The sequence below is a fragment of the Anas acuta genome, chromosome 25, assembly GCF_963932015.1.
Source record: "Anas acuta chromosome 25, bAnaAcu1.1, whole genome shotgun sequence".
In the NCBI taxonomy this organism is placed as follows: Eukaryota; Metazoa; Chordata; class Aves; order Anseriformes; family Anatidae; genus Anas; species Anas acuta.
In genome coordinates this window covers 4,550,059-4,621,195 of record NC_089003.1, presented here as the reverse complement: position 1 = coordinate 4,621,195, position 71,137 = coordinate 4,550,059, and the positions used below count along the sequence as shown (strand labels likewise).

General features: G+C 44.2%; 2 protein-coding genes and 1 gene segment (V, D, J or C); 1 reads left to right on the top strand and 2 right to left on the bottom strand.

The window, feature by feature from the left end:
- The first annotated feature begins 26,928 nt into the window (after positions 1-26,928).
- On the top strand, positions 26,929-58,688 carry LOC137844688 (M1-specific T cell receptor alpha chain-like). The segment is given in 5 exon segments: positions 26,929-27,076; positions 55,626-55,895; positions 56,341-56,388; positions 57,584-57,690; positions 58,123-58,688. Coding segments are annotated over 5 exon segments (504 nt in total).
- A 4,215-nt stretch (positions 58,689-62,903) lies between these two features.
- DAD1 (defender against cell death 1) lies at positions 62,904-66,158 on the bottom strand. Its single transcript, XM_068661226.1, has 3 exons — positions 65,858-66,158; positions 63,656-63,806; positions 62,904-63,104 (listed from the first exon to the last, which is right to left on the bottom strand). Exons 1-2 carry the CDS (start codon positions 66,105-66,107, stop codon positions 63,676-63,678), a joined length of 381 nt encoding a protein of 126 aa, XP_068517327.1. The 5' UTR covers positions 66,108-66,158; the 3' UTR covers positions 62,904-63,104; positions 63,656-63,675.
- A 4,673-nt stretch (positions 66,159-70,831) lies between these two features.
- LOC137844373 (olfactory receptor 6E1-like) overlaps positions 70,832-71,137 on the bottom strand; it is a 942-nt gene continuing 636 nt past the window's right edge. Inside the window, exon 1 of the mRNA XM_068660709.1 lies at positions 70,832-71,137. This exon is cut by the window's right edge and continues 636 nt beyond it. Within this exon, the coding sequence (XP_068516810.1) occupies positions 70,832-71,137 (306 nt within the window).

The following is a 71,137-nucleotide window of genomic DNA, read 5'->3' as shown; positions in this document are numbered from 1 at the left end:
ATTATCATAAATTTTAATCATTCATTATCACATCAAAGTATTAACTGCAATGAAAACCTCTTAAATTTCAGAAGAGCATGGACATCACACTTTTGTAAAGGGATGAACTACTGTATGAAAATTGATAAGATCATATTTGTGCATGGAATATGTCTAAATATGCAAGCTCAAGAGGTAAGCTGCTCATTTTTGTCTATAGAAAAATGAGAATGTAATTTCCAAGGGCCTCACTCCCATTTAAAATTCTCAAACATGGAATAAAATGTTATGTGTCTGTGTGAGACAAAAGAATTTGGCCAACCCCTTTTCAGTGGTTTGTGGGGACAGGACAAGGGGTAATGGACACAAAATGGAGCACTGGAAGTTCTGCACCAACATGTGAAAGAACTTCTTCGAGGTGAGGGTGATGGAGCACTGGAACAGGCTGCCAGGAAGGTTGTAGAGTCTCCTTCTCTGGAGATATTCAAGGTCTGTCTGGCCGCCTACCTGGGCAGCTTGCTCTAAGGAACCTGCTTTGGCAGGGGGGTTGGACCCGATGATCTCTCGAGGTCCCTCCCAACTCCTCCAATTCTGTGATTCTGTGAAAATGCCAGGAGCACAAATCACTTTTCTGCCATATACAACAGTCAGTTTTGTGAAGTAAAATAAATCTCATGAATAAAATCCCATTCACAGTAGGTACTTTGCAAAGCTCTTGATTACTATAGTGATGAAGCATCTCCTCAGATATGATATTCAGATATTCAGAACAGGAAATACAGTCAGATAAGAAGAACTGGAGGAAAAAATCCCGCAAAAATATGGATATACTCCAAATGTATCATATTCTTATTCCATGTGCATTAAAATTAAAATAAAAATAGCCAGCTGTGGGCAATATATATGTATAAATATATATATATATATATTTTTTTTTTTTTTAAGAACTGAGATTATTGCTACAAAATCATGTGCTTTCAGTCTGATTTGATCCTGTAAATTCAGGACTCCTTTCTGACTGTGGAAGTGCTGATCATGGATGCCATTCTCTTCACACACTAGAAAGGGCTTGAAAGTTACTGCCTGTTTATAGAGAGAAGCACAGAGTAGGAAGGTTTGTTTGTGAAGAGACTATTTTTGAATTTTGTTCCTAGGATGCTTATTTTCTGTCCATCAGCAATTTGAAAAGACTAGAACTAGTGCATGAGAGTTAAAAAATAATTAGATGGAAAAAATTAGTCTGTTGTGTTGTTTGTTTTTTTGTTTGCTTGTTTGTTTAACCCAAATTACTTTTTGCAAAATTTTCTACAGGAGCAAAAATATTGCAAATACCAACTTAATTTTTGTCAAGGATCTGATCCTTCCAGGGTAACCACTGGACAGTTTGGATGGAATTGGATGACTTCCATAGTTTTTTTAACCTGAGTTTTGAGAGGCATTTTGAGGTGGTTCATTGCAGGGGGAATGCTGTAAGTGGCTATTTGCTTAGCTTTGAGACAAAATCTCTTCTAAGATTGGAAGAGGAAAAAATAAACCATGTTGGAATACAGAGTTGTCTGAAAACATTCCACTGTAGACTGTCTGTTTATAATTTCAGTTATAAAGGAAGATAATGGAAGAAATACCAGCCCCCAAACTTGGGAATGAGAGAACAAAAACAGATTCACATCTGAGAGAGTAATACATTCTTAAGTAATACATTTGGTCAGGGGAATCATGGGCATCTGAAAAAAAAAAATAAAAAAAAAAAAGAAGAAACATCATTATGTTTAGTTTGTATTAGATGAAGACATTAGATAGTTTAAATACAAGTTGTCTCAGTGTAGCAGGTTGGTGTAGGAGGGGATATTCACTAACTGAGGTGGATGGAGAAAGTGCTATAGAAAATCTTCCATTCCCGCCCTGTTTTTTTTTTTGTTTGTTTGTTTGTTTGTTTGTTTGTTTTTACCCACCTTCAAGACTACAGTTAACAGCAATTGTAGAAGTTAGAACAATTATCGTAGAAAGATGCAGCTACAGTATTTTCAATGATATATAAGAACTGGGCTGGTGAGATAGAATCCCACAGCACACCACAGAGGGGTAAAATAGCAAAGTAGTGAATTGTTATGAGGATTTTTAGGGTTTTGATCTAGAAAGCTTGAGAAGAAACCCCCAAGAGATCTGTGTATACACATCAAAGCTTTAAAAACAAACAAAAAGAACCCCTCCTCTGTGTCAACAGCTACTGCCAGAATCTTTGGTAAAGCTCTTTGTCACAGTGTAACTCCATACGTGCCTATGAAACACTCAGTTTTGGAGAGGGGACAAGGCTGACTGTTCTTCCAAGTAAGTGCCAGAAATAAAAATCTCAAAAACAGATCTTCATGATGCTGTGAGGAGCTTTGTCATTTAGTGATTTAAGAATAATTTCTTGAAGCGATTTTCTTGATGAAGAACAAGTGAATGCTCATTTTGAAATTGTCTGACATGAGAGACTAGGTTTAGTCCCTTTAGTACCAAGCATTCAAGATCAAATCTACTAACCCAAGCTGACTTTTGCTTCTATCTTTATCACTGGATTTTGAGTTTTTTGTTTCTCTGTTTATATTTTTGTTAGGTTTTAGAGAGTTATTTTTTGTTTGTTTGTTTGTTTGTTTTTTAAGACGAGAACTGTGCTTGAGAATTGCCTGTGTCTTTCCACTAATTACAGATACGCACTAGTACATCTGTACTAAATTTAGATAACTCAGATGCTTAGGATATGTTGTTGGTCTGTCTCAGGACATAAAATTTCCTTGAACATGTAGTCCAGAGTCTCAGTTTCTTTGTACTATGTGAAGGCTAGGAGGAGTGGTCAATGAGGGATTGGGGTGGAAAAGACTTTTCAAATTAAATTTTTACTAGTTTTACAGTTAGAAGTGAAAAGAGCATTGCAGAAATTCTGTCCCAGATCAAAAGCTTTCCAAGCTCTGTGGTTGTAACTTTGGATGTGGCAACCTGGAGCTTAAATTCAGAGGAGGAATGCACCTAAATTAAAGCCATGTAAGCCTAAAAGAAATGTCCAAGGCTTTAGAAAGCAAGTGTCCGTGTTTCTGAGGATTGCATGTATACAAATGTACATATATGTAGGCCAAAGAAGAAGTCCAATTCAGTACTAGTTCCCCATATAGTTTAACTAATTTTGGGGGTTATTGTTTTAATCTGAGTTTCCAGAATAGAAACAGTGAATGACATGTGAATACCTAATTAGGTATTAATTTAAAAATGATTTAAAAAACACTGAAATATCTAAGGTTATTATGAATTTATTAATTATTAGTCTTTAACAGACTGCCTGAGTGAGTCTATTCCTGTCTGTCTGATTTGATAAGGAACAATCCTTGAAGAGAAGTAGAAGCAAATTCACAGGGAGCAATTTTAAGCCAGAGTTGATCTGAGTATGCTTGACAGCAAATGAGGTACCAGTAGAAATTGAGTTTATTGAATTCATTAAAGCTTGTGTTATTGCATGTACCATGGTTCTGAGTTCTCTCTGCAACAGTTAATTCACTGCTGTGGTTTAAGCCCAGCAGGCATATGTATCACACAGCTGCTTGTTCATTCCCCGTCCATTGGATAGGGAGAGAATCAGAAAGGTAATAGTGAGAAAACTTATGGACTGAGATAAAAGACAGTTTAAGAGGTAAAGCAAAAGCTGTTCATACAAGTACAGCAAAACAAGACGTTCATTCACTACTTCTTATCAGCAGGCAGATCAGCCATTTCCAGGAAAGCAGGGCTCATCATATGGAATGGTTTCTTGGGAAGATGAATGCCATCAGTCACTCCAAATGTTGTTGCTCCCCATCTCCCAAGTATAGGCCCCCACTTTCTTTCTCCCCAGCTTTTATTGCTGAGCATGATGCTATATGGTATGGAATATCAATTTGGTCAGTTAGTGTCAGCTGAGCTGGCTGTGTCCCCTCACAGCTTCTTGTATGCTGGCAGGGCAGTATCAGAAGTAAAGTCCTTGACTAATTGGCTTGACAACGACTAAAATATGGTTTTGTTCTCAGTACTATTTTCATCACAGATCCAAAGCACAGCACTATGTAAACTATTATCAAGAAAATTAACATTACATTCACCTTCGGAATTGGAAATACAGTGATGGTAAAAACAGTTTCCTTTTCCTCGTGAAGTAATGAATTGTAGAGGTTTGAAAGTAAATGTATATATAAAACAGAGAGATTATTATTCCTTTGTGAAATAAATTAGTTTCCCATTTAGAGGGGAAAGAAAAGAAAGGAAGACATTTACAGGCACTTTAAACAAAACAAAACCAAGCAAACAAAAACAACAACACATTATTGTTATATGTAAATTCTTTAGATACAAATAGAATGAAGACTATTATTAACAACATAACTAAAGAGATGAAGGATAATGTCTTTAGTCATGAGGGTCATCTCTTCAGTCAAGCCATGAGTCACATTCAGTAATAAACTATGGATGTCATCTTTTAATACTCTCAATTGCATTTAGGTAGGAGAAGGAGAGTTAAAAGGAATATATATATATATGGATTATTTGTATAAAGCACTTGCTGTCTGTATGAATATGAAATTTGGGGGCAGTAATATTTGGCCAATGAGTAAGCATTTTTATAATACTAAGTAAACGAGAAATAAAGAATGTCATACACAAACATTAACAGGCCAGCTTCTTTTTCCATGATTCAGCTTCTTATATCAAACTAATTTTACTAATTTCACCTCCATTTTTTTTTTCCATTTAATTTGTTTGGAAATCCTGTCTTTAGGGAATCTCATGTCTATTTTGCTAAGTATCCTTAAGACTGAAAAAACCTCTCAATTTTGATTTTTCATATGGCCCCATGGTCTTCCAACATATACTGTCTTACAAGGGTGGTGGGTGTCAAACAATTAAGACAATTTTTAATTTATTTTAAAATTAATAAATTGGTAAAATAATGGTTGCATGGAAATGTTACATGCTAAATGCTGTCCTCTTTTTTATATCCATGTCTCATTTGAAATATCTCAATTGGGAGAAACACAGAAACTTAAAACTAGTTTATTTTTACAGCCCCCAAATGTGTACTAATGTGGACATCAAAGTATTATTTTCTGCTGTTTGTGATAAGATGTGGTTTAGCATATATTTAACCTGCTAGAGTAAACTTTGGAGGATACAGTCATCAGCACAGAAAGACATTTTGCTTTATATTGGCTCCTAAGGATTTTGGCATTGCAACATTTAATTCTGTCATTCAGTGGTGATTGGGAATCTGTTAAACTCTTCCAGTAACAGTTTATGTAAAGCACCTTATCACAGTGTACTTGGTACTTATGGAAAGTTCACTTTTGGCGGAGGAACTCGCATGTCTGTGCTTCCAAGTAAGTCTTCAGGTAAAAATACTGATCTTAGACTGTATGGTTTCAGCAAATCCCAGATCCACCCAGAGTCCATACGGTTCAACTCCCGTGTCTTCAGTTGAGATGAATACAAAAATGTTCTTGTGTCTTGGTCATAGATATCTTCTTACAGAGCATTGCACACTCATCTGATGAATTCAGATATATCCTGCATGTGTTCAGAAATGTAAATCATAAATGTGATCTAGTTCTGTTAGGTTTATTGACTTCATTGTCAATTGAATCACAGTGAGTATATAGAAAGTGATGGGAAGAAAAACAAGATTTTTTTAGTAAGTGGTCACCATTACAAAATGTAGGTGATTTCAGCTACAGACTTGACTTGATTCAGATCCCATTTAATATACAGTTTATATTCTGAGGTGGTGGCAAAAGGAGGAATATTCTTCAGTATTGCATCTTGCAATCATTGCAACAAAACAACAAACAAACAAACAACAACGAATATATATATGTACATTTAAAAGTGATTTGATATGCATTAATAGAGGTAGAAGAGGCTGGGGAAGTTCTGCCTCCCTAGACATTTATCCTTACTTCTCATTTACATCTTCCCCTGCAAAACCATTCAGGACAGTGGAGTTAAATGTTTCTGATAGTGTTTCTCTCTCTTTTCCAAGGCACAGTTTAGAAACCATGTAATTAAGATTTACTGTCATAAAGAGAGTGCTAGGTACATTATTTTTTTTTCCTGACTATTCCAAAGCATCCCATGTTCAGAGCACTTCATTTTTCTTGACCCATAAAAAGTATTGACATGAAACCTTGTAGGAGACAGAGATGAGTCAAAGGTATATGCTAATGGTGATACATGTTTTCCCAGTTACTGGCTTTTGCATATACTTATCTGGACTAAAAGTTGTATGACGTTTTTGTTAGTGGACGTGTCACTGTGTGACTTCAGTATCCAACTGGAAAGTCACCTTTGGAAGTGGAACACAGCTGGTGGTGAAACCTGGTAGGTAGAAACCCAACCTAAATGAGTAGGGGTAGGAAAGCTAAATTCCCATTTCTGTGATACTGATATTAAAATTCCATTGTTTTTTCCTTTTGTGCATGATTAAAAGTCAAGACTGACCTTGCATCAGGGACGAAACTCATTATGAAGCTAAATAGGTGTTTGGAAGGAATGGGGAAGTCTTACAAGAGAGTACACTTTTCACTTTTTATGTCTTACTGAGAGATAAAAACTTTATTTCATTTGCAAATACTCGAAATGAGTTTAATACAGGTTTTAGAGCAATAAATGGAATATTTTTCTGGTCAGCCTCTACAAATATCCATTGTCCTCTCTGGAGGAGAGAGAGATAATATTCATTCCAAAGGACCAAATGCTAGATATTTATTTTTATTCAAAGAGAATAAACAAATCAATCAGTTACAGCTTTATACCTAAAGAAAGGAGTCTTACGCCACATAATCATTTTCTTCAGCACTATGTTTCCAGAAATCTCCAAAAGCTGCCTTTTATTTCCATTCTTCAGAACCTTGTCTAAGTTTATTCTTGGGAACTGCAGTTTGTGTCTCTACTGAGAACACTGTCTCAAAGCAGAAAGAAATGGCTAATTAAGAAAATTGTGAAGGGAGATCTAGACTAATATTCTCATGGAATTTACATGTGAACAATGAGTTTAAAAAAAAAAGGCCAAGCCAAAAAACACAGCTTAGGAGGTAATAAGCTACTGGAGACAAGTAGCTATATGAGTATGAAAGACAAGTGCTATATGAGTATGGTTTTGTCAAAAGTTCTGCTGAGCAATACCCTCATGTTTCAAATAATATTGCTCCTTCTCCTTTATTGATTTCATATGAAAAGAAGAGCGTGCTAAATTTACATGATCAGAGAAACAGATTTTATTCCATGGACATGCCTACCTGTGAAACTTGGGGTAGGTCAGATGTCTGTCTCTAGCACAGCGCTGGGTAGCTGGACTCTGTTCTGCTGAAGAAAGAATGTCAGGCTGGCTCTGACAGCCCCTTGGGTGCTCATGGGCCTTCCTGAGCTGAGCTCAGCTGGACCCATATTCCTCAGATTTCCCTTCCTGTCCCACAAGCTGTTGACCAGCAGAAGGTTTGTCAGGACAGAGAAGCATGGAGTGGGGAGAGGTGCAGCTTCTCCAGTGAGGGCTGGCTGGGATTTTTGTAATGGGAGGAAATGCTGTGTGAATCTGGCTTCAGCGACAAGCTGACCTTTGGCTCAGGAACCAGGCTGTCCGTCCAACCAAGTGAGTGTGGAGCTTTCCATATGTGTTCCATATGGGACTCTTGCTACAGATGTTGTTCCATTCAAGTCCTTTAACTTCACCTTTGCAGAACTGAAATGCCTTCTCTCCCCTTGCAGGCTCTGAGACTGCCCTGAGTGAAGTATTTAATGAGGCTGGAGGTTAAGGGTGGTTGGAGCAAGCCTCAACTTGAGGTCTGCATGCCCTTGGGAAAGGGTGACTTGTGTGTTGCTGGGAAGGGTCTCTGCCCGCCACTCAAAGGGCATCCTCGTTATGGGGATATGACAGCATTTGTGTAATGGCGTTTGGTGCTGGGGTGAGTGGGAAGCACTGTATGAATGCTGGTGCTTAATAGCAAGGTCACTTCTGGGAGCAGGACAAGGCTTCTAGTAGTGGCCAGCAAGTGGTCTCTGATGAGGCAGGTGTGCCTGATGCTCATAAAACTCTGAAGATCCAGGGACTATGAACTGTCAGACTGGTTTTCTTGTGCCTTGGTGGGGATTTCTATTTGTGATGGCAAAGAGAGCTGGGCTTTTTGTAATGGGAGGAAATGCTGTGTGACTATGGAACCAACAAGCTGACATTTGGCTCAGGGACCAGACTGTCCGTCCAACCAAGTGAGTGTGGAGCTTTCTGTAGTTTTTACAAATGTGACTCTTGCTACAGATGTTGTTCCATTTCCATCCTTTAACTTCACCTTTGCTGAGCTGAATGCCTACTCTCCCCATGCAGGCTCTGAGACTGCCTTGAAAGCAGTATTTAATGAGGTTTTGTGTGAGTATAAACACTATGTGTACATAGCAGTAGCTAGAAAGATGAGGTTCAGTGATGGAATGTCACTGATGGTAAAACACCACGAGTACAAGCACTGAGATCACAGTAGCACTTTGTAGCAAAGGAAGCTACAAGGACCTGATTTCCCTTGGCTTTTTCTTTTTTAAAACTTGTGTAGTTGCTGACCAAATGCATTTTTTCTCAGCTCTTGCAGTGCTGGTAATGAGCTGCTATCTGAATGTGCCTCAGTATGCAGCTGTTCTCAAACCTTGTGCACCTGCAGCTGCAGAGCTACCTGTCACGGGCTTTCCCCCAGGACAGGCTTTGGTTTGGGACAGAAACAGCACTCCTGTCATCAAACAGCTGCCTCTGAAATCCATGGATTGCCCAGCATGATAGTTTTCCATATCCTGTGCTTCTGTGCACAGAAGCAGTGCCACACACGTTCCCCTTGATCCTGTGCAAGCATTACTGTAGGTGAGATTTGTTACTTGTGAGCCTTAACAATTACCGAAGGTGATAGTGAATGCTCCTCTGAAAAGTGCAAGTAAACTAGGGAATGGATTTTCCTTTATTGCAGGTAGTGGCTCTACACTTGAGTCTGTTGAGTCAGGGTTTTCTTCTGTGGACTGAGTCCAGGTGCTTTGTGCTTGAGATCATATGCTGGGCTGGCAGAGACATTTTTGTAATGAGATGTGCCACAGTGCGTACACTGAGGGCAAAGTCACTTTTGGAAAAGGAACTGTGCTTTCTGTAGTTCCAGGTAAGCAGCAAATTACATTGAAAAATAGAGCGGCTTCCCTTTTGCCATGTTCTTCGTTGATTACTGGGGGGAAGAACTTTGGAAATGCAACTGGGCTATTCTCCAGGCATAGTAAGGGCTTGTCCCAATGCCCTGGCCTCCCTGCAGTTTGCTATGGCACCTAATCTCCCTTACATGCCTGATTCTTTCCTTCCCTTGGCACCGTCAAACTGGCATCCTTGCGCCTTGGTGGGTATTTGCCTTTGTGATGGCAAAGCAAGCTGGGCTTTTTGTAGGGGGAGGAAATGCTGTGTGACTACAGCGGCGACAAGCTGACCTTTGGCTCAGGGACCAGGCTGTCTGTCCTACCAAGTGAGTGTGGAGCTTGCCATATGTGTCCCGTATGTGACTCTTGCTACAGATGTTGTTCCGTTTCCATGTTTTCACTTCACCTTTGCCGAGATGAAATGCCTTCTCTCCCTATGCAGGCTCTGAGACTTCCCTGGGTGCAGTATTTAATGAGGGCTTAGTTGGTTGGAGCAAATCTCAACTTGAGGTCTGCATGTCCTTGGGAAAGTGTGACCTGTGTGTTGCTGGCAAGGGCCTTGGCCAGCCACATGAACGGCTTGCTTGTTATGGGGAGATGAGACCATTTGTGTAATGGCCTTTGGTGCTGTGGGTGCTGACTGGAACAGGCTCACCTTTGGAGCTGGAACAAAGCTTTGTGTAAAGCCTCGTGAGTACAGTTACAGGTATTACTTATGCTTTTTGGATGAGGCTGAAATAGCCCAGACAGTAATGTTGGAGTTTAAGTTTGGTCATGATTTTGTCAAGCACAAGCCTGCGCCTTCTCTCTGGGTGTGGTAGAGCTGTGAGGTACTGCAAGAAGAAAAGGCAGCAGAGCGTAAATCTGTCCCTGGAACAGTGGGAAGGCTACTTACAAAGGCATGCTGGGGCGGTTGCTTTGTGGCCATGGACAGTCCATGCTCGGCTGGGCAGGGTCCCAAGGCAAGTCCTGGGGTTCTGAGGCAAGAGAAAACCCCGTGTGTACATGTATAATGCAGGAGCTGGAAAGATGAGATTCAGTGATGGAATGTCACTGACTGTAAAACATCACGAGTACAAGCATTTAGCTCGCAGTAACACTTTCTAGAAAAAAAGGGTACCAGGCTACCTTTTAGTAGTGGCCAGCAAGTGGTCTCTGATGGGTAAGGTGTGCCTAAAGCTTGTAAAGTCCTTGTAAAGTTCCAGGGACTATGCATTGTCAGACTGATTTCCCTGCCTCTTGGTGAGCATTTGCCTTTGTGATGGCAAAGATTACTGGGCTTTTTGTACTGGGAGGAAATGCTGTGTGAATGACTTAAACAAGCTGACTTTTGGCTCAGGGACCAGGCTGTCCATCCAACCAAGTGAGTGTGGAGCTTTCCATAGTTTTTCCAAATGTGACTCTTGCTACAGATGTTCCATTTCCATCCTTTAACTTCACCTTTGCCAAGCTGAAATGCCTTCTCTCCCTGTGCAAGCTCTGAGAGTGTCCTGAGTGTAGTATTTAATGAGGTTTTTGGTGGTTGGAGCAAATTTCATCTTGAGGTCTGCATGTCCTTGGGAAAGGGTGACCTGTGTGTTGCTAGGAAGGGTCTCTGCCAGCCACAGAAAGACCTTTCTTGTTATGGGTAGGTGAGACCATTTATTTAATGGACATTGTTGCTGTGAGTGCTGTCTTGAACAGGCTGAACTTTGGAGCAGGAACAAAGCTTTGTGTAATACCAGGTGAGTATTGCTACAGTTCTTACTTAGCCTTGTGGGACAAGGCAGAAGTAGCCCAGACGGTAATGTTGGAGTGTAAGTTTTGATCTGGTTTCCTGTGACTGTGCATAAGCCTGTGCCTTCTCTCTGGATATGGCAGAGCTGCAAGGTGCTGTGGGAAGAATTGATGGAAGAGCAGAAGTTTGTTCCCTGAATGGTGGGAAAGCTATTTACAAAGGCATGTCATGGGAGGTTGCTTTGTGGGTATGGACAGCCCATACTCCAGCAGGCAGGGGCCTGAGCCAAGTCCTGGAGTTCTGAGGCAGGAGAAAACCCAAAGTGAGTGTATAATGCAGGAGCTGGACAGGTGAGGTTCCGTGATGGATTGTCACTAACTGTAAAACACCATGAGTACAAACACTGAGCTCGCAGTAGCACTTTGTAGCAAAGGAAGGTACTAGGACCAGCTTTCCCTTGGTTTTTCTTTTTTTGTAAGCTTCGGTATTTTCTGACCAGATGCATTTTTTCATGGCTCTTGCAGAGCCGTTCCTGAGCTGCTATCTGAATGTGCCTCAGTCTGGTGCAGTTCTCAAACCTTGTGCTTCTGCAGCTGTGGGGCTACCCGTGATGTGCTTTCTCTCAGGAAAGGCTTTGGCTTGGACAGAAACAGCAGTACTGTCATCTCACAGCTGCCTCTGAAATGCACGGATTGCCCGGCATGATGGTTTTCTCCATGCTTTGTGCACAGAAGAAGTGTCACACACACGTTCCCCCTTTTTCTGGTCAAGCATTACTGTAGGTGAGAGTTGTCATTCGTAAGGCTTAACAATTACCAAAGGTGACAGGCAATGCTCCTCTGAAAAGTACAGTTGAGCTAGGGTACGCTTTGTTTCCTGTGAATCACACAGTGCGGACTTTGTTGCAGGTAGTGTCCCTGCACTTGAGACTGTTGTGTCAGGGATCTCCCCTGTGGTCTAATTCTAGGTGCTTTGTGTTTGAGATCACATGCAGGGCTTGCAGAGACATTTTTGTGATGAGATGTGCCATAGTTTCTATGATGTCTGCACAGATCTTTTGGAAAAGATCTGTATTTTCAGTTCTTCCAGATAAGCAGCAAATAGCACAGAAAATCAAAGTGTCTTTTTCTTTGTGTTGGCAAGCGAGTGGACAGCCCAGTAGTCCTGTGTAGTTAGGTGGAATGGGGATTCTGGAGAGTTGCTTTTCTGTTTTGGGCTCTGTTACATTCCACAAAGCCAGACTCTTAACCTCCACTTGTGACCTAGGATCCTTCAACCCAATCCCATCCTTTTGCTGCCCCTCCTAGCCTTGGCACAGTTTGCTTCAGTCTGGAACACAAGTGCTGCTTCTCTAGGAGCTGCCGGGGTTTTTGTAATGGGAGGAAATGCTGTGTGGCTCTAGCTCTTCATTCGGCAAATTGACCTTTGGCTCGGGGACCAGGCTGTCTGTCCAACCAAGTGAGTGCTCATCTTTCCTGTTTCTCCTTTGTCAAATGTTCTTTTGTATACTGTGTTTAACCCCATAGACATCCATATGGTTTCCACATTTCCTTACAGAGGGGAAGGAGAGTGTAGGCCCTATTTCATTTGTTGTTGCCAATGTTAGCCATCAGAGATGTTTCTGAGATAATGGTCTTTGATGAAATCCCCATACAAGTGAGCAATCACCATTGAAACATGCTTTTGTGAGTGAAAATGTGAGTGACTTCATTTTTGCCCTGTTCTTTGTTGTTTTGTGGGGATGAACTTTGGGAACGCATCTGGGCTATTCTCCAGACAAACCTAGGAATTGGTTTTCCCACATGTCCCAGTGCCTTGGGCTCCTTGCAGTTCTTTATGGCACCTCATCTCCCTTACTTGCCTGGTTCTTTCCCTCCGATGACTCTGAGCATTGTTGTCTCTGTGTGTCTTGGATAACTGATGCTTCAGGCAACTTTGGAGTCATGCTTCCCTTGTCCCTTAAGCTCTCCAGGAGGCTGCAGTGATGCTGTGCAATAACACTGCAGAAAAAGGTGCATGCAAGTGGTGGGTTCTGGTCTTTGTAACATCTTAAAGTTGCCTCAACTGCTTTTAAAAGTAATGTGACAGAAAGTTAGGGCTTGGGAGGAAGACAGCCCCTATTTCCAGTGTCCTTTCCTGAGCTCGGCTCTTCTGGTCCCGTCTTTGCCATCTTCTCCTCCTCTCCCCCAACAAGTGGAGTGGTGCACGGTTTGGCAGGAGTGTGCACCACTGAATGGTGGACAGAGAACACTCCAGTGGACAGAGGATCTGGATGTTTCCTGAAATATTTCTGCTTTTTCCACCAGACAATGCTAGGAGCTCAGCTCCCTAGAAGCAGAGGTTTCCTCTCTCATAAGGGATGTGGAAGGGCTTATGGTTCTTGTTGTGGCAAAAAGCACTGTGTGAACTACGGCAAGATCACCCTTGGGAGCGGAACACGACTTCAGGTTTTGCCTAGTAAGGGTCACCACTACTTTGTCGTTTCCTTCCATGTGGGGCAAACATACCCATTTTACAGCAGTCCTCAAAAAAGGTGCTTGTCCTATAGCATTTGCCCTGTTTTGCTCTTGGTCCCACAAAGAGCGCGGGGGGTCCTGACTTCAGGACATAGCTGGCTCTGAGTTACCTTTAGCACTATGCTGCTGGACTGAAGATGCCAAGCACTGTCAAGAGGTTGGCAAGGTTTTTGTGGATTGAGGGGTTGCGGTGTGAGCAAGGAGGCGCTGGCTCTAAGCCGCCTTTGTCTGTGCAACGAGACTCACTCTTGGGTCATGTAAGTGCTACATGAGGCCGCACTTCGTTTTTGGTGCCAGGGCTTTCCTTGGGAGGTTGAGAGCAGCAGTGTGCCTGTGTGTTTGATTGCTGATGGTGAAAAACTCAAGCAATCGGCTTTGCTTGACGGGAATGTGCCAGGTTGGTCCAACATGACCCTGACTGCTGTCCCTTTGGCTGGGTTGGAACATGTTGCTCCACGCCAGCTCCCAGATGTTGCAGCGACCCCGCGGGGATTTGCCTATATGATGGGAAAGCTCACGGGGCTTTTTGTAATGGGAGGAAATGCTGTGTGACTATGACTACACCAACAAACTGACCTTTGGCTCAGGGACCAGGCTGTCCGTCCTACCAAGTGAGTGTGGAGCTTTCCTTTGGTGTTCCATATGGGACTCTTGCTACAGATGTTGCTCCATTTCCACCCTTTACCTTCACCTTTGTCAAGCTGAAATGCCTTCTCTCCCTTTGCAGGCTCTGAGAGTGCTCTGGGTGCAGTATTTAATGAGGTTTTGGGTGGTTGGAAGAAAGCTCATTTTGAGGTCTGTATGTCCTTGGGAAAGGGTGACCTGTGTGTTGCTGGGAAGGATCTTTGCGAGCCACGTGAAGGGCTGTCTGGTTTTGGGGAGATGAGAGCATCTGCGTAATGGCCTTTGGTACTGTGAGCGCTGTCTTGAACAGGCTGAACTTTGGAGCTGGAACAAAACTTTGTGTAAAGCCTTGTGAGTGTTGATACACTTAATTCTTAGCCTTGCAGGACGAGGCTTAAACAGCCCAGACAGTAATTTTGGAGTGTAAGTTTTGGTCAGGCTTCCTATGAATGTGCACAAGCCTGTGCGTTCTCTCTGGGTATGGCAGTGCTGAGAGGTGCTGCTGGAAGAAAAGTTGGCAGAGCAGAATTTTTTCCTTAGAACAGAGGGAATCTGTTTACAAAGTCAAGTGAGGGGCAGTTGCTTTGTGGTTGTATATAGCCTTAGATGAGCTGGGGTCTGAGCCGAGTCCTGGGATTTTGGAGAATGAGAAAATCTTGTGTGTATGATGCAGCAGCTGGAACGATTAAATTCAGTGATGGAATGTCACTGACTGTAAAACACCGTGAGTACAAGCACTGAGCTCACAGTAGCACTTTGTAGCAAAGGAGGATACCAGGAACATGCTACCCTTGTCTTTTTCTTTATTTAAGGTTGTGTAGTTGCTGACTAAATGCATTTTTCACAGCTCTTGCAGAGCTGTTGATGAGCTGCAATCTGAACTTGCCTCAGTCTCCTGCGGTTCTCAAAGCTACAGCTTCTGAATTTACGGGGCTACCTGTCATGTGCTTTCCCCCAGGACAGGCTTTGGTTTGGGACAGAAACAGCAATCCTGTCATCTCACAGCTGCCTCTGAAAAGCATGGATTGACCAGCATGATGATTTTCCACCTGCTTTGTGCACAAAAGCAGTGCCACACACACGGTCCCTCTGATTTTGGGCAAGCATTACTATAGGTGATAGTTGTTGCTTGTGGGGCTTAATGATTACCAAAGGTGACAGTGAACGCTGCTCTAAAAAGTACAAGTGAGCTAGGGAATGGATTTGACTTTGTTGCAGGTAGTGTCCCTGTGCTTGAGCCTGTTGTGTCAGGGAGCTCTGCCATGGCATCAGTCTAGGTGCTTTTTGCTTGAGATCGCATGCAGGGCTGGCAGAGACATTTTTGTAATGAGACGTGCCACAGTGAGTTAAATGCGCGCACAGTCACTTTTGGGAAAGGAACTGTGCTTTCAGTTGTTCCAGGTAAGCAGAAAATTATGCTGAAAAAACAAGTTGTCTCCCTTTTGTCATGTTCTTCATTGATTTGTGTGTGGGGGGAAGAACATTGGAAATACAACTGGGCTGTTATCCAAGCATTCCTAGTACTTTGTTTTCCCACATGTCCCAGTTCCTTGGGCACCTTGCAGTTTGCTATGGCACCAAATCTCCCTTACATGCCTTGTTCTTTCCTTCCCTTACCACTGTCAGTCTGGCTTCCTTAGTCCTTGGTGTGTATTTGTGTTCGTGATGAGAATGAGAGCTGGGATTTTTGTACAGTCTGGGAGAACTGTGGGGACAGTGGGAGGGGGAGTTTTGGGTTTGTCTCTCAGTTTTGGGACCTTTTTCATCCCACAAAACCAGACCCTTAAGCTCCATTTGTGGCCTAGAATCCTTCAGCACCATCTTACCCTTTTTCTACACATTCTAGCTTTGGCACAGTTCAGCTCAGCCTTGAGGACAAGTGCTTCTTCTCTAGGAGCTGCCTGGGCTTTTTGTAATAGGAGGAAATGCTGTGTGGCACTGGCTCTACATTCGGCAAATTGACCTTTGGCTCAGGGACCAGGCTGTCTGTCCAACCAAGTGAGTGCTTAGCTTTCCTGTTTATCCTTTGTCAGATGTCCTTATATATCCTGGGTTTCATCCTGTAGACATCCATGTGTTATCCACACCTCCTTGCAGAGGGGAATGAGAGTGTAGGCACTATTTCATTTGTTGTTAACAATGTAAGCTATCAAAGGTGTCTCTGAGATAATGATCTTTGATGAAATCACACAAGTGAGCAATCACCATTGAAACATGCTCTTGTGCCTCAAAATGTGAGTGGCTTCATTTTTGCCTTGTTCTTTGTTGTTTTGTGGGGACGAATTTTGGGAATGCAACTGGGCTATTCTTCAGGCATTGTGAGGACTTGGTTTCCCCACATGTCCCAATGCCTTGGGCTCCTTGCAGTTCTTTATGGCACCTCATCTCCCTTACTTGCCTGGTTCTTTCCCTCCCATGGCTCTGAACATTGTTGTCTCTGTGTGTCTTGGATAACTGATTCTTTGGAGTCATGCTTCCCTTGTCCCTCAAGCTCTCCAGGAGGCTGTAGTGAAGCTGTACAATAGCACTGCAAAAAAAGTGCATGGAAGTGTTGGGTGCTGGTTTCTGTAACATCTCGAAGCTGCTTCAACACCTTTTAACTGTAATGTGACAGAAAGGTAGGCTTTTGGAGGGAGACAGCCCCTATTGCCAGTGTCCTTTCCTGAGCTAAGCCATTCTTTGCTACTTCTCCTCCTTGCCCCCAACAAGTGGAGTGGTGCATGGTTTCGTAGGAGTGTTCACCACTGAATGGTGGACAGAGAACACTCCAGTGGACAGAGAATCTTGTCTGCTGAAATGTTTCTGTTGTGTCCACCAGACAAAGATGGGAGCTCAGCTACCTAGGAACACAGGTGGCCTGTCTAACAGAGGATGTTGGAAGGGCTTATAGTTCTTGTTGAGGCAAAAAGCACTGTGTGAACTACGACAAGTTCACATTTGGGAAGGGAACACGACTTCAGGTTTTGCCTAGTAAGTGCCACCACCACCTTGTATTCTCCTTCCATGTGGGGCAAACCCACCCATTCTGCAGTTGTAAGTGGCTACCTGGCACTTCTCCTCTCAGGCATGTAATGCTGTAGCTGTGTAGCTGCATGCAATCAGCTTGCCTTTAGGTCAGGCTTTGAGTCAGGACAAAAGCAGCAGTCCTCTCAAAAAGGATTTTCCTATCCCATGAGCCCTGTGGTGCTCTAGGTCCCACAGAGAGCCTGGGGGGTCCTGACTTCAGGACGCAGCTGGCTCTGAGTTACCTTCAGCATTGTGCAGCTGGTCTGTGGACAGCAAGCACTGCAAAGAGGTTGTCATAATTTTGGTGGATTGAGGGGTTGCTGGGTGTGTGCAGGAGATGCTGGCTACAAGCCTGCCTTTGGCCATGCAATGGGACTTTCTGTTGGGTCACATAAGTGCTGCATGTGGCTGAGCTTTGTGCTTTATGCCAGGCCTTTCCGTGGGTGCCTGAGAGCAGCAGCATGACTGGGTTTTTGATCGCTGGCGGCGACAAACTCAAGCAATCAGCTTTGTTTGATGGGAATGTGCCAGGTTGGTCCAACATGACCCTGACTGCTGTCCTTTTGGCTGGGTTGGAACATGTTGCACCACACCAGCTCCCAGATTTTGCTGTGACCTTGTGGCAAAGCTCACTGGGTATTTTGTAATGGGAGTGGGACAAGACTCCTTGAAGTGTCTGGCAAGTGGTCTCTGATGGGGCAGGTATGCCTGATGCTCTTAAAGCTCTCAGAGCTCTAGGAACTATGCATTGTCAGACTAGTTTCCTTGCCTCTTGGTGAGGATTTGCTTTTGTGATGGCAAAGCGAGCTGTGCTTTTTGTAATGGGAGTAAATGCTGTGTGACTGACAACTACAAACTGACCTTTGGCTCAGGAACCAGGCTGTCTGTCCTACCAAGTGAGTGTGGAGCTTTCCCTAGGTGTTCCATATGTGAATCTTGCTACAAATGCCTTCTCTCCCTTTGTAGGCTCTGAGAGCACCCTGGGTGCAGTATTTAATGAGGTTTTGGGCAGTTGGAGCAAAGCTCAACTTGAAGTCTGCATGCTTTGGTCCTTGAGAATCCTCAAGTACTGACCTTTCTGATGTCACACTGTCTGTTCAGAGGTTTCCTCTGCTGTATGTAGTTACTGTATAGTCATAAAACCTTTAGCGTGCTGTCTGAACTATGAATAGTGGAACAAAAATGTTCACATTTGGGCAAGGTACGGAGCTATCTGTGAAACCCCACAGAGGGTGGTGGATGTTATCTTACCTGTCCACCTGGGCCCAAGGTCAGATTTCCCACTTCATGTATTTCATGACAGTGTCTGCGTGGAGAGGTCAGAAGAACACGGCCAAAATAATAATGTTCGTGTTTGCACCCAATCCTCTTCCCCTTGTGAATGAGATTCCTGGGGAGATCGGTCTTGGTAGCAGTGAAACTCATGTTTGGTTCCTGTACTAGCTGTAGCTGCCAGTGTTAAAACTGCACGAGTGACAACTGTTACAGATAGCTGGGATGTGTGATTGCTTTTGTGCTGTTTCTAAAGCCTATCCAGACTCTCTGCCCCTGTACATTTAAGCAGCATCATTGGTTTCAGCTGCAAGAACATGTATGCCTATCTCAAAGGAAACAGCAGGAATGCCGTGATACTGGAACAGCTCACGTTGTTTGAATGACCAGTGAGGAGGTGTCCAGAAGGGATCCCCTTATCCATAAGGTGCTGGTCAGACTCTGTCATGGCACAGATGCAGGCGTTCCTTGTCTTCTTCCAGGTCCTGGCTTGTCAAGGCGGGAGATAGTCCTGGCTTCAGTTCAAAGGTTTTGATGGGAAGAATCTGCTCTCCTCAAGTTTCTTTGGAGAGTTATTGGCAAGAGAGCTGATGTTTTTTGCTGTGGTGTGAAGGACTCTGTTAACATGCAGAACTACAAAGTGATTCAAGGGATACGGAAAAATCCTAGTTTTGCAGACCAGTGAGTACAAGGAGTCCCCAGCATGGGATATTTCCCTTGCTCCGCTGTCCTAATCAGCCCTTTCATAGTTCCCCAGGAGTTATCTTCAGCTGAGCAGAGCTTGTTCCTGGCTCTGACAGCTACTTTGGTGCTCATGGCCTTTCTTGAACTGAGCTGAGCTGGTCTCTTACTCCCCAGATTTCCCTTCCTCTTCCTCAAGCTGTTGATCAGCACAAGGTTTTTCATGTCTATGAGAACTATGAACTGGAGAGAGGTGCAGGTTCTCCAGTGGTAGCTGGCAGGGCTTTTTGTAATGGGAGGAAATGCTGTGTGACACTGGCTACAACAAGCCTACATTTGGCTCAGGGACTAGGCTGTCTGTCCTACCAAGTGAGTGTGGAATTTTCCATAGTTGTTCCATATGGGACTTTTTGTGTAGATGTTGTTCCATCTCTGTCCTTTAACTTCAGCTTTGCTATGCTGAAATGACTTCTCTCCCTTTGTGACTTCATGATTGCAAAGCGAGCTGGGCTTTTTGTAGTGGGAGGAAATGCTGTGTGATTCTGGATCCTTAAACAAGCTGACCTTTGGCTCAGGAACCAGGCTGTCCGTCCTACCCAGTGAGTGTGGAGCTTTCCTTTGGTGTTCCATATGGGACTCTTTCTACAGATATTCTATTCCTATCCTTTAACTTCACCTTTGTCAAGCTGAAATGCCTTCTCTCCCTGTGCAAGCTCTGAGACTATCCTGGGTGTAGTATTTAATGAGGTTTTGTGTGGTTGGAGCAAATTTCATCTTGAGGTCTGCATGTCCTTGGGAAAGGGTGACCTGTGTGTTGCTGGGCAGGGTCTCTGCCAGCCACAGAAAGACCTTTCTTGTTATGGGTAGATGAGAGCGTTTATTTAATGGACATTGTTGCTGTGAGTGCTGTCTTGAACAGGCTGAACTTTGGAGCAGGAACAAAGCTTTGTGTAATACCAGGTGAGTATTGCTACAGTTCTTACTTAGCCTTGTGGGACAAGGCAGAAGTAGCCCAGACGGTAATGTTGGAGTGTAAGTTTTGTTCTGGTTTCCTGTGACTGTGCATAAGTCTGTGCCTTCTCTCTGGATATGGCAGAGCTGCAAGGTGCTATGGGAAGAATTGATGGGAAAACAGGAGTTTGTTCCCTGAATGGTGGGAAAGCTATTTACAAAGGCATGTCATGGGAGGTTGCTTTGTGGGCATGGACAGCCCATACTCCAGCAGGCAGGGGCCTGAGCCAAGTCCTGGAGTTCTGAGGCAGGAGAAAACCCAAAGTGAGTGTATAATGCAGGAGCTGGACAGGTGAGGTTCCGTGATGGATCGTCACTAACTGTAAAACACCATGAGTACAAGCACTGAGCTCTCAGTAGCACTTTGTAGCAAAGGAATGTACCAGGACCAGTTTTTCCTTGTTTTTTCTTTTTTGTAAGCTTGTGTAGTTTCTGACTAAATGCATTTTTCATGGCTCTTGCAGAGCCGTTCCAGAGCTGCTATCTGAATGTGCCTCAGTCTGGTGCAGTTCTCAAACCTTGTGCTTCTGCAGCTGTGGGGCTACCTGTGATGTGCTTTCCCTCGGGAAAGGCTTTGGCTTGGACAGAAACAGCAGTTCTGCAATCTCACATCTGCCAGTGAAATGCATGGATTGCCTGGCATGATGGTTTTCTCCATGCTTTGTGCACAGAAGCTGTGCCATACTCATGGTCCCCCTGATTCTGGGCAAGCATTAATGTAGGTGAGAGTTGTCACTTCTGGGGTTTAATTATTACAAAATGTGGCATGGAATGTTCCTCTGAAAAGTGTAAGTGAGCTAGGGTATGGATTATCCTTTCTTGCAGGTAGTGTCCCTGCACTTGAGCCTGTTGTGTCAGGAATATCCCCTGTGGTCTGATTCCAGGTGCTTTGTGCTTGAGATCACATGTAGGGCTGACAGAAACATTTTTGGAATGAGATGTTCCACAGTTTCTACAATGCAGGAAGAGGAATTTTTGGAAAGGAACTGTGCTTTCAGTTGTTCCAGGTAAGCAGCAAATTGCACTGAAAACCGAAGTGTCTTTTCCTTTCTCAAGTTAACCCAGAACACAGCCCGGCAGTACTGTGGGGACATGGGTAGGGATAGTTTTGGTGTTGCCTATTAGTTATGGGCTCTATTACATCCCACAAATCTAGACTCTTAACCTCCACTTCTGGCCTAGGATCCTTCAGCCTCTTCCCACCCTTCTGGTGACCCAGCTAGCCTTTGCTACGCTCAAAGTTGGGACAAAGTGCCATTTATCCAGGAGCTGCCTGGGCTTTTTGTAATGGGAGGAAATACTGTGTGGCTATGGCTCTGCATACGGCAGACCAACCTTTGGCACAGGGACCAGGCTGTCTGTCCAACCAAGTGAGTGCTCTTCTCCAAGAGGTTGGCAATATTTTGGTGGATTGAGGGGTTGCTGTGTGAGCACAGGAGATGCTAGCTACAAGCTTGAATTTGGCTGTGTAACAAGAATTACTGTTAGGTCACGTAAGTGCTGCATGTGGCCGCGCTTTGTGCTTTGTGCCAGGACTTTCCATGGGTGGTTGAGAGCTGCAGGGTGCCTGTGTGTTTGATCGCAGTAGGTGACTATCTCCAGCGATCGGCTTTGCTTGATGGGAGTGTGCCAGGATGGTCCAACATGACCCTGACTGCTGTCCCTTTGTCTGTGTTGGAACACGTAGCTCCACACCAGCTCCCAGATTCTGCTGTGACCTTCTGGCAAAGCTCACTGGGCTTTTTGTAATGGGAGGAAATGCTGTGTGACTCTGGCTATGGCAACAAGCTGACCTTTGGCTCAGGAACCAGGCTGTCCGTCCTACCAAGTGAGTGTTGAGCTTTCCATTGGTGTTCCATATGAGCATCTTGCTGCACATGTTGTTCCATTTACAACCTTTCACTCCACCTTTGCTGAGCTGTAATGCCTTCTCTCCCTGTGCAGGCTCTGAGACTTCCCTGTGTGTAGTATTTAATGAGGGCTTGGTTGTTAGGAGCACAGCTCAATTTGAGGCGTGCGTGCTTTGTTCCCTGTAAATCGCCCAGTGCGGACTTTCCTGAGGTCATACCATCTGTTCAGAGGTTCCTTCTGCTGTATGTGGTTGCTGTATAGCCTTAAAGCCTTTAGTGTGCTGGCTGAACTACGGACAGAGGAACACAAGGCTCGCCTTTGGCAAGGTTCAGAGCTCTCTGTGGGGACAGCGGGTGGTGGCTGTTTCCTTACCTGCCCACCTGGGCCCAAGGTCAGATTTTCCACTTCATGTGTTTCATGATAGTTTCTGCCTGGAGAGGTCAGGAGAAGGTGTCTAGATAAAGACCAAATAGTTTAAAGGGGGGTGGGTGGCAAGGGTAACATCGGTTGTCCCTCTGTGGATCTATGTGGGAAAGCTGTTTTCTGGAGTAAGGCTTGCACAGGTTTTTGCTAGTGGATGTGTCACTGTGTGACTTCAACCTTCACCTGGAAAGCCACCTTTGGAAGTGGGACACAGCTGGTCGTGAAACCTGGTAGGTGGAAACCAGCCTGAACGAGTAAGGAAAGGAAAGTTGCCTTCCCTACTTCGACAAAAGAAACATTTTGAAGACATCCCTGGAGTGCAGGAGCAATGAGGGGATGATGCCTGTTTTTATTGCTTTTTAATGCAGGTCAGAAAGTGGAATTGTGCTCACAATTCCTGCATCTTTTCTCTACGTGGCACAAGGATGCACTCAGGAGTCATCTCAGCCAGAGCTGCAAGGGGTGACCACCAGAGACGCTTTAGAAAGAAATGGGAAGCCAGCAAGCAATGCCTTTTATAAGAATAAAGTAGCACAGGGGAGAGATGGCTTACAGGGTTTTTGTTGAGAAGGCCAATAGGGTATAGCCAGTTCTGACAACCGAGTCAACACTGGTGGTGGGATTCAGCTAAGGATAAATGCAAGGAAATTTGAAAGTCATTTGCTGCTCCACCTTGTGGAACAAGTTGTGGCTTTGAGCTAGCATCAGGAAAGCAGAGGTAGACTGGTGAAATCAGTCGGCTTTTCATGGAGAGTGCTCAGGTAGCCACAGGGGCCTTGAGTCAATAAGCCTGTGAGTATCCTCATTCTGCTTCCCGCTGACAGTTCTTGTTCTCTTTCAGTCATGTAGGAACACATGAGTACAACTAGTGTCCAGCTCAGGGTATTTCTTTTGTTCCGCTATCCTAATCAACCCTTTCCAAGTCCCCCAGGAGCTACAGTAGCTGAGCAGAGAAGGCTTGTTCCTGGCTCTGACAGCCCCTTCGGTGTCCATATGCTTTCCTGAGCTGAGCTCAGCTGGACACATATTCCTCCGATTTTTCCTTCCTGTTCTACAAGCTGTTGACCAGCAGAAGGTTTGTCAGGACAGAGTAACAGGGACTGAGGAGAGGTGCAACTTCTCCAGTGGGAGATGGCTGGGCTTTTTGTAATGGGAGGAAATGCTGTGTGACTCTGCCTTCACCAAACTGACCTTTGGCTCAGGAACCAGGCTGTCCGTCCTACCAAGTGAGTGTGGAGCTTTCCATAGGTGTTCCATATGGGACTCTTGTTACAGATATTGTTCCATTTCCATCCTTTCACTTCACTTTTGCAGAGCTGAAATTCCTTCTCTCCCCTTGTAGGCTCTGAGACTGCTCTGGGTGCAATATTTAATAAAATTCTGGGTGGTTGGATTCAAGCTCAACTTGAGGTCTGCATGTCCTTGGGAAAGGGTGACCTGGGAAGGGTCTATGCCAGCCACAAAGTGCTTCATTGTTACAGGTAGATGAGAGCGTTTGGGTAGACCTTCTGTTGCGGTGAGTGCTGACTGCAACAGAATCACCTTTGGAGCTGGAACAAAGCTTTGTGTAAAGCCTCACAAGTACCATTACTCTTACACAGCTTTGGAGGGCAAGGCAGATGTAGCCCAGACAGTAATGTTGGAGTGTAACTTTTATTCAGGCTCCCTATTAGTGTGCACAAACCTGTGCATTCTGGCTGGGTATGGCAGAGCTGAAAGGTGCTGTGGGAAGTAGATGCAGCAGAGCAGCAGTTTGTCCCAGGAATGCAGGGGAAAGCTACTTACAAAGGCATGGCAGGGGTGGTTGCTTTGTGGCCATGGACAGCCCATGCTCAGCCAAGCAGAGTCCCAAGCCAAGTCTTGGTGTTTTGAGGCAGTAGAAAACCCGATGATTATAAGGCAGGAACTGGGCTTTTTGTTGTGGGAAGAAATGCTGTGTCACTACAGCAGTGACAAGCTGACCTTTGGCTCAGGGACCAGGCTGTCCGTCCTACCAAGTGAGTGTGGAGCTTGCCATAGGTGTCCCGTATGTGGTCTACCAAGACCAGCTTTCCCTTGGCTTTTTATTTTTTTTAAGCTTGTGTAGTTGCTGACCAAATGCATTTTTCATAACTCTTGTAGAGCTGGTAATGAGCTGCTATCTGAATGTCCTTCAGTCTGCTGCAGTTCTCAAACCCTGTGCTTCTGCAGCTGTGGGGCCACCTGTGATGTGGTTTCCCTCAGGACAGCCATGGCTCAGGATAGAAGCAACAGTCCTGTCATCTCACAGCTGCCTCTGAAATGCATGGATTGCCTGGCATGATGGTTTTCCACATGCTTTGTGCACAGAAGCAGTGCCACACACACGGTCCCCCTGATTCTGGGCAAACGTTACTGTAGCTGAGATTTGTTACTCGTGAGACTTAATAATTACCAAAGGTGACAGGGAATGCTCCTCTGAAAAGTGCAAGTGAGCTAGGGAATGGATTTTACTTTGTTGCAAGTAGTGGTCCTGCGCTTGAGCCTGTTGTGTCAGGGATTTCTTCTTGTGGACTGAGGCCAGGCGCTTTGTGCTTGAGATCATATGCTGGGCTGGCAGAGACATTTTTGTAATGAGACATGCCAAAGTGTGTATAATGAGGACAAAGTCACATTTGGAAGAGGAACTGTGTTTTCAGTTGTTCCAGGTAAGCAGCAAATTACATTGAAAAATAGAGCGGCTTCCCTTTTGCCATGTTCTTCGTTGATTACTGGGGGGAAGAACTTTGGAAATGCAACTGGGCTATTCTCCAGGCATAGTAAGGACTTGGTTTTCCCATGTCCCAATGCCCTGGCCTCCCTGCAGTTTGCTATGGCACCTAATATCCCTTACATGCCTGATTCTTTCCTTCCCTTGGCACCGTCAAACTGGCGTCCTTGCGCCTTGGTGGGTATTTGCCTTTGTGATGGCAAAGCAAGCTGGGCTTTTTGTAGGGGGAGGAAATGCTGTGTGACTACAGCAGTGACAAGGTGACCTTTGGCTCAGGGACCAGGCTGTCTGTCCTACCAAGTGAGTGTGGAGCTTTCCCTAGGTGTTCCATATGGGACTCTTGCTACAGATGTTGTTCCATTTCCATCCTTTAACTTCACCTTTGCTGAGCTGAAATGCCTTCTCTCCCTGTTCAAGCTCTGAGAGTGTCCTGGGTGTAGTATTTAATGAGGTTTTGGGTGGTTGGAGCAAATTTCATCTTGAGGTCTGCATGTCCTTGGGAAAGGGTGGCCTGTGTGTTGCTGGCAAAGGCCTTGGCCAGCCACATGAATGGCTTGCTTGTTATGGGGAGATGAGACCATTTGTGTAATGGCCTTTGGTGCTGTGGGTGCTGACTGGAACAGGCTCACCTTTGGAGCTGGAACAAAGCTTTGTGTAAAGCCTCGTGAGTACAGTTACAGGTATTACTTATCCTTTTTGGATGAGGCTGAAATAGCCCAGACAGTAATGTTGGAGTTTAAGTTTGGTCTTGATTTTGTCAAGCACAAGCCTGTGCCTTCTCTCTGGGTGTGGTAGAGCTGTGAGGTACTGCAAGAAGAAAAGGCAGCAGAGCGGAGATCTGTCCCTGGAACAGAGGGAAGGCTACTTACAAAGGGATGCTGGGGTGGTTGCTTTGTGGCCATGGACAGTCCATGCTCAGCTGGGCAGGGTCCCAAGGCAAGTCCTGGGATTCTGAGGCAAGAGAAAACCCCGTGTGTACATGTATAATGCAGGAGCTGGAAAGATGAGATTCAGTGATGGAATGTCACTGACTGTAAAACATCACGAGTACAAGCATTGAGCTCACAGTAGCACTTTGTAGCAAAGGAGAGTACCAGGAACCTGCATTCTGCTGGATTTTTCTTCTTTTTTAGCTTGTGTAGCTGCTGACTAAATGTATTTTTCACCAGTCTTGCAGAGCCGGTCATGAAGTACTATCTGAACATGTCTCAGTCTGCTGCGTTTCTCTAACCTTGTGCTTCTCCAGCTACGGGGCTATCCTGGTTGTTAGTTCCCTTATGACAGGCTTTCTGTTGGGACAGAAGCAGCAGTCCTGTTATCTCACTTCTGCGTCTGAAACTCCTGGATTGCCTGACATGATGTTTTTCTACACGTTTTTTGCACAGAAGCAGTGCCACACATATTGTCCTCCTGATTCTGGGCAAGAGTTACTGTAGGTGAAAGTTGCTGCTCATGGGTTTTAATGAGTACCAAAGGCAACAGGGACTGCTAGGGAACTGATTTTCCTTTGTTGCAGGTAGTGTCCCTGCATTTGAGCCTGTTGTGACAGGGAGCTCCGCTGTGGCCCTAGTCTAGGTGCTTTGTGCTTGAGGTCACGTGCAGGGCTGGCAGAGACATTTTTGTAATGAGACGTGCCATTGTGTGTCCAATGCGTATGCAGTCACTTTTGGAAAAGGAACTGTGCTTTCAGTTGTACCAGGTAAGAAGCAATTTATGCTGAAAAGCAGTGTCTTTTTCTTCTTGATGGCAACCCAGTGGACTCCCCAGCAGTACTGTGGGGCGATGGGGAGGGGGAGTTTTGTGTTTTCCTCTCAGTTTTGGGACCTTTTTCATCCCAAGAAGCAAGACTTTCAAACTCTACTTGTGGCCTAGATTACTTGAGAACCATCTTACCATTTTGCTGGCCCTTCTTGCCTTGTCATGGTTCACCTCAGCCTTGGGGACAAGTGCATATTCTCCAGGAGCTGCTGGGGTTTTTGTAATGGGAGGAAATGGTGTGTGGCTCTGGCTCTTCATATGGCAAATTGACCTTTGGCTCAGGGACCAGGCTGTCTGTCCATCCAAGTGAGTGCTCAGCTTTCCTGTTTCTCCTTTGTCAAATGTTCTTACGTATCCTGGGTTTAACCCCATAGACATCTATGTGGTATCCACACCTCCTTGCAGAGGGGAATGAGAGTGTAGGCACTATTTCATTTGTTGTGCACAACGTAAGCCATCAAAGGTGTCTCTGAGGTAATGATCTTTGATGAAATCCCCATACAAGTGAGCAATCACCAATGAAACATGCTCTTGTGTCTCAAAATGCGAGTGGCTTCATTTTTGCCTTGTTCTTTGTTGTTTTGTGGGGATGAACTTTGGGAATGCATCTGGGCTATTCTCCAGACATACCTAGGACTTGGTTGCCCCACATGTCTCAATGCCTTGGGCTCCTTGCAGTTCTTTATGGCACCTCATCTCCCTTACTTGCCTGTTTCTTTCCCTCCCATGGCTCTGAGCATTGTTGTCTCTGTGTGTCTTGGATAACTGATGTTTCAGGCAACTTTGGAGTCATGCTTCCCTTGTCCCTCAAGCTCTTCCGGAGCCTGCAGTGAAGCTGTGCAATAGCACTGCAAAAAAAGTCCATGCAAATGCTGGGTGCTGGTCTTTGTAACATCTCAAAGCTGTCTCAACACCTTTTAACTGTAATGTGACAGAAAGGTAGGGTTTGGGAGGAAGACAGCCCCTATTGACAGTGTTCTTTCCTGATTTGGGCTCTTCTGGTCCTGTCTTTGCCATCTTCTCCTCCTCTCCCCCAACAAGTGGAGTGGTGCATGGTTTTGCAGTAGTGTGCACCACTGAATGATGTAGAAAGGGCAATCTGGGGGACAGTAGATCTTGACGTCTGCTGACAGGTTCCTGCTTTGTCCAAGGGAAAAATATCAGTGCTCAGGCTCCCAGGAACAGCGGTCTCCTGCCTCTTAAGGGATGTAGAATGGTGTATAGTACTAGTTGAGATGCAAAGCACTGTGTGAACTAAGGCAAGATCAACTTTGGGAGGGGATTCTTCACGTTTTGCCTAGAAAGTGCCACTACCACTTTGTAGTCTCCTTCCATGTGGGGCAAACCTACCCATTTTACAGCAGTCTTCTAAAAAGGGGTTTGTCCCATTCCATTGGCCCTGTGGTGCTCTAGGTCTCACAGAGAGCCTGGGGAGTCCTGACTTCAGGACGCAGCTGGCTCTGAGTTACCTGCATCACTATGCAGCTGGTCTGTGGACAGCAAGCACTGCAAAGATGTTGTCACGGTTTTTATGGATTGAAGGGTTGCTGTGTGAGTGCATCCTTTGATGGGAATGTGCCAGGATGGTCCAACATGACCCTGACTACTGTCCCTTTAGCTGGGTTGGAACATGTTGCTCCATACCAGCTCCCAACTGCCGCGACCCCGTGGGGAGTCTCTTATATGTCCTAGGGTCCTAGCAGGGTTTGTGCGTGTGGAAGTGGGTGGGAAGCACTGTGTGAATGCTAGTGTTTATAGCAAAGTCTCTTCTGGGAGCAGGACAAAACTTCTAGTAGTGGTCAACAAGCGGTCACTGATGGGGAAGGTGTGCCTAAAGCTTGTAAAGTCCTTGTAAAGTTCCAGGGACTATGCATTGTCAGACTGATTTCCCAGCCCCTCGGTGGGGATTAGCCTTTATGATGGCAAAGCTCACTGAGCTTTTTGTAATGGGAGGAAATGCTGTGTGAATAACTTAAACAAGCTGACTTTTGGCTCAGGGACCAGGCTGTCCGTCCTACCAAGTGAGTGTGAAGCTTTCAATAGTTTTTTCAAATGTGACTCTTACTATTGGTGTTGTTCCATTTCCATCCTTTAACTTCACCTTTGCTGTGCTGAAATGCCTTCTCTCCCTTTGTGCCTTTGTGATGGCAAAGACAGATGGACTTTTTGTAGGGGGAGGAAATGCTGTGTGATTCTGGATCCTTCAACAAGCTGACCTTTGGCTCAGGAACTAGGCTGTCTGTCAAACCAAGTGAGTTTGGAGCTTTCCTTAGGTGTTCCATATGGGACTCTTTCTACAGATGTTGTTCCATTTCCATCCTTTAACTTCAACTTTGCTGAGCTGAAATGCCTTCTCTCCTCTTGCCTGCTTTGAGAGTGTCCTGGGTGCAGTATTTAATGAGGTTTTGGGTGGTTGGAGCAGATTTCATCTTGAGGTCTGCATGTCCTTGGGAAAGGGTGACCTGTGTGTAGCTGGGCAGGGTCTCTGCCAGCCACAGAAAGACCTTTCTTGTTATGGGTAGATGAGACCGTTTGCGTAATGAATGGCCTTTGTTGCTGTGAGTGCTGTCTTGAACAGGCTGAACTTTGGAGCTGAAACAAAGCTTTGTGTAATACCAGGTGAGTATTGCTACAGTTCTTAGTCAGCCTTGTAGGATGAGGCAGAAATAGCCCAGATGGTAATGTTGGAGTGTAAGTTTTGGTCTGGTTTCCTGTGAGTGTGCACAAGCCTGTGCCTTCTCTCTGGATATGGCAGAGCTGCAAGGTGCTGCAGGAAGAATTGATGGAAGAGCAGGTTTGTTCCCTGAATGGTGGGAAAGCTTTACAAAGGCATGTCATGGGAGGTTGCTTTGTGGGCATGGACAGCCCATACTCCAGCAGGCAGGGGCCTGAGCCAAGTCCTGGAGTTCTGAGGCAGGAGAAAACCCAAAGTGAGTGTATAATGCAGGAGCTGGACAGGTGAGGTTCTGTGATGGATCGTCACTAACTGTAAAACACCATGAGTACAAGCACTGAGCTCGCAGTAGCACTTTGTAGCAAAGGAAGGTACTAGGACCAGCTTTCCCTTGGTTTTTCTTTTTTTGTAAGCTTGTGTAGTTTCTGACTAAATGCATTTTTCATAACTCTTGCAGAGCTGGTAATGAGCTGCTATCTGAATGTGCCTCAGTCTGCTGCAGTTCTCAAAGCTACTGCTTCTGCAGCTGTGGTGCTACCCGTGATGCACTTTCCCTCAGGACAGCCTTTGTCTCAGGACACAAGCAGCAGTCCTGCAATCTCACATCTGCCTGTGAAATGCATGGATTGCCCGGCATGATGGTTTTCTCCATGCTTTGTGCACAGAAGCAGTGTCACACACATGGTCCCCCTGTTTCTGGTCAAGAATTATTTTAGGTGATAGTTGTCACTCGTAGGGCTTAACAATTACCAAAGGTGACAGTGAATGCTCCTCTGAAAAGTTCAAGTGAGCTAGGGAATGGATTTGACTTTGTTGCAGGTAGTGTCCCTGTGCTTGAGCCTGTTGTGTCAGGGAGCTCTGCCATGGCATCAGTCTAGGTGCTTTGTGCTTGAGATCACATGCAGGGCTTGCAGAGACATTTTTGTAATGAGACATGCTACAGTGAGTTAAATGCGCACAGTCACTTTTGGGAAAGGAACTGTGCTTTCAGTTGTTCCAGGTAAGTAGTAAATTCTGCTGAAAAAATGAGTGGTCTCCCTTTTGCCATGTTCTTCATTGATCTGTGTGTGTGGGGAAGAACTTTGGAAATACAACTGGGCTATTATCCAAGCATTCCTAGTACTTTGTTTTCCCACATGTCCCAGTTCCTTGGGCACCTTGCAGTTTGCTATGGCACCAAATCTCCCTTACATGCCTTGTTCTTTCCTTCTCTTGCCACTGTCAGTCTGGCTTCCTTAGACCCTGGTGGGTATTTGTGTTTGTGATTGGAATGAGAGCTGGGATTTTTGTACAGTCTGGGAGAACTGTGGGGACAGTGGGAGGGGGAGTTTTGGGTTTGTCTCTCAGTTTTGGGACCTTTTTCATCCCATGAAGCCAGACCCTTAAGCTCCACTTGTGGCCTAGAATCCTTTACCCCATCTTGCACTTCTGCCTACCTTCCTAGCCTTGGCACGGTTCAGCTCAGCCTTGAGGACAAGTGCTGCTTCTGTAGGAGCTGCCTGGGCTTTTTGTAATGGGAGGAAATGCTGTGTGGCTATGGCTCTGGATATGACAGACTGACTTTTGGCTCAGGAACCAGGCTGTCTGTCCAACCAAGTGAGTGCTCAACTTTCCTGTTTATCCTTTGTCAGATGTCCTTATGTATCTTGGGTTTCCTCCCATATACATTCTTGTGGTATTTCCATCTCTTTATAGAGAGAAGGAGTGTTTAGGCACTATTTCATTTGTTGTGAACAACGTAAGCTATCCGAGATGTCTCTCAGATAATGATCTTTGATGAAATCCCCATACAAGTGAGCAATCACCATTGAAACATGCTCTTGTGCCTCAAAATATGAGTGGCTACAATTTTGCCCTGTTCTTTGCTGTTTTGTGGGGATGAACTTTGGGAACGCAACTGGGCTATTCTTCAGGCATCGTGAGGACTTGGTTTCCCCACATGTCCCAATGCCTTGGGCTCCCTGCGGTTTGTTATGGCAGCTAATCTCCCTTACATGTATGATTCTTTCCCTCCGATGACTCTGAGCATTCTTGGCTATGTGTGTCTTGGATAATTGATTCTTTGGAGTCATGCTTCCATTGTCCCTCAAGTTCTCCAGGAGGCTGCAGTGAAGCTATGCAATAGCACTGCAGAAAAAGTGCAAGCAAGCGGTAGGTGCCTATCTCTGTAATATCTTATAATTGCCTCAACTGCTTTTAACTGTAATGTAACAGAAAGGTAGGCTTTTGGAGGGAGACAGCCCCTATTGACAGTGTCCTTTCCTGAGCTAAGACATTCTTTGCTACTTCTCCTCCTTGCCCCCAACAAGTGGAGTGGTGCATGGTTTCGTAGGAGTGTTCACCACTGAATGGTGGACAGAGGACAATCCAGTGGACAGAGAATCTTGTCTGCTGAAATGTTTCTGTTGTGTCCACCAGACAAAGATGGGAGCTCAGCTACCTAGGAACACAGGTGGCCTGTCTAACAGAGGATGTTGGAAGGGCTTATAGTTCTTGTTGAGGCAAAAAGCACTGTGTGAACTACGACAAGTTCACATTTGGGAAGGGAATACGACTTCAGGTTTTGCCTAGTAAGTGCCACCACCACCTTGTATTCTCCTTCCATGTGGGGCAAACCCACCCATTCTGCAGCTGTTAGCGGCTACCTGGCACTTCTCCTCTCAGGCATGTAATGCTGCAGCTGTGCAGCTGCATGCAATCAGCTTGCATTTAGGTTAGGCTTTGAGTCAGGACAAAAGCAGCAGTCCTCTCAAAAAGGATTTTCCTATCCCATGAGCCCTGTGGTGCTCTAGGTCCCACAGAGAGCCTGGGGGGTCCTTACTTCAGGACGCAGCCTGCTCTGAGTTACCTGCATCACTGTGCAGCTGGTCTGTGGACAGCAAGCACTGCAAAGAGGTTGTCATAGTTTTGGTGGATTGAGGGGTTGCTGTTTGAACGCAGGAGGTGCTGGATACAAGCGTGCCTTTGGACGCGCAACGGGAGTTTCTGTTGGGTCATGTAAGTGCTGTGCTGTGGCAGCGCTTTGTGTTTTGTGCCAGGCCTTTCCTTGGGAGGTTGAGAGCAGCAGCATGACTGGGTTTTTGATCGCTGGTGGCGACAAACTCAAGCAATCAGCTTTGTTTGATAGGAATGTGCCAGGTTGGTCCAACATGACCCTGACTGCTGTCCTTTTGGCTGGGTTGGAACATGTTGCACCACACCAGCTCCCAGATGTTGCCGCAACCCTGTGGGGAGGCTCTCGTATGCCCCTGTGTCCTAGCAGGGTTTGTGCGTGTGGGGGCAGGTGGGAAGGAGAATGAACGCTGGTGCTTATAGCAAGGTCTCTTCTGGGAGCAGGACATGGTTACTAGCAGTGGCTGGCAAGTGGTCTCTGATGGGGTAGTTGTCCCTGATACTCTTAAATATCTCAGAGGCCCAGGGACTATGCATTGTCAGACTGGTTTCCTTGCCTCTTGGTGAGGATTTGCTTTTGTGATGGCAAAGCGAGCTGGGCTTTTTGTAATGGGAGTACATGCTGTGTGAGTGGCAACTACAAGCTGACCTTTGGCTCAGGAACCAGGCTGTCTGTCCTACCAAGTGAGTGTGGAGCTTTCCATAGGTGTTCCATATGGGACTCTTGCTACAGATGTTGTGAAGGATTCTGTTAACATGAGGAACTACAAAGGGATTCAAGGAAAAATCCTAGTTTTGCAGACCAGTGAGTACAAGGAGTCCCCAGCATGGGATATTTCCCTTGCTCCACTATCCTAATCAGCCCTTTCATAATTCCCCACGAGTTATCTGCAGCTGAGCAGAGCTTGTTCCTGGCTCTGAGAACCCCTTAGGTGCTCATGACTTTTCCTGAGCAGAGCTGAGCTGAGCTAGTCTTTTACTCCCCAGATTTCCCTTCCTCCTCCTCAAGCTGTTGGTTTGTCAGCACAAAGTTTGTCAGGTCAGAGAACCATGAACTGGAGAGAGGTGCAGGTTCTCCAGTGGGGGCTGGCAGGGCTTTTTGTAATGGGAAGAAATGCTGTGTGACACTGGCTACAACAAGCTGACCTTTGGCTCAGGGACTAGGCTGTCTGTCCTACCAAGTGAGTGTGGAGCTTTCCATAGTTGTTCCATATGGGAATCTTGCTACAGATGTTGTTCCGTTTCCATCCTTTATCTTCACCTTTGCTGTGCTGAAATGCCTTCTCTGCCTTTTTGAATTTGTGATGGAAAAGCAAGCTGGGCTTTTTGTAGGGGGAGGAAATGTTGTGTGACTGGCAACAACAACAAGCTGACCTTTGGCTCAGGAACCAGGCTGTCCGTCCTACCCAGTGAGTGTGGAGCTTGCCATAGGTGTTCCATATGGGACTCTTTCTACAGATGTTGTTCCATTTCCATCCTTTAACTTCACCTTGGCTGAGCTGAAATGCCTTCTCTCCACTTGCCTGCTTTGAGAGCGTCCTGGGTGTAGTATTTAATGAGGTTTTGGGTGGTTGGAGCAAATTTCATCTTGAGGTCTGCATGTCCTTGGGAAAGGGTGACCTGTGTGTTGCTGGGAAGGGTCTCTGCCAGCCACTGGAAGGGCTTTCTTGTTATGGGTAGATGAGAGCGTTTATTTAATGGACATTGTTGCTGTGAGTGCTGTCTTGAACAGGCTGAACTTTGGAGCTGGAACAAAGCTTTGTGTAAAGCCTGGTGAGTACTGTTACAGTTCTTAGTTAGCCTTGTAGGATGAGGCAGAAATAGCCCAGACGGTAATGTTGGAGTGTAAGTTTTGGTCTGGTTTCCTGTGAGTGTGCACAAGCCTGTGCCTTCTCTCTGGATATGGCAGAGCTGCAAGGTGCTGTGGGAAGAATTGATGGAAGAGCAGAAGTTTGTTCCCTGAATGGTGGGAAAGCTATTTACAAAGGCATGTCATGGGAGGTTGCTTTGTGGGCATGGACAGTCCATACTCCTGCAGGCAGGGGCCTGAGCCAAGTCCTGGGGTTCTGAGGCAGGAAAAAACCCAAAGTGAGTGTATAATGCAGGAGCTGGACAGGTGAGGTTCTGTGATGGATCGTCACTAAATGTAAAATACGATGAGTACAAGCACTGAGCTCACAGTAGCACTTTGTAGCAAAGGAAGGTACCAGGACCAGCTTTCCCTTATTTTTTTTTTAAGCGTGTGCAATTGTTTCCTAAATGCAGTTTTTTCATGGCTCTTGCAGAGCCATTCCTGAGCTGCTATCTGAATGTGCCTCAGTCTGCTGCGGTTCTCAAACCTTGCACTTCTGCAACTGTGGGGCTACCCATGATGTGCTTTCCCTCAGGACAGGCTATGGCTTGGGACAGAAACAGCAGTACTGTCATCTCACATCTGCCAGTGAAATGCATGGATTGCCTGGCATGATGCTTTATGCACAGAAGCAGTGCCATAGTCATCGTCCCCCTGATTCTGGGCAAGCATTATTGTAAGCGATAGTTGTCACTCATAGGGCTTAACAATTACCAAAGGTCACAGGGAATGCTCCTCTCTCTGAAAAGTGTAAGTGAGCTAGGCTACGGATTTTCCTTTGTTGCAAGTATTGCCCCTGCACTTGAGCCTGTTGTGTCAGGGATTTCTTCTGTGGACTGAGTCCAGGTGCTTTGTGCTTGAGATCACATGCAGGGCTGGCAGAAATATTTCTGGAATGAGACGTTCCAAAGTTTCTACAATACGGGAAAAGGAAGTTTTGGGAAAGTAGCTGTGCTTTCAGTTGTTCTGGGTAAGCAGGAAATCATGCTGAAAATCATAGTGTATTTTCTTTTGCCATGGCAACCTGGGATACTGCCCGGCATTACAGTGGAGACAGGGGTAGGGATAGTTTTGGGGTTGCCTCTTAGTTTTGGGCTCTATTACATTCCACGAAGCTAGACTTTTAACCTCCACTTCTGGCCTAGGATCTTTCAGCCTCTTCCCACCCTTCTGTTGACCTAGCTAGCCTTTGCACAGCTACGCCTCACCCTGAGGCAAAGTGCCACTTCTTCAGGAGCTTCCTGGGCTTTTTGTAATGGGAGGAAATACTGTGTGGCTATGGCTCTGCATACAACAAACCAACTTTTGGGTCAGGGACCAGGCTTTCTGTCCAACCAAGTGAGTGCTCTTCTCCAATGTGTTGGCAATGTTTTGGTGGATTGAGGGGTTGCTGTGTGAGTGCAGGAGGTGCTGGCTATAAGCCTGCCTTTGTCTGTGCAACACAAATTACTGTTAGGTCACGTAAGTGCTGCATATGGCCGCACTTTGTGCTTTGTGCCAGGACTTTCCATGGGTGGTTGAGAGCTGTAGGGTGCCTGGGTGTTTGATCACAGTTGGTGACCACCTCCAGCGATCGGCTTTGCTTGACGGGAATGTGTCAGGTTGGTCCAACATGACCCCGACTGCTGTCCCTTTGTCTGTGTTGGAACATGTGGCTCCACACCAGCTCCCAGATTTTGCTGTGACCTTGTGGCAAAGCTCACTGGGCTTTTTGTAATGGGAGGAAATGCTGTGTGACTTTGGCTCTGGCAACAAGCTGACCTTTGGCTCAGGAACCAGGCTGTCCGTCCTACCAAGTGAGTGTTGAGCTTTCCTTAGGCGTTCCATATTAGCATCTTGCTGCACATGTTGTTCTGTTTACAACCTTTCACTCCACCTTTGCCAAGCTGAAATGCTTTCTCTCCCTGTGCAGGCTCTGAGACTTCCCTGTGTGTAGTATTTAATGAGGGCTTGGTTGTTAGGAGCACAGCTCAGTTTGAGGCGTGCATGCTTTGTTCCCTGTGAATCGCCCAGTGCGGACTTTCCTGAGGTCATACCATCTGTTCAGAGGTTCAAGCTGACCTTTGGCTCAGGGACTAGGCTGTCCGTCCTACCAAGTGAGTGTGGAGCTTTCCATAGGTGTTCCATATGGGACTCTTTCTACAGATGTTGTTCCGTTTTCATCCTTCACCTTCACCTTGGTCAAGCTGAAATGCCTTCTCTCCCCATGCAGGCTCTGAGAGCTCCCTGGGTGCAGTATTTAATGACATTTTGGTTGGTTGGTGCAAAGCTCAACTTGAGGTCTGCATGCCCTTGGGAAGAGAAATCTGTGTGTTGCTGGGAAGGGTCTCTGCCCGCCACACAAAGGGTTTCCTCATTATGGGGGTATGAGAGCATTTGTGTAGTGGTCTTTGGTGCTGTGAGTAATATTTTGAACAGGCTCATCTTTGGAGCTGGAACAAAACTTTGTGTAAACCATGGTGAGTACAGTTACAGGGCACTTAGCCCTGTAATGGGAGGAAATGCTGTGTGACTAGCTTCACCAAGCTAGTTATTACTTAGCCTTGCAGGGCAAGGCAGAAATAGCCCAGACAGTAATGTTGGAGTGTAAGTTTTGGTCTGGTTTCCTATGAGTGCGCACAAGCCTGTGCCTTTTCTCTGGGTATGGCAGTGCTGCAAGATGCTGTGGGAAGAAGATGCATCAGAGCAGAAATTTGTCCCTGAACAGAGGGGAAACCTATTTACAAACGCATGTCAGGGACAGTTAGTTGCTTTGTGGCATGGACAGCGCTTGCTCAGTGGAGCAGGGGCCTGAGCCAAGTCCTGGTGTTTCTGAGGTAGCAGAAAACCCTGTTTATATAATGCAGTAACTAGAAAGATGAGATTCAGTGGTGGAATGTCACTGATTGTAAAACACCGTGAGTACAAGCACCGAGCGCACAGTAGCACGTTGTAGCAAAGGAGGCTACCAGGAGCATGCTTTCACTTGACTTCTTTTAATCAAACTTGTGTAGATGCTGACCAAATGCATTGTTCACAGCTCTGCAGAGCTGTTCATGAGATGCTATCTGAACATGCCTCAGTCTGCAGTGGTTCTCAAACCTTGTGCTTCTGCAGTTGCAGGGCCACCCGTGGTGTGCTTTCCATCAGGAAAGGCTTTGGCTCTTGACAGAAGCAGCACATCTCACAGCTGCCTCTGAAATGCATGGATTGCCCGGCATGATGGTTTTCCACATGCTTTGTGCACAGAAGAGGTGCCACACACATGGTCCCCCTGATTCTGGGCAAGAGTTACTGTAGGTGAGAGTTGTTGCTTGTGGGACTTAATAATTACAAAATGAGGCATGGAACGCTCCTCTGAAAAGTGCAATTGAGCTAGGGAACAGATTTTCCTTTATTGCAGGTAGTGGCCCTGCACTTGAGCCTGTTGTGTCAAGGAGCTCTGCTGTGGACTGGTTCCAGGTGCTTTGTGCTTGAGATCACATGCAGGGCTTGCAGAAACATTTTTCGTAATGAGACGTTCCACAGTGTATACGATGCGGGCAAAGTCACTTTTGGAAAAGGAACTGTGCTTTCAGTTGTGCCAGGTATGCAGAAAATTGTTCTGAAAAACAGAGCTGCTTTAGTTTTGCCTTGTTCTTCATTTTTTGGGGGGGGGGAGTTTGGAAACGCAACTGGGCTATTCTCCAGGAATCCTTAGGACTTGGTTCCCCACATATCCCAATGCCTTGGGCTCCCTGCAGATCTTTATGGCACCTAATCTCCCTTACATGCCTGTTTCTTTCTTTCCATTTGCACTGTCAGACGGGTTTCCATGCACCTTGTTGTGGATTTGCCTTTGTGATGACAAAGCGAGCTGGGCTTTTTGTAATGGGTGGAAATGCTGTGCGACTATGGGAACAACAAACTGACCTTTGGCTCAGGGACCAGGCTGTCTGTCCTACCGAGTGTGGAGCTTCCCAAAGGTGTTCCAAATGGGACTCATGCTGCAGATTTTGTTCGATTTTCATCCTTTACCCTTAGCTTTGCCAAGCTGAAATGCCTTCTCTCTCTGTGCAGGCTCTGAGAGTGCCCTTGGTGCATTATTTAATGAAGTTTTTGGGTGGTTGGAGCAAGCCTCAACTTGAGGTCTGCATGCCCTTGGGAATGGGTGACCTATGTATTGCTGGAAAAGGTCTTTGCCAGCCATACGAAGGGCTTCCTTGTTATGGGGAAATGAGAACATTTGCATAATGGTCTTTGTTGTTGTGATTGCTGACTGGGGGAGGCTCACATCTGGAGCTGGAACAAAGCGTTGTGTAAAGTATGGTGAGTACAGTTACTTGCAAGGCAAGGCAGATGTAGCCCAGACTGTAATGTTGGAGTGTAAGTTTTGGTCAAGCTCACTTTGAGAGTGCACAAGCCTGTGCCTTCTCTCTGATTATAGCAGAGTGGTGGGGTGTTTCGTGAAGAAAAGATGTCAGAGCAGAAGTTTGTCCTTGAAACAGAGGGAAAGCTATTTATAAGGGCATGTCAGGGGTGATTGCTTTTTGGCCATGGCAGTGCAAGCTCGGCCGGGCCGGGTCCCAAGGAAATTCCTGGTGTTTTGAGGCATGAGAAAACACTGTGTGTATAATGCAGGAGTTGGAAAGATGAGATTCTGTAATGGAATGTCACTGACGGTAAAACACCGTGAGTACAAGCACCGAGCGCACAGTAGTACTTTGTAGCAAAGGAGGCTACCAGGAGCATTCTTTTGCTTAACATCTTCGCTTAATCAAGCTTGTGTAGTTGCTGACCAAATGCTTTTTTCATGGCTCTTGCAGGGCTGTTCATGAGATGCTATCTGAATGTGCCTCAGTCTGCTGCGGTTCTCAGACCTTGTGCTTCTGCAGTTGCAGGGCCACCCGTGATGTGCTTTACATCAGGAAAGGCTTTGGCTCTTGACAGAAGCAGCAGTCCTGACATCTCACAGCTGTCTCTGAAATGCATGGATTGCCTGACTTGATGGTTTTCCACATGCTTTGTGCACAGAAGAGGTGCCACACACATGGTCCCCCTGATTCTGGGCAAGAGTTACTGTAGGTGAGAGTTGTCACTTGTGAGGCATAAAAATTACCAAAGGTGACAGGGAATGCTCCCCTGCAAAGTGCAATTGACCTAGGGTACGGATTTTCCTTTGTTGCAGGTAGTGACCCTGCGCTTGAGCCTGTTGTGTCAGGGAGCTCTGCCATGGCCTGATTCCAGGTGCTTTGTGCTTGAGATCACATGCAGGGCTGGCAGAGACATTTTTGTAATGAGATATGCCACAGTGTGTATGATGCCCGCACAGTCACTTTTGGAAAAGGAACTGTGCTTTCAGTTGTACCAGGTAAGCAGCAAAACATACTAAAAATGAAATTGTCGTTTCCTTTTTGATGGCAAGCCAGTGGACTGCGCAGCAGTACTGTAGGGTCAGGTGGAGTGGGGGTACTGGGGAGATGCTTCTCAGTTTTAGGCCCTGTTACATTCCGTGAAGCCAGACTCTTAACCTCCACTTGTGGCCTAGGATCCTTCAGACCCATCTTACCCTCTGCTGCCCCTCCTAGCCTTGACACTGTTTGGCTCAGCTTTGAGGACAAGTGCCACTTCTGCAGGAGCTGCCTGGGCTTTTTGTTATGGGAGGAAATGCTGTGTGGCTCTAGCTCTGGATATGGCAAACTAAACTTTGGCTCTGGAACCAGGCTGTCTGTCCATCCAAGTGAGTGTTCAGCTTTCCTGTTTATCCTTTGTCAGATGTCCATACATATCCTGTGTTTCATCTCATAGACATCCCTGTGGTATCCACACCTCTTTACAGAGGGGAGGGGGTGTGTAGACACTATTTCATTTGTTTTTCCATTGCAAGCCACCAAAGTGTCCCTGAGATAATGATCTTTGATGAAATCCCCACACAAGTGAGCAATCACCATTGAAACACGCTTTTTTGTCTCAAAATCTAATTATCAATTTTTTGTCTTGTTTTTCATTGTTTTGTGGGGAAGAACATTGGAAACGCAACTGGGCTATTCTTCAGACAAACCTAGGAATTGGTTTCCCCACATGTCCCAGTGCCTTGGGCTCTCTGCAGTTTGTTATGGCACCTCATCTCCCTTACTTGCCTGGTTCTTTCCTTCCCTTTTCTCTGAGCATTGATTGCTATGTATGTCTTGGATAACTGATGCTTCAGACAACTTTGGTGTTGTACTTACATTGTTCCTCAAGCTCTCCAGGAGACTGCAAAAATAAAAAAAAAAAAAAAGTGCATGCAAGTGGTGGGTGTCTATCTCTGTAACATCTTAGAGGTGCTTCAACACCTTTTAACTGTAATGTAACAGAAAGGTAGGGTTTGGGAGGAAGACAGCCCCTATTTCCAGTGTTCTTTCCTGAGCTGGGCTCTTCTGGTCCCGTCTTTTCCATCTTCTCCTCCTCGCTCCCAACAAGTGGAGTGGTGCATGGTTTATCAGGAGTGTGCAGCACTGAATGGTAGACAGAGGATCTTGACATCTGCTGAGACAGTTTGTCAGGACAGGGAAGCAGGGACTGAGGAGAGGTGGTGTTTCTCAAGTGGGGTAGGCTGGGATTTTTGTAATGGGAAGAAATGCTGTGTGACTATGGGAACTACAAACTGACCTTTGGCTCAGGGACCAGGCTGTCCGTCCAACCAAGTGAGTGTGGAGCTTTCCATAGATGTTCCATATGGGACTCTTGCTACAGGTGTTCTTCCATTTCCATCCTTTAACTTCACCTTTGTCGAGCTGAAATGCCTTCTCTCCCCTTGTAGGCTCTGAGAGTGTTCTGGGTGCAGTATTTAATGTTTTTTTTTGGGTGGTTGGAGCAAAGGTCAACTTGAAGTCTGCATGCTTTGTTCCCTGACAATCCCCCAGTACTGGCTTTCCTGAGGTCATATCATCTGTTCAGAGCTTCCCTCTGTTGTGTGTGGTTCCTTGTCAGTTGTGGGGCTTAACAATTATCTAAGGCAACAGGGAACACTCCTCTGAAAAGAGCAAGTTGGCTAGGGAATGGATTTTCCTTTTTTGCAGGTAGTGGCCCTGTCCTTAAGCTTGTTGTGTCAGGGACTTCTGCCATGACCTGACTCCAGGTGCTTTGTGCTTGAGATCATGTACAGGGCTGGCAGAGATATTTTTGTAATAGGATGTGCGACATTGTGTATGATGCGGGCAAAGTCAGTTTTGGAAAAGGAATTGTGCTTTCAGTTGTACCAGATACTCAGAAAATCGTGCTGTAAAACGGAGTGGCTTCCCTTTTACCTTATTCTCCATTTTTTTTTTCTTTTTTTTTTTTTTTTTTCAGGGGAAGAACTTCCGAAAAGCAACTGGGCTATTCTTTGAGCATCCCTAGGACTTGGGTTCCCCACATGTCCCAATGACTTGGGCTTCTTGCAGTTTTTTATGCTACTTTGTCTCCCTTACATGTCTCGTTCTTTCCTTCCTTTTGCACTGTCAGACTGGTTTCCTTGCCTCTTGGTAGGGATTTGCCTTTGTGATGACAAAGCGAGCTGGGCTTTTTGTAATGGGTGGAAATGCTGTGTGTTTGGCTACAGCCAGCTGACTTTTGGCTCAGGGACCAGGCTGTCCATCCAACCAAGTGAGTGTGGAGCTTTCCATAGGTGTTCCATATGGGACTCTCGCTACAGATGTTGTTCCATTTTCATCCTTTACACTCAGCTTTGCCAAGCTGAAATGCCTTCTCTCCCTGTGCAGGCTCTGAGAGCTCCCTGGATGCAGTATTTAATGAGGTTTTGGGTAGTTGGGGCCAAGGTTATCTCGAGGTCTTCATGTCCTTGGGAAAGGGTGACCTGTGTGTTTTTGGGAAGGGTCTCTGCCAGCCATACGAAGGGCTTCCTTATTATGGGGAGATGAGAGCTTTTGCATAATGGTATTTGTTACTGTGAGTGCTGACAGTAAGACGCTCACCTTTGGAGCTGGAACAAAGGTTTGTGTAAAGCCTCGTGAGTACAGTTACAGGTATTACTTGTCCTTGCTGGGCGAGGCAGAAATAGCTCGGACAGTAATGCTGGAATGTAAGTTTTGGTCAGGCTTTTTATGAGTGTGCACAAGCCTGTGTGTTCTCTCTGGGTATGGCAGAGCTGTGAGGTGTTTTGGGAAGAAGAGATGTTAGGGCAGAAGTTTGTCCCTGGAATGGTGGGAAAGCTATTTACAAAGGCATGTCAGGGGTGATTACTTTGTGACTGTGAACAGCCCTAGATGAACAGGGGCCTGAGATGAGTTCTGGCATTTTGAGGCACAAGAAAGCCATATGAACTGCTTGGGTTTTTTGTTATGGGAGGAAATGCTGTGTGGCTATGGCTCTGGATATGGCAAACTGACCTTTGGCTCAGGGACCAGGCTGTCTGTCCAACCAAGTGAGTGCTCAGCTTTCCTGTTTATCCTTTGTCAGATATCCTTACGTATCCAGTGTTTCATTCTGTAGACATCCTTGTGGTATTTATGTCTCCTTACAGAGGGGAAGGAGTGTTTATGCGCTATTTCATTTGTTGCTGCCAAAGTATGCCATCAGAGGTGTCTCTGAGATAATGATCTTTGATGAAATCCCCACACAAGTTAGCAATCACCATTGAAAGATGCTCTTGTGCCTACTAATTTTCTTCTATGTGGAGAACTTCTTCTATTGAGCTTCTATTGATGCTGTGAACATGGTGCTCTAGGCTGCTGATAGTCTGGGAGGGTGCAGAAAGTGTGGTGTTGTTTAGGGAGATGGGTAGGTTGACTGTCTTGTTCATTGTGCCTGTGTATGGCTCATGGGGAATGCGTAATGGAATTCAGTTCTATTCCTTACTTGGGTCTTTTAGCTATTTCAGGGTAGGTCCAGGCTGTGCATGATCCAGCTGTTTCCTGCTAGTCATGCTACCTAGCTCTGATAGGTAGACTGTTGTTCTGAGTGTAACCAGAGAAAGAAAAGCTGTGGATTAATATGATAGTAGTTTTCAGCCTGGACATCTTGTGGGCAGTGAAAGTAGGAACCTTATGTTTGTGAGCAGATAGCTTGCAGTGAGAGGACTCCTGAAAAAGCCAAGCAAGTGAAACTGCACACCATAAATCCACACTGCAGAAACCAGCTGGTTTCCAGCTGAATCTCAGCATCCCACTTGCCCGGAATGTAAGTAAAGAGTCTACGATACAGCCTGAGTGGTGGCAGTGTCATCTGCTGGAATCTGAACCCTCTGGGTTTCTGTCAAGTGCTGTGCTATTGTGACAACACCCTCAAATTCACTTTTGGCTCAGGGGTTAAGGTTACCCTCTTGCCAAGTAGGTGGGTTAATCCCTGTGCGTTGCAATTTCACTCCACAGTCATGTCCTGGGGGCTGTGTTCCAGGAGAGAAAAAGTAACTTCAGCCCTCAGGAAATGCTGATTTTGTTGCTAGGTGGATGTTAAAATGCTTTTTTTTTTTTTTTTTTTTTTTAATGTGTGTGTGTGTGTGTTTGTGTCCACACTGCTATGTAACTCTTTACATTGAGAAAAATCAAGAAGTCTCCTTAAAGATAAGTCCAAATGTAGTTGACAAATTCCTGCCAAATTTTGTGCATGCTCATTGTAAATTTACAGATGCATAACTCCTAAAATACTTAAACATGGGGAGGGGAAGGATAAAAGGGAGTAATAAGGAGATGTCTCCATATATCAACCTTCATGAAACCAAGAGCTGATTTGCTAAAATGTTTTAACTGTCTTGAAAACATGGGCCAAAAAAAAATAATAAAAAAAATTACATGATACGCAGTAGCAAAGTGGAAATCAGTGTTTATTTATTCTATTATGTTAGGTCATTACCAGAGCACTGCTCTCACCTAATATAATGGATTCTAGATGTGTTTGAAGCACTGTCTTACTTCTCTTACCTTCATTTGAAAATCCCCAGATGCAGAGTATCCAAGAGAGGAATAGCAGTTTGATTAGGCATTTAAATTCGCATAATCCCATCTTTCCATGAAGGAAGTGCTGTATTTTGTTTTAAATTTCCTGTGATTAGATCACATAACCTATATTTGTAGCCATGGATGTGACGGCTGCAGGGATGGTTTTTGTTGTCTTGTTTTTCATTGTGTGAATGTTGGCTATACCATCATCTTTGGAAAAGGGACAAAGCTTCTTGTGAAACCAAGTAAGAAACATGGTTATATGTATTTGCAGTTTTTATTGTAGATTTAGATTTGAATAGCAGAGTGGCTTTTAGCACCATGACTTGGCAATTAAAGGAATTCGTTAGTTGATGATAGAACTGATTTAAATTACTGTAGTCATTCTTGCATTATCTGCCCATTTGATATATCATAGAAAGATACAAACAAACAAACAAACCATAGATGGACTGATAAGAAGATGGTTTTCATCAGTTACTCTGACCCTAGACCATGGTCATGTTGTTCATATCCCTTTTTGCCATTCCAGCAAATAAGGCTTTGTGGTGCAGCTATTGAACCACATCTAACAGTGAAGTCACCAGGCCTTTTTTCATCAGTAGGGATCTTAAACAGCTTCATTACTAATGGTCTATTAGCATGGCTCAACAAATTACCATACCTTAGTGAATCTCTGTAACTATACCTGTACATGCTCTTAGCAAGCAACATGTGAGGTTTTTTTGAAGTTTAGTGTTCATAGGATCATAAAATCACAAAATTTGGGAGGGACTTCTGGAGATCATCTAGTCCAAGCCCTTTGTCCAAAGCAGGGTCAACAAAAAGAAGTTTCTGTCGATATGGACATCTCTGGAGATTCTGTAACCTCTCTGTGAAATCTGCTCCAGGGTTTAAGTGGAATTTCCCATTTTTCAGTCTGTGCCAATTGCCTGTTGTCCTGTTACTAGGCACCCCTGAGGAGAGTCTAGTTCTGTTTTCTTTACTTCTTCCTATTTGGCATTTATACCCACGTAACACCTCCCCCTCCAAGCTCTGTCTTTTCCAGGCTAAAAAATCCCAGCTCTCTCTCTGTCTCTTTGTATGTCAGATGTTTCATTCCCTTAATCATCTTTGTGGCCCTTCACTGGACTTGCTCTAAAAAATCTGCATCTTTCTTGTACTGGGGATCCCTGTCAATCACATTAGTGTTGTATTAGATAACCTCAAGAGGTCAAGAGGTCCCTTCTAATCTAAGTGATTCTGTGACTCTTTGGGCTGCGGCAAATTCTCATAGTTTTCCTGAAAAAAAAAAAAAAAAAAAAAAAAAAAAAAAGCCTTATCAAAATGCCCACAGTATTAATCATATCAAAGGGGGAGGAGAAAGAAAGAAAATTCTGTGCAGTGTTTTTTTCTGATCTTCATTATGCGTATCTGAAACCTTAGATGGGAATATAACAAGACTGGAATTTGTGAAAAATAATGTCTATGAATGCATTTTTTTCTAGGCAGAGAAACAGTGAACATTGGCTCCAAATTCCAAATTCACAACTGCAAGTAGACAAGACTGTTTTTTTCAAAGTTTTTTTTTTTTTTTTTTTTAATGAAATGTGATGCTAAAGTAAGGGCATTTTTTTCCTTCTGAATTTAGAATAATCTGTAGGAGAAGATGAAAATATGGAATATCTGCTGTTGTGCTAGTCAATGTGTCATTGAGGGCAAACAGATATGCAGTTGTCTTCTCCACTTCTCTTGATAGTTGGACTGTTACCTTCATACACTAAGTCAGTGCTCACAGATCTTGCTGTTTGTGCTAGAACTGGATAAGTACTACGTGACCTCTTGATCTGGTGGTCAATGCTGCATTATTCCATTGCATCCAAAATGTGAGGATTTTGTGTCATGCAGGTATTACCTCTATTAAGTCTCAGCAAGAATGGCCTGAAAAAGACATAATGCTCTCTATTATCTTGTCTGTCTACTGGTTGTATAGTTGAAATGCCTGGATGGCAGGTATATCCTGCCAGGCTCTCTCATTCTTTCCTTTTCACTGTTGGATACCCTGAGCTCTTGATAAAGACATATTGATGTTGGAAGGTCCTGTCCTACAATTAATATGATTCAATTATTATTATGTAGGATAAATATTCAGATAATCCAAAGTAAGCTGACTTTTATTTTTCATTTTATAATCTCACTAACAGATTTATTTATTTATTTATTTATTTATTTATTTATTTATTTATTTATTTATTTATTGTATTCTTCACCTTAGATTTTGGTTGTATCTCTGTAGGCTGGAAAAGAACAACAAAACTCCACTGCCTCTATCCTCATGCAAAGACTAGCAATGTTGTCTCACCTTGATGGTCAACTGTTGAGAATCTGTTATTAATTTGCTTAGTGCCACTGTAACATCAAAGCTCAAATTTCTCTCTCCAAAAAGTGGAATTTAGAAACATGCAAACATGCATGCAGGGATGTTTCGAACCTCTTTCTTTGTCCCTTCCCCCCCCCAAAAAAAAAAAAAAAAAAAAAAGAAAGCAAGCATGCGTATGTTGAACTACAGTTCTCAATCTGTTGAAAGGTGATAATGGTGTTATTTAAAAACTTCAGTATATTCTTTCCAGCATCAGTAGAAGTGTGACACTGTATCCCAGCCAACATTTAGCAGGAAACTAAATTCTTTATGATTTTCTGTAAATGACAACCAAACAATGAAACATAATAGGTTACATATTCATTGAAATTTTGTTTTTCCTCAAAATATTGGTGTTAGTAACTATTCATATTTACTTAAGAAAGTAAGAGACAAAATGATCTCTGACTTGTAGATTGAGAAGGAAACAAAGAATTTGGCTTGGAAAGTATGTTTTTTTTTGTTGTTTTCTTTCCATGTATGCTTGTGTGGAAAGCTTCATATCACTATATGAATACTGGGTCAGGAAATAACTTCATTTTTGGTAAAGGTATACAACTGTCATCAAAGCAATAAGTATTTGGACCATTGCATGGAAAAATGATGACAATGGGAGTCAGTTGTCTCAGCGCTTGTTAATAGCTAGATAATCATCATGCTGTAATGAACACACACAGTGTTCTTCAGCAATAAAAGATGATGAGGAAGTAAAGAAGGATGGATGGGAAGACCCAGATACTGAGAAACCATATGCAATGACTAATAGCAGGCATTATATTTCGGATATAACAAAGGAATCTACATACAGTGTTCGTTGCTAACTAAGGAGTAGATACTCCAGTCTCTGACACCTGAGGTGACTGTATTCATAGCCAATTATTCCCATGCATGTGAACATAGGGAAATGTATTTGGCAAAAAGAGGCTGGAGAAGATCCGTGGAAATGTGTCTAGGTGTCGATAGCTTTTCTCAGAGGTAGAGACATGGCTGAAAAGATTATCCCATGACTTCTCCATGTTGCTTGCCCTTCAACACCCACCTAGCTGAATGAAGAGAGCCATTTTGTAAGGACCTGTCACACAGTGCTGATTCTGGAGGATGGGGAAAATATACATGGGGGAGTGTAACAAAACTTCTCGTTGCACCAGGTGAGCTGTCTGATCACTGTTTCAAGAGGGACTCATAACAGAGGATACTATAATATAACTTCAAAAATAATGGTACAGTGGCTCTGTAGAGAAATTTGGGATATTATAGTATTCACTGGAAAGAAGTTGGAGACTTTCTATTTAATCACTGTGCACTAGAAATGCATCTATTCTAGGGAAAGAAAGCAAGATGAAAATGAAAAAACAAACAAACATACAAGTGAAATACAAGAACAGAGATGTGAAAAAATATAATGGCCTTTGCTGAGTGGTGCAGGTTTGGGTTTGTCAAGGATGGAGGTGTCAGGGCAATTGCCTTGTGGCTCTTCCTTTAGGTGTTAATGAGACTACAGTGTGAGGAGGACGAAGAATTAGTAAAGGGCACAGAAGTAAGAAAGAATGCATGCCAAGTGTGTGGGGTGAGAAATTAAAGGAATATAAGGATAAGTGCTCATAATCTGTGTTCCATTCCTGTTTCTTGAGAAACTAGGACAGGGATGGATACAAAACTGCAAATGGTCAGAGTTATTATTCATTGTGTAGGAATATATCTTTCTTGGAGTTAGCAGTAGATACGACATGTGAAGCAAACATGATAGTCTGTGACATATAGGAGAAGAATCTGGTCCAAGATACTGATACTGTTTTCATGGCACTTCCTTACAATATATGAACCTGGAAGAAAAACTGAGTCTCATGGTCTATTGAAGCAATCAGGGCAGAGAAAAACTATTTACATGGACTGGGGTTGATAGGAGTGTACAAAGATTTTTGCTATGGCAAACAACACAGTGTGTCTTTGGATACCTACAAGCTAACCTTTGGAGATGGAACAAGGCTCATGGTAAAACCAAGTAAGATCTCGGAGTTGTTTAGCGGTCCACCTGAAAAAAATTAAATGTTCACTAAAAGAGTAATGAAATGCGGTTCAGATGCATGTTGTTGCCCAAAAGTAATGATAATGAACTCACAGTTACTATAGTACCTACTGGATAATGTAGGAAGATAGAGATGGTCCTCAGTGCAATTATTAATTATTATGATAGTTGCTTGAATTTGGAGACATACTACACAATATTAAGGAATGAAATTTTAATAAATAAATCTTTCCTCCTTTGAATATTGTGTATGCGTATACTCATAACTGACAAACTTGTCTGAGCATTTTAATCAGAAAACTCAAGGTTTTTTTGTTTGTTTGTTTTTGTTTGTTTGTTTGTTTTCATTAGTAATTAAATCTCAAGCAAATTTTCATGTACTGTAGATTTTTCAGGAACTTTTTACTTAAAAAAAAAAAAAGCTATTTAAGAAAAAAAAATACTTCTGGAGAGAGACTGTCAAGACTTTTTTTCCTCCTTCTCCATAGGAAGAGAGTGAAAAGAATTAAAAATAGTTCACCTGTGTCTCAGATATTATCTCTGCTTTCTCAGAAGTTAAATCTCATTTTCTACTTGGGATGGAGAGCAAACTTAATTATGGTCTAGGTTTTGCAGGAAGAATGAGAGTGTGGTGTCACTAATTATTGGATTTTGTTCAGATATTAAGTAATGAATTAATTATGATCTCATTCTCAATTTAATTTGCAAGCTCCTTAGCAACAGGAATCTCCTATGGACTGTGTTCTTCTGACTGTGGAGGGATTCTGGGCTTGACATTAACCAGTGAGTGAGGTTAGAATGCATTTTGATCCAATATCCATTTTGATATGAATTGAGGTTAGAATGCATTTTGATCCAATATCCATTTTTATATGAATGCATTTTTCTAGTTATATAGAACCTGGTATACAGAGCTTTCACCATGCTTAGCCAGTTTTTGTCAGGTAAAACTAGCTAATCCTACAAACCGGGAGCATACATTTGGACACTGACAGTTAAATTACCCAAGTTTGTCTCCAACTGCTCAACTGCTTTCTTGTTGTGATATTCCCTTCCCCACTTCCTACTCCCCCCCCCCCTTTTTTTTTTTTAGCTCAGATGCAAACATCCATGAATTCAAGTTCTGATATTTCCTGTTTCTGCATTTTTTTCAACTCTTCTCACAATAGTCATATTATCCAGGTTCTTCTGATATCAAGGGCAATTTGGGTTGTCTCTGGTTCTTAGCCGTGTTCACAATGTAAAACCTAAGAATTTCCTGAATACATACTGAAAGCTCAGTGATCGATGGTAGAACAATTTCCCTTCCACAAAGAAATTACATATTAAAAAGCATAATTTCTGCTTAAAATCTAAATGGCAAATTTGCTCTGACATCAATCTTGATTAATCTAGATGGCAAATCCAAGAGAATGTGATGATGAATTTTATACTACACCATCAGTCACTAGGTGAGCTGTGAAGTAAAAGTATTTACTTTTGAGAGATGAATCTGGTGACAGTGAGACAAAGTAATTGAGGAATGAGGTGAAGAACAGATTTGTGATGCATGTGGTTTTCCGGAAGCAACTGGATAAATATGATATAGGGGAATATTAAAGAAGAGGAGTTTGAGAGTTTGAAAGGTGCACTACATGATAATAGTGCTTCATAAAGGGAATGTGAAAAGAAGGTCAAAGGGAAGTAAAGTCCTAGATAGGTGGTTCTGTCTAACTATACCAATAAATGGGATTTCCTTTGGTGGAATATTTCATAGATGAAGGTTCTATTCAATGCCACTCTGGATATTGTAGAGGTCTGTGCCGTTGTGTAACTACGGAGGTGGTTACAAATTTACATTCGGCTCTGGGACAAGACTTCTGGTTCTGCCAGGTACATTCATCCTGATTTTTTGCCTAATTTGCAAACTAGTTGTTGTTACACATTAAAATCTGGGAAATGGCAGCTCTCAAATTTATGGTAGCCAGAGGTTTCACCCTAACTGGCTGAAGTTATTCCAAGGCGGCTGTCCAAGAATTATTCTTTGTGCTTACAATGATCTTCATTCAATTGCATTCCTATAATAAGCTAAGACAAAGACCAGTTTTGGTGTTCTGTCAAGTCACATGCATTTCTTCTGTTCTAAGGGTAAATCCATTTAACTTCCATTGGCTTCAAGCAAAGCCATGGATTATGTGTCTGGTGTACAAGTGTTGAAATAGAATGGCTATAATACTTAGAAAATACCTACTTATTGTGACTATCACCATTTTATCTGGTCTTTACTTGTAGCAGAATCCTATCAAGGAACAACATACTCATAACATTTTTAAATATTAGTGTTGGAATGGGAACTGAGCTGTCTTTTAGCTGGTTACTGTGATGTAAAGATATGGTGTTATCCACACATTCTGCAAGTGTACATGACTGGGACTTGAATCCAGATTTATCAAGTTGTAACAGCTACAAGTCCATACTTAATCCTAACTTCTGCTATTACTTATCTTACTAAGTGAGGGTGTATGAATCCTGATCTGGTAAGATTTAGAAGGCCCAGATACTTTTGCAACTCGCTGTGAGGTTCTAAGATCTGGATAGGATCTCAGTGTGCTGTTAATTCCAGGGAGAAGATAACTATAAGTACAGTCAAAGGATTTCTTGTAAAGTTTTCCTGGATAAATAAAAGATAATTCCTGTGAATTATGGGGGTGAAGAAGGATACAAGCTGACATTAGGAAAGGAACCTTGCTGATGATCAAACCAAGTGGGTAACAAACAGTGAAATGTTAAGCAGAAACGTTGGACTGACAGGAGATGGTCCTAATTACATGGCACACTGAACAGGGATTTTAGATGATATTACTGATGGAAAAAAAGCATATTATTCTACTATTGTCCCACACAGTGCAATAAACAATTCTAACCAACGAATGAGTGATTTTTCACTTTATCCCTCTGTTCCTGATTATTTTGTTTTAGATTTCTGTGGTACTTTTAGAGTGACTTAAATCAATGTGCTTAGCTACTGCTCCCTCAAGTTATTCTCTGCTCTAGAATGGCTGTATGATCTGATTGGCAGTATGAGTTGGGAAAATCTGTCTACATTTTTGTAGTGATTGGCATCAGTGTGCCAATCAGGGATATGTGAAACTGGCATTTGGAGCTGGCACCCAACTTCTTGTTATCCCAAGTAAGTTTCAGCTTTCTGTATCATATTAACACTGGGATTGGTAATTACTTTTAGGGTAGGTGGACTAGGGATTACATGGAAGCACGTTCCCAAATTATTTTAGACTTCCCCTCATGAAAATCAGTTGGAATAGAGGTGCTGCCTTGGAATCCAAGGATTGCTTGAGTATGGTGTGGCTGTGAACTGCTGCAGAAAAGACCAGCTAGAGAAGACTGTCATATTTTCTATGGTTTTCTGTTGCTAAAGATTTTACACAGGCTTAGTAGTCACAGCATAGTGCAGTCATGCATAGAGAGCTGCAACACATTTTACATGCTGCCAAATGCTGCACAAGAAGTTTAACACATTTACAGACTTTCTGGCTACTAATTTCAGACTTGATTTGTGCATCTTTAAAATAATAATTATATGGTGTCTGGGGGTTATTCTGATTAGTGGCCTAAAAATTGGATTTTCTAACTCAGCCTATGTCAATATTTGTTAGTTTTAAAATGCAAAAGTGAAGTCCGTTCCATATTAATATAAACTGATACTGCAGTGTGAAGTCAGTTATGAGAACAGGGACTGAACTTCTTGTGATGCTTTGTAAGTCTTCGTCCTTTTCTCAGTAACATTTCAAAATGCTTTAGAAACCTGAGAATACATAATGAAGTTTCATCTAACTTTGTGCGTCATCTTCTAGTAGAAAGTTTTCTCACATATTTTGGATGAGGAGCCATTGAAATATGCACCTGGTAGGCAAGAATTTATTGCAAAGGGTTAATATTGAGTGGAAAACTGAAAGATACAGTATGTTTGTCTTTAGAAGAGGGACTAGATTACAAATCAGCTCAGGTGAGTAACATCTGGAGGACAGGGTATGAAGATGGAAGCAGTGACTACCAGTTTGTGTTTCTAAATAGATCTATTATGGAAAGATATTAGGGAGTTGTTTTGGAGGATGAACATAGCCTCTAGATGAAGAGGAAAGGGACTAGAGAAGGCTGAAAGAAAATGAAACTAGGATTATTTCTCAGCATGCTAGGCAAGACAGAGTAGGAGCCTGGGTATACTGCAGATGAGAGCATCATCAATTTCTTAGGCTAGTGTCATCAGCATATCATTGACCTTAACTTTGGAGTCTTGTAAGACAGTTTGAAGATTTATGCAGTAAATATGAAAAGGAAAATATTAGCCTGACAGGGCTAACATTGTTACACAGAAACCGGTCTACATTTTTTCCTTAGATTGAAGGGAAAAATTCAGACACCTCTGGTTTCATGTTGAAATCATAGTTTCACATTGCATCAGGAGTAAATTTCCCAGGTGACTTAGACTATGTTATTTTAATGATTTGAACTCAGTGTCTGGGATATCAGAGCTAGGAGAGTAATTTTTGGAAATGGTACAAAGCTATCTATCTGTGATCCCAAATAAGTTATCTGATTAAAAGTGAATTAAATAGAGTGATTAGGGACAGTTATTATTTAGGTGTGAAATACACATCTGTATATGAGGCATCCACAAATATAAGATTGAAAATTCTTCTGACTCTCTGGTAACAACATAAAAAATGATCTTCTACCTGTGTTTAGGCAGGGATTTTTGGCTGATTTTCTTACTTACTAAACAAATCTTTTTTTTTTTTTTCCTGATACTACATGTATAGTTATTCTCTAATTCAATAATGTACTTGTTTGGACTTGACATTTTATTTTTCTTCCAGAAACTACTCTAGAATATAAAATTGAAAACAGTTTCCAACAGTTAAAATTCATGCTGGCTTTGAAAGAAAAGGCCTGAAAAGTATATGGTGAAAATGACAGAGGCTCTCAGGAAGTTAATGAGCAGCCTCTTCAAGTCTTCATGTTTTCAAAGACAATTATTACACAGATGGGATAAGCCATTGCATTCACTTGTGAGCTTTAAATGATCAAAGACTCTCTGTCAAATTAATTCCAGTCTGATCAGCAATTGAGAGAGTCTGCAAGGGAATGGGTAATTAGATAATTCTCTATACACAATAGTGTGTTAAACCAGTTCAGGATTTCTAATGCATCCTGTTTGGAAAAAGAGGCATAGGTCTTCGTCTGAAGACCTATGCTGGAACAGTCTTCTACTGCTCTCTCCCTGAAATCTCCTGATTTCTGGAGTTGACTATCTGAGTAGACTGGGCGGGAATAGTACTCAGATAGCTCCTGTTCTTCCACACAGAAGATATCGTTCAGTAAGGATGAAATTAGGCAGGGTGGACAGCTCAGAATATCATTATTCTCAATATTTTCTGCAAATAAAGGTAATAGACATCAATACAACGTTTCCAACATATCCACCAACACATTAAGACAATGACATGAAACATATCACAGTGCTGCGGTTATAATAGCTTATATTTACCAAGACTGCTATCTGCAGACTTTCATAATGGTGAGCAAATATGCAAAGGAATGTATTGGGAAAAAGCCTCCAGTTACGGAACAAAGTGAGCAACCTCTCTGAGCAAGAATGAGAAATGAGCATTTTGCAAAGTTGGTGCTGAAGCTACCAGCAGAAACAGATGTGCTTTTCATAATCTGCTCAAGATAAAAGCATAACAGAGATAGTGAGAAAAAACAAACAAACAAAAAAACAACAACACTAATTTGGAGAGTGGTGCATAAGTAGCTCTTCAGAAAGCAGAGCACTCAATATGAGAGAGAAGAACATCTATCAGTTCCTCTTTTCTTTTGTATCCCTGTACTCCATGGTAATGATATATCCTGGTTCATCTGTATTATTATTATTATTATTTTAAACAGGAGTCTCCCATACAGCTTTTTATCTGACTCTGTCACTGAAATTTATTTTCAAAAGAATAACTGTATTGCATGGGGATTATTGGGGCAGGTGAGTTGAGCTGGGGAAGTCAGAGTATACACTAGACAATATTCTGCACTGCTGGGAAAGAGACAGTCTCATTGGGTTTTTCAAAGCCTGGACAAAGCCCGTACAGATGAACTGCAATTCAGGAGAAGACTCGGAGAAAAATACCACTGGGCTTTGTGGATAAGGTTTTTCTGAGGTGGTATTAATAAAGTACAGACATTTCTTTAAGATGCTGCCAGCTGGCAGTTGAACAGATCAGAACAGTTTCTCTCGGTGGAACAAGAGCCTGTGCTTGGATAAGATTTTGAGGTGGTTTCTAAAAGCCAAGATTTTAGTCTACATTTCCCCAGAGGGAAGAAATTAAAACTTCTTCATGTGAGACTAATCTATCTTTGCTATTTCTACAATACTTAACAGTGTGGTGTGAGAGCAGGGACTAAGCAAATGTTAATCTAAACTCTGAACCTTACCCAGTAACCCTTTCTCAGTTACAGATGTGGTATGAAGCTCAGGTTCAAACTTGTGGTCATAGAGTCCAACAGAAAATGCATTCAGAGGGCTACTGAGAGACCCATATTTACATGTTGGCTACAGTATCTCTTTAATGATGTTTTACTTGTTCATCACTAGAGTACTGCAATACTATTAACATTTTATTATTATGATTACTCCTCCCCAGACACATAACTTCTCATAGCAGTGAAGCAATAAGAGAGAGAGTGCTCTCTGCCCGTTCCCAGAACACATCCCCCAGTGCATTCAGGCCAAGACCCTAAAGGAATCCCAGGCTGCAGAGTAGAGTTGAACAAGCTGTTACAGAGAGGAATGCCTAGGTTAGATATCAACATCTAGGCTGTGGGTGGCCACATGAGTATCATTTGAGATGCTCTAAAGATCCTGTCTGACTCCCTATCCGTGGCTCTCAGACAGCATAAGTCTCATGTAGCTCCTGCATTACCTACTACGGATGCCTTCATTTTCTAAAGATGTCCTAGCGCAAGGTCCTTATGATCAATCTCCCAATGGAACCATGTAGTGACCTCCATACTTATGTCTGTACATCAAGATTCAAGGAACTAAGACTGTGTAATCTCACCTAATGTCTCTTCTATTCTCCACTTTCAGAGGTTGTTCCATCTCCTTCGGTCTACAGGCTGACCACTAAAGATAATGAGAATTTGGAAATGTGCCTTATCACAGATTATGTCCCTAAAATCCTTAAGGTTACCTCAAACTCAGCTGATAGAAAGACTGAAGCTGTTGTGGAGGTGGCAACATCCGAGAATAAACAGGAAGCAAGCTACCTGACAACCTACTGGGCCAAGAAAAATGAAATGGCGTGTGGTGCAGAGGATGAGAACGCTGGAAAATTAGAAGGAAAGGATCCTGAAAGCGGTAATGTCACTGTTGGATGTGCATTCAGGGTTAGAGGCAATCTGGTCTCTGTCTCTCCAGTATGAACAGGGCTTGTTCACATCTCCCAACCCTGCAAGCAGTACTGAACTATGCTCCCATGCTCTAGAGGAATCTTGTCTTGTTGCATCTCTTTTCTTTTGCCTTCTTGGTAGAAACAAGATTAAAGCTCAGTAGGCTGGTACAGTCACAACAGAGAGATTTCAAAATCATGCCATGGGGGATATAAAGCTTGAAATTCTTTTGTCTGGTGGGACACTAAACTTTAGATCATATTAAATGCTAACCCTGAAAATAGCAGACATTAATATTTATTGGATGGTTTTAAGGCTAGAAACTATAATTCAGTTCTTCTAAGTAGAGACATCTTTATGAACTTCTGAAGTCAATTCCTGTTATTAATTAAATATATTGTTACTATTTGCAGGTGCCAGCACTGTCTGTGTAACAGGGATGTCACCACACTTCAAGACAGGTATGAACACAATATTTTAGGAGTAAAATTTAATTAAAGGAACTGTCTTCCTCCTTCCCCCCCCCCTCTTTTTTTTTTTTTTGAATGTTCCCTGTTTTCAGAATTCCTGTTGGATCAAAAATCAAACACTGGGAATTTTCTAAAGGGCTACACAGGATTTAAATACAAAGGCTGGAAGTCGTTGGGTTGATGTAGACCTCCAGATCTGAATTGGTAATTTAAAGTGACCTCTGTAGCTGGCACCTACATGGTCTAGCAAGGTATTGCCAAACAGACACTGCTCACCCTATAATGGTTTAAGGCACAGATACATCAGCTTCACTGAAAGTCTGCTGCATTTCAGATTTCAAAAGAGCTGTTTGTATTTTTGTGTGTGCAAACGCCTAATGAGCCAAAAGATAAGCAAGTGGTTTCTGCAGTATGCGTGCACTGAGCAGGCTCTGCTTCAGCTTGTGGCTATGGGAATATGCTACGCTGCACTGGAGCCCAAGCAATTGCTGTTTGTGCTAGTTCAAAGGACCTGAGCCTGCCTCTGCTCTGCTCTAGCCTTGTTTGCAGAATAGCTGTACTTTTGCAAATATGCAGCCTTGCTGAAAGAGAGGGAGAGGAAAAACAAAACGAGAGGAAAAAAAAAAATAAAAAACCACCAAAAAACAGTTAGCCAAATGTTTCCAAAACACTACTTCAGAAAAATACTCATCAGTAAACTTGGCTGATTTGACAAGTTTTTCAGAGAGGTTTTCAAATGACTTTTTGATAATAACTCCTTGCTTTTCCAATATAGAACAATATTTTTTTTTTCTGATGAAAATGACTTTGTAACTATGAATAACAGAACATTCAGATAGACTCTTTTTTCTATGGATAAAATTTAACTTGTTTTCCTACTGCCCTCTTAGAAAATTGGGAGAGGAAGGAGGAACTCTTCCTGCATCTGTGGTTCATAATACGCTGTTATTTAAAAACAACTAGATGGCTAGCAGTCTTCCTTACTGGAGAATTAATGTTTGCTGAATGAAAGCCTGGCCCTTGAAACAGTCTGTCAGTGAGGTAGTCCTGCTCACTGTCTCATTAGGTGTCCTATAAGCTAACTCAACCATGCAAAGTAGAACAGCTTCATTAAGAAGTATTTTCATGTCTGTCTGGAAGTCAGGATGTCCCAGTGCTCTTGTGACTCTCATTCCTGGTTTTACAGATGAAAACCTGAACATGCTGTCTTTCACACAGCTGGGCCTGAAAATAATTTTAATGAAAGCAGTAATTTTTAATGTGGTGATGACAATCCTTATGTGGAAGAAAAAAGTGAGTATGCAAGGGAGGTGGTAAGACCTCTGACAGAAAATACCTGTATCAGTTCATTAGCTATGAATGTTCCCTCTGTATTTTACATATTCTGTTCATACACCTTTTATCTATCACCAGTAAAATCCCTCCAATTCTTTACAAGTCATTACTTGGACCTATCATTGTTTTCTCCACTACATGAGTCTATTTACCCTTCCTTATCCACACACAAATTTAACTTTTGTCTTCTTTCTAGACATCTCTCTCTCCTGTTCCTACAACCTTTTCTTCCCTTGTCTGCACTCATCCATCAGATTCATCACCTGACCATTCTCCAGCAGTGAAAGTTTGATGGTCATTGACTTTAAGACCTAATATGTTGCTTCAGATCTACAATTATGTAGTTGTGACTGTACCCCAAATTTAATATACCTTTATTTTTTGTTACAGGAATGAATGTAACCAGTGAAGACATAAGTACCAAAAAAATCTGCTGAGAATCTTTACAGAAGCATCGGGTGCAAGAGGGAACACAGACCAGCGTTCCTGTTGCAACAGATATCACATTGTGTTTTCTGTACATCAAAAAAGTCATTATAGTCTAAATTGCTTTATTTGCATTTTTAAAAGCTACGCAGAGATATGCTTACAATTCTCAGCATTGTGCTCTCCCACAGATCTGATTCATTTAGCATGATGATGACTTTTTTTTTTTTTTTGGCTGAAGAGCAGATTGCTTCTCAGAGTATTCATTTGCAACTGAAATGGCAAAGGGAGTCTTAGTCAGGGTGCTATGCACCATTTCTTTTCTGACTTTTGCTGTCCGAGCAAGGTGTTCCTCCCTCTAACCCCACCCCATCCCCCCCAAAAGAAAAAAAAATGCTGCTAGGTCTCCCAGAAGTCCTTAAATTAGTAAAATTCTTGCTTCTCTATCACAGAAGAATGCTTTTTGCCATTTTTTTAAAGTCCACATGGCCTTTGGATGCTATTAAATAATCATTACCAATAATAAGAAACTTGTTTGTCTTTTGTATCTCTTGTTGGAGGAATTTGTTTTGCCCTTCAGATGAGTTTTAGGATCAGAGATGGCCTTTGGGGTGAAGGAGGGAAGGGGTGCCAGGAAGAGCAGAACACAGCTTAGCCCCCAGGGACTGCTTGCAATAATGGGCTTGATCCACACCTGAGGAGCATCTACAACCTCCCTTTTCAGGACATCCACTTCCCTGCTGTGTTGGAGGAGAATATCATGGCTGGCTTAGAGGTGTGTGTGAGGGAACAGAAGCGTGCACATCCCCTCCAAACCTAGGCACTGTGCTATGTGAAGACAATGGTGAAATACAGCTTTCCAACAGTGAGAGGACTAGGAAGTGGACCAGGTTCCTGAAGGCAGTTGTCTACTCCTACGGGAAGCACAGCAGTCTGTAATATCCTGCCCCTAAATGTCCTCTGTTCTCAAGTTTCATGGTAGAACAAGGTATCTGCTTTGCATTAATGACATTACTGACATTGGTCTGAGTCTCCAAATTCGGGCTCTCAAAGTCAAGACTGGAAAGACTGTTCTCCTGTGACAACGGTCTCTCCATATTCTAAAGCAGCAAAGATTCCTCTGGAGAAAGAGACAAGAAAGGTGCTTGGAAGGAAACATAACCTCCCTGCAAATCTTGAGCTTTGCTTGTACCTCACACTAAGCCCAAACTAAGTGGTAGGGAAAAGCCTTGCTATGCTGGGTGGCATGATTCGCTCTTAGAATATTTCTCACCTCAGTGGATTCACAGCCATTACAAGGACCTCTGATTTTGGGAAGGTTCATACTTAAATGCATTTAGTCAAAAGTCCTGGTGCTTCGTATGTTAAGGGCCTCTCTGTGCAGATGGTGTTAGCACTCCTGCCATGGTATCTGAATCCACAGTTCCGAGCAGCGGCAAAACAAAGTCTCCCTGAGCTCCTGCTGTGGTGCTGCCACCTGACCACTTTGCAGACGGCCTGTTGCTGGGTGACCATTACTGACCTCTCCTGTCCAGGAACAACTTCCAATATTGCAGGTCTAAAACTCTGATTATCTTATAGAAGAGATGTTCAGGGACTCATTTGTTTGACTCCTTGACAGAGCAGTCATTCTCATTTTTAACCAGCTGTAAAAAGCCTACAGCTATTTAAATCCCAGCCATGCCTTGAACATTGCATTTTGCATATGATGAAAGCTGCTGCATCACAGAGGAACAGCACTCAATGAAGCTGCCTAAACCATTTTTGAATTACAAAGCAAGACCAGTACCATGTTCACACATTTCCAATTGACTAACCTCATTCTGAAAACCTTTAGGGATGTGGAAAATAAATTCTCCACACTCCTTTACCTTTAACATCACTTTTAAAAATATTAATATCTGTCTCAAATCTTTTGTATTGCATTTCAAACCCTTTCCTAGCTGTAAGGTGAGGGGATGAGCATATAGCTAAAGCCGTGTTTTGACTGAAGTGACCCTTAACATGTGATCTCCAAAGCACTGAATTTGTAGGTCTCGTTCAAAGATGCTCTCTGAGATTAGGGTTTTGATCCTCTCCCACCACTGATGCTTACACCCTTTCCCCCGTGTGGTTTCTTGTTTATTTCAAGAAAGAAAAACCACAGTGCAAAGCAAAAGCAGGAAATAACATGGTAAGTAACAGGATGTGGAAGAGGGGGTCTCATGGCCCATTTGGGGCAGGAAAGGACAAACCACTAGTTCCATGACGCCAGTGCTGAGATCTGGGTCACCTTTTGATACTCCCCTACACCTTACCACAGAAACCTCTTCCTCTGTAAAGTAGAGTGCAAAACAGGGGTTGGGTGCGGGGGGGGCAATGCTAGTGTGGCACGTGGCAGGGAGGAGAAGCATGTGAAATAGGACAGCAGACGTTAGACCACAAACCAAAGTAGAATGAGGTTAAGACACCCTCCCTTCCTGCCCCCTCACTGTAACCTTATCTTGGGTGTGTGGAGGGAGTTCTGGGTACAACAGGAAAGACTGAGCTATGCAGAGCACAGGAAGGGGAGAAAATAAATAACTGGGGGGGGGGGGGGAGGGGAGAGGGGAGGAGGGAAGGCAGCAGCAGGGAAAGATCTTACAAGCATATAAGATTTCAGAATGTGCTGATATGATACATCTCTGCACCCTCTTATACAGGCAGTGACTCAATGCACGAAAATCCTTCCACTTCTGACCCAAAAGACAAAGGCGGAACATGGCAGAGGCCAGAATCTTCTCATATTGTCAGAGAAGATGGTGCCATGGTCCACCTACGCCCTCCTCTGTGCCAACTGCTGCCCCCTACTATCTACTGATGGGTAGGACATGAATTTGTATCTTTTCTTGGGATCTTGTTGGAGAAAACACCCTGCCCTGTGCTTCTCATCCCTCACTAAACATAGCCCTATATAAGAAGCAACTTTCTTTCTTGCCCTTTTCTACATAGTCCACAAGGACCTCTGGTATCATCTTTCTAAGGAGCAGAGTTTGAAGACACATACAGATTTGTTGAAGCTCATTCAGGCATGGAAGTACCTCTAATAGAACTTGAAATCTTGGGCTAGTTTATGGTAACTAGAGGCACTGAAAACCACTAAAACTCAGAGAAAAAAAAAAGAAAGAAACCCCACAGAAGGTTTCTCTCTTTACACCACCATGTACTGGCCACAGGAGGGCCCCAGCCTCAAGCTCTCCCTGAAGCCAAAGCATGGGTAGACCACTGCAGAGACCCCACAGGGAGGCACTCGTGCCTTGCGAACAGCAGCAGCTGCTCCAGTACGTTCCCTGCGCGCATTCCTCCTGTGAACTCGTTGGCTCTGTCTGCCACGAGCCTGTTTCAGAGAGGGCTCTTACAGGAAAAAGAGCCCAGTAGCTCATTTACAATTCCCACATGCTTTCGAGTATTCTGTGATCCCCATCACCCTAACATCAGAATATAGTTGGTATCATCACCATAAATAAGCCCAGCCTAATGCCTGGGGGGCTGTGGGTCAGAGCTGGCATGAATTGTTCCCACCACAGACCCAGACAACACCCTTCAAGACCCTGCTTCCTCATACCTGACTACTCAGGACTGTTTGGAGGCCTGTACATCACACTTCTACTGTTTTAATGGCTGCAGCACAGCTGGAAATACTAGATGGAAAAAAGGTGGTAAACAGGTGCCATAATCCAGTGCTGAGATGTTGAAGCTATTGAACCCCATGTTTTTAACTCCTGGATGCCAGCAGTCAAGCATTCCTTTGTAACATCATCTTGTATGTGTTTTTGCTACTGTTTCAGCTGCTGACCAGACAAGACAAGCATGAGGCAGGATCAGTAAAATGACAGAGCCTCAAGCTTGAAGGTAACCTGGGTTAATTCTTCATCCAACGATCAGGAAGGAATAGCTAGAGCTAACATCCTACCCTGTGCCTATAACTTGATCATCACAGGGATCTAATTTCCATCACAACTAAAAAGCAATCGGCTTCAACCAGATGCTAGCTGAGGCTTGAGAAGGCAATGCTCGAGGGCTGGGGTCATTGAGATTAAACATTTCACAATACCTCAAAAGAGAAAAGAATTTCAAGATTCAATCTGAGGAAAACCTTCTCCATTGAGCTAGGACAGCTCAAGTGCAGCTCTGTCCCAGACACTGACACAGCCTAGCAGCCCCTTCCAGCATCCTTGGGTTTATCAGCAATTCAGGTTGCAGAAAAACTAACTTTGTCTTAGGGTGGTTGTATTACTACCAAGCCACAGTGAGCCTGTAAGCCCAGTTGGTGCATCAAGCTGTGCCCCATGTGATGCCGAGGGATATGGGAGGGCCCATGGGAATCACAGAATGGCCTGGGTTGAAAAGGACCTTAAAGATCATCTAGTTTAAACCCCCATGCACTGGGCAGGGTTGCCAAAATGGATACAGGTGGGGATGGCTGAATGACACCCCCAGCTTCCTTCCGTTCATCTCTAACCACAGTCTAAACAAAGTTTTCTGCAGCTTTGAAGCCTGGGGTTGTGTTGGCAACATACTTTCCATAAGATAAAGGCCAGATGACATCTGTGTTTCCATGACAACTTGCTTCCAGTTTCCCCCAGAAACTGGGGCACAAAATAAAAGCCTAGGGGGTAGAGAGGGAGAAATGGAGAGAGAGAGAAGGAGGGAAAAACAGGAAGCCATGACTGAAGGAACTTGGGCATAGGAAGAAACTCTGTATTTGTCTTCATCAAGGAAAAGTGTGCAGTACTATGAAGGGCTTTATTGAAATAAACGATTACAGCAACTGAAATGAGGCAGTAGACCCTTCCATAGGACAGTCTGTAGCAAAAACTTTACTCCCTGCTTCCCCTTCCTCACCATGGAAGCAGTTACAAGTCTGATGGGGAACAACACTTCCCCATGACAGGTTTTAACATCAGAACCCCAGAGGAATTCGAGACCTGTAAAGAGAGAAAGACAACATGAAGAATGCATCTGCAAAGGGACAGAAAATGCACCACAAGCTCCAAACAGCTTGTGGCCTCTTTGCAACTATAATAGAACATGCTGTGCACTTTCTAGCATCAAACTCTCCCTATTCTGAACATTTTTCTCTGATCTGCTGAGAAATTTCAGACTTGCACACCAGCCATACTATGGCCTCCAAACAGACAACCATCAGGGACAGATACCAGAAGTCCCAGCCCGTAGAGACCCTCCTTCAAGAAATAAAGGCGTATTTCTCATATAAAAGAGAAATATGGGTAGATTTCTGTGGCACACCTAGCTAAGCTGCCTTTTAAATGTGGAAAGACAAAAAATAAATTCACAAAATCAAAAGGCACTAAATTCTTGCTCTATAGCACTGTAGAGAAAAATGGCTTAAATGTTCCTGTCCTGGAAAAAGCCAGGAGGTAGACTTCTGGTTTCACTATCTATTTTTTCCCTACTCTACAAAAATAGAGAAATCATGTGCTGGTGTTTCCCCTTCTGCGGCCCCACGGATCAGTACCTTACAGTCTCTTCAAGAGTTCAGCCAACAAAATTAATAACGACAAGATGCAGGATAGTGTTGGCAAAGAGGAAGTCGGCGAATGCCCTCTCTGGAGAAATGCCTTGGAACTCGCCTTTGTTCTGCGGGTTTATCTGGATCCGGAGGCAAACTGCATAGTAGAGAGAAAATGAGAGATCAGAGATCACAAAGAGAAGCCATGGTGGGAAGCATAGCCTTGTTGGGGCAGTCCACAGGTCACTGTTCCACCAGCGTACAAGAAAAGTCGACTCTATCTTTCTTATAAGACAAGATCACTGCCAGGGGATTTGCATAGGGCTGATATGCAGTCAGCTCTCACACAGCACTACAGGGGATATCCAAATGAGACCTGAGTGGAACAGGCTTATAACAGGATGGGACAGGCACAAAAATGGGGAAAGCAACACTCTACTGGGTACACTGGGCAGGGCTGCAGGGAAGAAATGTGCTTTTTAGGGTGCATTATCAGAGAGCAACATTTTTAAGCAGTCATTGCTAGGTTTTGGTTCACCATAGGATGGTTGCTACAGAAAAATATCAGTACAAGAAAGCAACCCTGCAGAAAGGGACTTGGGGATTCTGGTGGACAAAAACCTCACCATGAGCCAGCAGTGCTGCAGCCCAAGAGGCCAACTGCATCTTGGGCTGCATCAGAGGAGTAGCCAACAGGTCGAAGGAGGTTACCGTCCCCTTCTACTCTGCTCTCACGAGGCCCAACTTAGAATCCTGAATTTAGGTTTGGGGCCCCGAAAATGAGAAGGATGTGGATCTGTTAGAGCAGGTCCAGAGGAGGGCCATAAGGATGATCAGAGGATTGGAGCATCTCTCCTATGATTAAAGGCTGAGAGAGTTGGAGATGTTCAGCTTGCAGAAGAGAAGGCTCTGGGAAAATCTCACTGTAGCTTTTCAGTACTTAAAAGAGGCTTATATAAAAATTATGAACAACTTTTTGCTTATATGGATAGGACAAGGAAGGAATGGTTTTAAACAAAAAGAGGAGAAATTTAGATAAGTATGAAATTCTGCACTCAGAATTCACTCAGGGTGGTGAGGCACTGGAACAGGTTACCCAGAGATGTTGCAGATGCCCCATCCCTGGAGGTGTTCAAGGTCAGACTGGAAGAGGCCCTGGACAACTTCATCCAGTGGGTGACATCCCTGTCCATGGCAGGGGGGAGTGAAACTAGATGATTATAAAGGTCCCTTCCAACCCACTCCATCCTATGATTCTGTGATACAAGATGGTAAAAGGGATGCTTCCCTGATCAACATGGAGAACGAGGGACACCCTGTGGCTGGTGAGGAGCTGGACTTGTGGTGCCCATGGGCAGATCCGTGCAGGCTCATCATCTGCTGAAGAGCATCCTCCTGTGACGCACAGCATCAGGTCTGGCCCACTGGGAGAGGTCACAGCTGAGGGTGCTCTCAAGATGCAATAGCTGCAGAGGGACAAGCCTGGAGGTTGCCAAGAGCAGAACTGTGTGCTTTAACGTCAACAGGGTACACCCATGGCTGCTAAGCAGCATGGAGCTCCGCAGTTTTCAGATAGCTCAAAACATTTTTTTTTTTTTTGCTATAGCAACTTCCTGGTTGCCAGGAATAATTGATAGAAAAATACCAAGTACCAGGACTCGACAGCTGCCAGGAGAGGCTCAGGGGCTGCTGCAGAGGCTCCCTGGGCTGCCGGGGGTCATTTGGGGATCTCTAAGGGGCTACTACAGTCAATAAAAGAGATTTGTCCATTTCAAAGAGAACTCCGAGCTCCAGGGGGCTAGGAACATTGCTTGTGGCTCTCAGGTTGCTGAGGGATCTTAAAGCATCACCATGGTGAGCAAGCAGAATCACAGAAATATAGGGGTTGGAAAGGACCTCAAGAGATCATCGGGTCCAACCCCCCTGCCAAAGCAGGTTCCCTAGAGCAGGCTGCCCAGGTAGGCATCCAGACAGTCCTTGAATACTTCCAGAGAAGAAGGTTCCACAACCTCCCTGTCAGCCTGTCCCAGCGCTCCGTCACCCTCACCATGAAGAAGTTCTTTCGCGTATTGGTGCAAAACTTCCCGCACTCCACTTTGTGGCCATTGCCCCTTGCCCTGCCCCCACAAACCACCACGGCCAAGGGGACGCCCTGGCTGCCAGGGGAAACCGCGCAGGGGCCGAGGCGAGCGCAGGGGCCGCACTGACCGCCGAGGATGAAGCTGCCGACGGCGGAGATGAAGCCGCTGAGGAAGGAGTTGAAGGGGAAGGTGCCGACGCCGAGGCAGTAGCCGAACTGCAGCGCGCCGGTGAGCAGCACGTAGAGCAGGTAGGCGTCCAGCACCTTGAGGCGACTCGGCGTGCCGCTGCCGTACTCGGCCAGGAAGCGCCGCACCACCGAGCCCACCGAGCCCGCGGACCCCGCGCCGCCCGCGCCCGACCCCGCCGCGCCCGACATGTTGAGGTGCGGAGTGAGCTGAGCTGGCCGGAAGCAGCGCCGGGAACCGCTTCCGGGACACAGCTGAGAAGCGCAGGCGTGTGGCCTCCCTGCAGGCCTAGTTCTGCCCAGGGAAGGGCGGAAGCGAGGTGTCAGCAGACAGTGTACGCATGCGCGCCAGTACATAGCGCAGGTTGGGTGGGGGCGGGGAAGGGAGTGGGTTCTCAGCCGGCGCATGCGCTGAAGTCTTACTGAGGCCAGTGCCCTGGCGGTTTCCGGGCGCCAATGAGAGCTGAAGGATATTTTAAATAACAATAATAACAATAATAATAACAATAATAACAATAATAACAATAAAGACAAGCCCTTGGGGAACATACCCGGGGCAGCAAGCACACGAGCCATATGGGAGCAGAGCTTAGGGATATGGTTTAGTGGAGGACTTGTTAGTGTTAGGTCAGAGGTTGGACTCGATGATCTTGAGGTCTCTTCCAACCTAGAAATTCTGTGATTCTGTGATTCTGTGAAGTGCCCAAAGACTCAGCCTACCGGAGCCATGCCTTGGTGTAGCTGAAGTGACACAAACACACTTGGCAGAAGGCAGGGGCTTCACTTCCTGCGTGCCCCTCTGCTGCTGCAGCAGCCCCTTAGTATCAGCTGTCAGAGCACCCCTGCTTGGGTGTGACAGGGAAGCTGGAATGAGTAAAACTGCAGAAAGACTTGGCAGGAAACTCCTCTTTCTGGCCTCTTGAAAAGTTGCTTTTTTTTTTTTTCTTTTTTTTTTTTTTTCCCTTCTCAAAACTAAAAGAAGCTGTCTTGTTTTGCTCTCATTTTTCTCATTTTTGCTCTCTCCATCATTGTGGTTCTTTCTCTTTTTCCAGAGGGAAGAAAAATGTAATCTAAAGAAGCCCAACCCCGAGACCTAGACATTTAATCACAACTGTTAAAAGCTAAATTGACTAAACTAAACTACTAAACTAAACTCTTGCAAGGTTAGCAATAGAGAGCACAGGTTTCTTTACCAGTCCAACCTGAAATTACCATGTTACAGCCTATTCATCCTCCTTTCTCCCAAGAATCCCCCTTTCCTCGTCATGAATTCCTTTGATAAGAAGACTGCCCGTTTCCTTATTTCAAGTGCCCCAACACAAAGCCCATCAAAGACCTGAAGAAATGATAGAAGTGAGCAGGAAGACCAGCAGCAGATATCTCCAGCACCTATGCAGTCTGTGCCACCTCACAACCAAAGACACAAGCTATGATACTACTCCTGCCCTATCGACTCCTCAGCCACAAGTGACTTCACAAGCACCGGCTCAAGCCATGTGCATATGTTTTGGTTTAGGTATCGTTTTGGCTTATTCTTTTTATTATTTCTAGAATGCTCTGTAGTTGTTAAAGAATGTATCTCCTTGTAGCCTAGCTCCCGTGGTCATCACCCCTTGTTATGACGGGAAGGTAATAATGAAGTTTGTTGAGGTTGTGTTTCTGGTGATTCGAATACTTAAAGTCCAATAGTCTGGTGGCCCAAGTACAAATAAAATTGTAGTTGTAACTAGAGGCAAGTGCTGATATTTGTCATCTGTAACAAGAATCATAGAATCATTAGTGTTGGTAAAGACCTCCAAGATCATCTGGTCCAAACATCCCCCTACCACCAATATCACCCACTAAGCCATGTCCCTAAGCACCATGTCCAACCTTTCCTTAAACACCCACAGGGATGGTGACTCCACCATCTCCCTGGGCAACCCGTTACAGTACCTGACTACTCTTTCTGACAGGAAATGTCTCCTCATTTCCAACCTAAACCTCCCCTAGAGCAACTTGAGGCCATTCCCTGTACTATCATTAGCTAACTGAGAGAAGAGGCTGACCCTCAGCTCTACAACACATCCCTTCAGGTAACTGTAGAGAGCAATATGGTCTCCTCTGGGATCCTCTTCTCCAGACTAAACAACCCCAGTTCCCTCAGCTGCTCCTCACAGGACTTGTGTTCCAGACGCTTCACCAGCTTCATAGCCCTTCTCTGGACATGCTCCAGGGCCTCGATGTCCTTCTTGTAGTGAGGGGCCCAAACCTGAACACAGTACTTGAAGTGCAGCCTAACCACAGCTGAGTACAATGGGACGATCACCTCCCTGGTACTGCTGGCTGCACTATTCCTGATACAAGCCAGGAAGCCATTGGTCACCTTGACCATCTGGGCACACTGCTGGCTTACATTCAGGCGAGCATTGACCAGCACACCCAGATCCTTTTCCTCTGCACAGCTTTCCAGCCATTCTGCTCCGAGTCTGTAGCATTGCATGGGGTTGTTGTGACCAAAGTGCAGGACCTAGCACTTAGACTTGTTGAAACTCACCCACTGGCCTCTGCCCATCAATCCACCCTGCCCAGGTCCCTCTGCAGGGCCTTCCTACCCTCTGGAAGAATGACATTTCTCCCCCAACTTGGTGTCATCTGCAAAATTACTGAGGGTGCACTCAATGCACCCTCAAAATTGTCTAAACTCAAAAACTCAAAAAGACTCAAAATTGTCTAAACGAATTAAGATATTGAAGAGGAGGGGCTCCAATGATGACCCCTGGGGAACACCACTGGTGACCAGTCACCAGATGGATTTCACTCCATTCACCACCACTCTCTGGGCCTGATCAGTTTTTAACCCAGCAAAGAGTGTACCTGTCCAAGCCATGGAAGGAGATGAGGTTGGTGAGGCAGCACTTGCCTTTCATGAATACATGCTGATTCGGCCTGATCCCCTGGTTGTCGCACATATGCCGTGGGATTGCATTCAAGATGACCTGTTCCACTACCCTTCCTGGCACCGATGTCAGGGTGACAGGCCTGTAATTTTAAGGTCCTCTTTAAGAACCTTATTTTACATGGGCATCGCATTAGCAAGTCTCCAGTCATCTGGGACCTCTCCAGATGACCATGTCTGCTGATAGATGATGGGAAGTGTCCCAGCAATCACATCCACCAACTCCCTCAAGCACCCTCAGATGGATCCCATCTGGCGCCATGGACTTGTGACAGTCCAGGTGGAGCAGCAGGTCTCTAACTGCTTAAAAAGGCAGGGATCTCCTGGGAAGAGTCCAGCGGAGGTTCACAAAGGTGATATGGGGCCTGGAGCATCTTCCCTATGAGGAAAGGCTGAGAGACAAAGGTCTGTTTAGCCTGGGGAAAAGAAGACTGAGAGGGGTCTTAATAATGTTTACAAATATCTTAAGCGTGGGAGGCAGAGGGATTTGGGCAACCTCTGTTCAGTGGTTTTGAGGACAGGACAAGGGGCAATGGCCACAAAATGGTCACAGGAAGGTCTGCAACAATACACGAAAGAACTTCTTCACGGTGAGGGTGATGGAGCACTGGAACAGGCTGCCCAGGGAGGTTGTGGAGTCTCCTTCTTGGAGATATTCAAGGCCCATCTGGACACCTACCTGGGCAGCCTGCTCTAGGGAACCTGCTTTGGCAGGCTGGTTGGACCCAATGATCTCTTGAGGTCCCTTCCAACTCCTACAATTCTGTGATTCTGTGATTCTCTGTGATTCTGTAATCGTTTCCAACTGAACCATGGGGTGGGAGGGGAGGGGAGTTCGTCTACTCCTCGTCCCGGACTTCTAGGTCAGGAGGCTTAATACCCCAAAGATAAGTGGTCTGACTACAGAAGTCCTTCTCTGTTAGTAAACAGTAGGTCAAGCTGGGCATCAGCTCTGTGAGGCTCACTAGCCACCTGAGTCAGGAAGCTATCTTCCACGCACTCCAGGAACCTTCTAGACTGCTTCCTCAGGGCTGTATTGTATTTCCAGTATACGTCCGCAGAGTTAAAGTCCCTCATGAGAACAACTGCTGGTGATTGCGCGACATCTGCCAGCTGCTTATAGAACACCTCATCTGTCTCTTCATCCTTGTTTGGCTGTCTATAACAGACCCCCAGCAGGATGTCTGCCCTGTTAGCCATCCCTTTATCCTTATCCATAGAAGTAATAAACAAAGAAAAAGAAGAGATGTCAAAGTCAGTAAAGATAACCAAATCCACTGGCTAAGAAATGTAAAGACAGTAAACAAGCTTTACAGGAGAAATTACTGATGTTACCAGTCCAAAAGGATTCAGCTCTTGTTAGGGCAAACATAAATCTACCTTCTCACCTAGCTGTATTTAAAGAACCAAACAGGAAAAATATCTCAAAAAACAAATAAACAAACAAAAAAGCACCATCCCCACCTCCACCACTAAAAACAAAACAACAACAACAACATAAAAAAAAACAACCAAACAAACAAAAAACCAACAACCCTCAAACATACAAACAACACACAGTGTTAACTTGTCTATATGTTACATCACAGTGGTTGTTACACATTGTTATGATCTCTTTATCAGCGAGTGCAGAGAAAGAGCACGGGGTAGTGGCTTTAAAGCAAAAGAGGGTAGGTTTAGATTAGATATAAGGAAGAAATTCTTCTGCCCTACACTGGGCAGCTGGGAGCGAATTTGGTTGTTAGCCAAGGCTAACCCACCAGAATCGACTGGAAAGAATGCACAGGCAAAACCAAGTGCAGGTACTGGTGGACTAGAAGACCCTGCCTGTGTTGGAATGTCTGGGCTTCTGATAGAAAAAGGTACTATGTAACATTTATAAAGCATAAACCATTTGAATTCAGAGTCTTTAATTCATTTGCACAATGCTGATGCATCTGGGCAACAATTCAGTCACTTGGAAGGTCTACTCCAGCTCTCATGGGTGCCTCCGGGAGCTAGAAAATGCCTTTGACATGCTCTCCTTCAACGCTCGTTTGACTTGATTGTTCCTGAGTGAATAGATGTATGGGTTAAGCATCTGAGTCACCACGGAGAAGAAGAAAGAAAGAACTTTGTCAGAGTTCTGCCCACCCCGTTGTGCTGTGCGGTTATACCTATAAATAGACATGCTGTAAAATACAGTCACCACCACAAGGTGAGCTGAGCAAGTGGAAAATGTTTTCTTCCTTCCTGAGGAAGATGGCATATGTAGGATGGTGATAATAATGCAACCATATGAAAT

Excerpts from the sequence above, each read along its gene's own strand:
- DAD1 (XM_068661226.1), bottom strand. The coding sequence starts at position 66,107 with ATGTCGGGCGCGGCGGGGTCGGGCGCGGGCGGCGCGGGGTCCGCGGGC. Across the intron at positions 63,807-65,857 it reads CGGCAGCTTCATCCTCGGCG|TTTGCCTCCGGATCCAGATA; the intron begins GTCAGTGCGGCC and ends TCTACTATGCAG.